Source organism: Notolepis coatsorum (genome assembly GCF_963971535.1).
Source record: "Notolepis coatsorum genome assembly, contig: SCAFFOLD_524, whole genome shotgun sequence".
In the NCBI taxonomy this organism is placed as follows: Eukaryota; Metazoa; Chordata; class Actinopteri; order Aulopiformes; family Paralepididae; genus Notolepis; species Notolepis coatsorum.
The window spans coordinates 83662-148084 of record NW_028173080.1 but is presented as its reverse complement, the minus strand read 5'-3'; the positions used below and the strand labels follow the sequence as shown (position 1 = coordinate 148084).

The following is a 64423-nucleotide window of genomic DNA, read 5'->3' as shown; positions in this document are numbered from 1 at the left end:
AAGAAGTTGTCCTTTAGGTGGTCAGAGACTAAACCATTTAGGCGGGATGACTAACAGCTATAGTCAGAGAACACCCTGGAGTGTGTGTGTGTGTGTGTGTGTGTGTGTGTGTGTCCACCCATGTACATGCAGGTGAGTTAAAGGAGAAATGTAGGTGTCATGGGGGGGGGGGGGGTACAGGTATGGACAGGGTAATAGTAGAAAGACATAAATACAGGCAATAAAATGTCATCTGAATATAAAAAATATGAGAAAAATAAACAGTATTATTCAGGCGAGGGTCTGTACCCTAACTGGCATGATATACATTATAGGTGCTGCAGGTTTTGGTGGTTAAGAGTCAGACACAGTTAGCAGTCAGACATTCCTAATAGTCGTGCAGCCATTAGTTCTCCAGCTGCTGGCAGCAGCATCTTTGAGGGAACAAAGTGACAACTAAACACACATCCTCCAACTGTTGACACACTGACTCTATTATTACATGTCTAGATGTAACATTACTGTCTATGTATAATGTACCTATGTAAACGAGACGAACCCCGCCCCCCCCCCCCCCCCCCCCCCCCCCATTCGCAACTACTTGTCCAGACCACTTATACTTGTCCAGACCACTTATACCCGTCCAGCCTGGCTCTGCGGCTCTGCAGATACCCCCTACTCGCAGGAGGGGCAGTATGGGAGGTGAAGGGGGCCAGGAGATGGCGGTGTTGTGCAGTTGCGATCGTGTCAAACTAAAGGAAGTGGCGGTAATGCACTCTGTAGGTGCCAACTGCCAATAAATCAGACAAAGAAGAAGAAGAAGAAGGAACGTTAGTTGGAATTGTTTGTTGCGGCCGGTGCAGTGAGGTAGGTGCACACCTCACTCCGGAATGCAGGAACAAGCATTACACGCTAAAATCACTTGCCTGGTTCCCAGCGGGATTGAAAGTAGTCGGTAGGATTATAGGACTTGATTGATTGATTGAAAAGTTTATTAACAGATTGCAGAATGGGTACAGTACAGTACAGCTCAATACATACAATTGTTAAGGGGATGCAGACCAGAGAAAGACTTTCGTCTTGTTTACATCAGGGTCCCCCATTTTCAATTCATCATAACATATATGACATACATGACATACAGATAGACAGTACTGCTACATCTATACATTTATATGACTGAACTATCCACACACAAGTACATACACGACACGCACGCTGAGCACGCTCACACACTAGCAGCCACTTTAACACTCATGACGCACACACGCACACTTATGGCCAGAGGAAAGGCCACTTAAAGTAGTATAACATCAGGAACAGTGTATTGCACTACTAAAGCTAACTAGCATGTCCTATATGCTCTGTAAATACTAATGTACAGATACCGAGATGGCACACCATGTACCTGTTTATTGCACTGTTTTATTGGATTCTATTAATATGTTGTACCACTGTATTTTTATTGGATTCTATTATATGTTGTACCACTGTATTGCACATCGTCGCGGGCAAGACCAGCCGCATTTCATTGTATACCTGTATGCCGTGACAATTAAAACTCTTGAATCTTGAATCTTGAATCTTGAATCATATCAGATTTGCAAATACAGTACTGTTTGTGATACAGAAGTGTCCAGAAAAGGAGTGTATATACATTTGGCATAGAAACTGTACATTGGAGGAGGTTGGTTGGGTGGGGTGGGGTTGGGTGGGTTGGGTGAGGGCTGTACATTGGAGGTGGGGGGGGGGGGGGGGGGGGGGGGGGGGTTGGGAAGGGGACACACACATTTTACACTGTACATTGGAATATTGACAAAGCCTTACTTGGTCATTTACTGTACAACTAGGTTAGGACATTTGTAGGGGCCAGTTTCGAATTGCAGTCTCACGTAGGTGTTTTTTGAGAGTGTTTTTGAAGGTGGGTAGTGATTCACATTCCTTTACAGCTTTAGGCAGGGCGTTCCACATTGATGTGGCATAATTGCGAAACGTGTTTAGTCCCTTGTTTGAGCCGAATCTGGGTTTTACATGATTTGTGGAGCTCCCTCTGGTGTTGTGATCGTGGTATTCACTGACCTTTGGGAAGTATTTTGACATGTACATGGGTACCTTGGTCGCGTAGTGTATCTTGTAGACCAGGCCCATTGCAAGTTGCTGTACTCTGTCGTCTACTCTAAGCCATCCTAGGTTGTCAAAGTGGGCAGGGGTGAGGTGGGTTCTAGGAGTCAGGTCAAGTAGTAGTCTGACTAGCTTGTTTTGAGATGTTTGTAATTTGTTTTTTAGTGCCTTTGAGGTGCTTTGGTACCATGAGGTGCAAGCATAGTCGTAGTACCCTTGAATGAGTGCTCCTGCTAGAGTCTTCAGGGTATTCTTGTTTACCAGAGAGGAGATCCGGTACAAGAATCGCGTTCGTTGGTTGACTTTTTTTATTACATTGGATGCCATTTTGTCACAGGAAAGATTAGCCTCTAGGATGGAACCCAGGTAGGTAATTTCATCTTTCCTTGTGATAATATTGTCACCCACTGTAACCGAGAAGCCGTCGGTCTTGCTGAGTTTGTTATTTGAACCGAAGAGAATGGACTCTGTTTTGCCCATGTGTAATGATAGTTTGTTGTCGGCGAGCCATATGCAGATTTTGCCTAGTTCCGAGCTGAGGGCTTTTTCAACCTGTAACTTGTTCTTGTCAGAGACCAGCAGGGCTGAGTCGTCCGCAAACAGGAACAAGTTGCAGTCACAAGCTGACGACATGTCATTTGCATAAATTAGGAATAGTAGCGGTCTTAGTATGCTTCCTTGTGGACCACCGACGAACCAGAGCACCAGTGGTCCAGCTGCTCTTGCCGTGAAACACTTTTAGTATATATTGTTTGGTAGTTTAATATAATGTCTAATCCGCCCGGGCCAATGGGCCGGTAGACGGGCAAAAAGAATTGGGTCTTGCCCTTGGGCCGGATTAGTTTTCTTTACATGTATGTTTGTTTGTTTATTTGTGTGTCCGTTTCCCCCCCACCATAACACCAACCCATGTACAAGGTACCTCTCTCAGACGTGAACACGGGCAGGCTTAGTGTGCCATTATCATATGGATGCCGTGATTATGCACAGTTTGCACAAGTTGAATCACAGAGTGGTAGGATATCTGTTTACTTCATTGTGAGAAGTTTGACATCCCTTTTTATACAGTTCTTGACGTGGTATTTATTGATGTGTGATAAAGTTTCCTTCATTGTGTGAAGTGCTATTTATTAACAATCGATATCGTATGAAGTGCTATTTATTGACAATTGATCGTATGACATGCTATTTATTGACAATTGATATTACTCTCCTTCATTGTGTGAAGTGTCACCAGGTTGCTGTGAATAAAACCCTGCCCGGTCAAGACTGATTGGGGTTCCTGAGCATGAGGTTGAAGTGGGCTTATAATAATGTTGTCCACTCCTTTTTATGTAATAAATATTATGGTTAAATTAACCTACACTCTTGTGTCTTTCTTAAAGCTAGGAACTTAGCAGGTGTAACATTTGGCGTAGTCAGTAGTCCTAGCTAAGTAAGCATTTATCTTTTCATGGGGGAAGCGGATTACATGTTTTTTTCCTTATTTTTGAGCACGTGAAACGGCAAGAGCAGCGGTGGGCCAGGGCCACGCAGCAGAGAGGATCCAGGGCCATTGTGGTCTTCTCATCAGTTCTCATAGGCCATGGAGCCAGACGCGATGGCGCAGCGCATACAGGAGTTGGAGCAGGAGTTGCAGAGACTGCAGCCAGACGTTCAACCAGGAGCTTCGAGCAGCACTGGGGACAATGTGGAGCCAGCTGCAGAGGCTCAAGGGGGAACACGGTTGGTGTACATCCAGCAGAGTGAAAAGGTACCCAAATTCTCGGGCAATCTGGATAACGCAGACTCGCCTACCCTGGAAGAATGGATTGAACTGATTGAGAACCATATCCAGTTAAAATCGTCTGAAAAAGAAAAAGCTAATTGTGTGTATAACCATTTAGAAGGGGCGGCCCGGGTAGAGGTTAAATATCTTCCCAAACAAGAGAGAGAGACTGTTGGTGGAATAATTCAGATATTGAGAGAAGTGTATGGATGTTCACACTCTCTAATCTCTCTTCAGCCCCGGTTTTTTTAACCGCAAACAACGTGAGGGGGAGTCATTGTTGGACTATTCCCATGCCCTTATGTCCCAAATGGATCAGATTGTTCAAACAGACGCACAGGCTAAGCCTAAGTCCCAAAGAGACCTGCGTGACCAATTTTGTGAGGGGGTCAAGGACCATGGTTTGAGTATAAGATTACGAGACAAAATTTGTGTGAACCCTAATTGGAAAATTAGGGATGTACGGAGGGAGGCTGTTGAGTGGACAGCGCAGTGATTTAAAAAGGATAATCACTCCCCTCCATTTTCGAATGAAGTCCAGGCACAAGTGTCCTGCGAGCCAATTGAAAATAAATCAAGTTATTCTGAACTGAAAGCCCTCATTGAGGCTCAACAGAGACAATTGGATGTGCTAATGAAAGCATTGCAGCCCTTCAAACAGGACGGTGGGGCTCAACCTCCATCTAGATTTAGAAGAGCTCCTGCTCCTGATGGAAAGCCTATCTGTTTTCGGTGTGATCAAAGGGGCCATATAGCACGTTACTGCACTGCAGCTCTCCCAAAAACATCCCAGCCCAAAAAGGGACCAGGCCAAGCAGAGGGACGAGAGCCCACTACTACCGAGCAAAGTCATATAAACCCTGAGACTAAGCTTGATTCAGGACGAAATCCATCTGTTATGTCGACACTTGTGAGTGAATGTCCAGTAGTGGAGGTTAAGATGGGGGAAATTGTGGTTCCATCATTATTGGATACTGGGTCCATGGTCACAACGATGACTGAGAGTTTTTTTAAAGAACATTTTGGTCACCTCACCGATGCTCAGTTACGTGAGTGTGCATGGTTAGATCTTCGGGCAGGAAATGGTCTAGAGCTGCCATACCTGGGTTATTTGGAGTTGGACATCACGATTTTGGGAAAATGTATCACGGGCAGGGGTGTCCTGGTAGTCAGAGATGCAGATGACCCTCAAATGCAGCATAAAAAAAGGTTAACCCCGGGAGTACTGGGTATGAATGTAATCAAAGGGTTTTATCAGGAGTTGTTTGTACAGTCTGGCTCTAGTCTTTTTGAGGATCCTAGAGTGACAGAGGCCCCGGAATGGAGACGAGCCCTTAGACACTGCCAAGTGGAGGAGACCATGGCCAATTCCCCTGAGCCCTTCAGAGTCAGAGTGAGAGGTAAGCGGCCATTTTGTGTAGCTGCCGGTACATTAATAATGGTCCCTGTAACATGTCCTAAGGTCCATTCACAGCAGCACATGGAATTATTGGTGGAGCCATTACGGCCAGGTGAGGGGGTACTTCCAGAAGGGCTGTTGGTTTCACCAGCCCTAGTGACAGCTGAAGCAGGGATAACATATGTACCAATCACTAATGTGGGCTACTCTGATGTTTGGCTAACCCCACGCAGGGTCATCGCTACGGTGAGCATGGTAACTATAGTATCAGAACCAGCTCCTCAGGTTGAGTTTCGCAGGGATGTGATTAACAATGAGTGCACAGCATCTGTGTCCCTTCCAGGAACTGAAGCTGGGGGGGGGGGCTGACTGGGTTTTGCCTAATTCTTTTGAGGGATTAGATGCATCTGAGCAACAACAAGCGGCAGCTTTGATTAATAAATATAACAGTCTGTTTGCAAAAAGTGAAGCTGATTTGGGCTGTACCAATCTGATTCAGCATGAGATCCCCCTGCTAGATGATGCTCCTGTACGGCAGCCGTACCGTCGCATCATCCCGTCTCAATATGATATGGTGAGGGCCCACATAAAACAACTGCTGGACAGCCAGATCATCAGAGAGAGTTGTAGCCCTTATGCATCACCCATTGTCATGGTACAGAAGAAAGACGGCGGAAACCGAATGTGTGTAGACTATCGTCGCCTCAATGCTAAGACTAGGAAAGATGCGTTCCCTTTGCCACGGATTGAGGAGTCATTAGATGGACTGGTGGGAGCTAAATGGTTTTCAACTCTGGACTTAGCCAGTGGCTACAACCAAGTGGAGGTTGTGGAAAAGGATAGGGCAAAGACGGCATTCTGTACTCCATTCGGTCTATTCGAATTTAATAGGATGTCATTTGGATTGTGCAATGCTCCTAGCACTTTTCAACGCCTTATGGAGCGCATGTTCGGAGATTGCTGTTATCAGTCTGTTTTACTGTACCTTGATGATGTGATTGTGTTCTCTTCCTCTGTTCAGCAGCACATAGAGAGGCTGGAGGAAGTTTTCTCTCGGCTACAGAAGCAGGGGCTCAAGGTAAAGGGTTCTAAATGCCATTTCTTTCAGAGGCAAGTGAAATATCTGGGCCATGTAGTTTCGGCTGAGGGAGTGGCAACAGACCCGGACAAGGTAGCAATTGTGAAGGAGTGGCGGACCCCCACTAATCTGGCCGAGCTCAAATCTTTCCTGGGGTTTGCTAGTTACTATCGGCGCTTTATAGCTGGGTTTGCAAAGATGGCTGCTCCTTTAAATCATGCAGCAGCACAATTGTCCCCAGGCATAAAAAAGGGTAAGACTCCCAGGAAGCCACTGGCCCCGGTCTGGACACCAGAGTGTGAAGAGAATTTTGGCCAGATAAAGACGGCGCTGATCTCTGCACCAGTGTTGGCCTATGCAGATTTTCATAGGCCATTTGTGTTACAGATTGATGCTAGTCATGCGGGGTTGGGGGCAGTACTTTGCCAGGAACATGGAGGGAAGCTCAGGCCTGTCGCTTATGCTAGTAGGGCACTTAAACCTACAGAAAAGAACATGCAGAACTATAGCTCTATGAAACTAGAGTTTCTTGCTCTTAAGTGGGCAGTGTCGGAGAAATTCAGAGGGTATCTGTTAGGGGGTTCCTGCACTGTATATACAGATAACAACCCACTTACCCACCTAGACACAGCTAAACTTGGTGCAGTAGAGCAACGATGGGCAGGCGAGCTGGCTCCATTTAACCTTACTTTAAAATATCGTCCTGGGACTAGGAATGGTAATGCGGATGCCTTGTCTCGCCGGTACAGGGAGCCCAGTACGACTGAGGCCTCGGAGGAGGAAGATGTCTGGGAGGAAGGGCTCTTTGGCATCCAGTCTGACATTTCTGTGCTTCCAGGTTGTTCCAAGGAGAGCCTAGCCGTGTTGCAAGAACAAGATCCAGTTATTGGACCACTGTTGGCCTGTTGGAGAAAAGCCAGGCCACCCGATGCAAAGGAGAGGGAGAGGTTTGGCCAGGGTACCAAGGAGCTTGCACGCCAATGGGGGCGCCTGAGAGAGGAAGGGACAGTGCTGTATCGACAGTGTAAATCTCCTGATGGTGGTAAGGAGATCTATCAGCTTGTACTACCACAGTGTTTACATAAAGATGTGCTCACTCAGCTGCATGATAATCATGGGCATCAGGGGGTGGAGCGGACGTTGCAGCTTGCGCGTTCGCGGTGTTACTGGCCAAATATGTACAGGGATGTCGAGAAATGGTGTCTGCAGTGTGGGAGATGTGTGTTGGCTAAAGCTGTACAGCCAAAAATTAAACCAGTTATGGGCAGTCTACAGGCCTCTAGGCCAGTGGTTCCCAACCTTTTTTGAGTACTGTACCACCAAAGCATTTCAAGCCAACCAAAAGTACCACCTACTATGCAATCAATCGTGGTGATGCCCAGGATGTATAATTAATAAATTAATAGTCTATATATTGTGGCAGACCGGCTGTGTGTGTGTGTGTGTGTGTGTGTGTGTGTGTGTGTGTGTGTGTGTGTGTGTGTGTGTGTGTGTGTGTGTGTGTGTGTGTGTGTGTGTGTGTGTGTGTGTGTGTGTGTGTGTGTGTGTGTGTGTGTGTGTGTGTGTGTGTGTGTGTGTGTGTGTGTGTGTGTAGCTAAGGTGAAACCTGGGAGTGGAAGAAGGAGAGAAGTGATGAGGAGAGATAGAGAAGAGGAGATTTTTGTCTTTGTGACCCAATGCGACAATTAATGTGACACTTAAATCATATATTCAATCATAACTAATGACTTTGATGCACTTTGTATCAGTCATTAGGATGGTCCTCTCTGTACCAAAGAAGACAATCACACATGTTGATTTTTATCCTTAAGTCATTGCTAGGTAAGCTGCCCTTATATATCTCCAGACTTCTGTCCTTTTATACTTGCTTTTTTAATACCAGACGAGCAGCAAATGGGATGCTGTTAAATGTTCCTTTGATGCAGTCAGAGCTTGGTAAAGCTGCATTCTCCCACTATGCTCCCTTTTTATGGAATACGCTGCAAGTGAAACTTTGTCTACAGGCACTTCCTACTGTGAATGCTTTTAAAGGTATGCTACGATTAGCCCTTTATGAAACATGTAACTGTTTTACCTGATGCTATTGTTGATGTGATTATGCTCCTTGCCACTGCACAAATGACCCTCTGTATTTATATTTGAATTGTATGTTTTTTGTTTAATGCCCTGTTTTATGTTGAAACTTGTTGTGTGCTGTGTTGGTCAGGACTCCCTGGAAGAAGAGATCTTGTATCTCAATGGGACATTCCTGGATAAATAAAGGATAAATAAAATAAAAAACTAATCATATAAATTATAATAGCCATTGTTTAAAGACTAAAAAAAAGTTAGTAACTCACCAATTAATGTGACACTTGAGCCTGTCATACAAGCTAAGAACAGTTGTGTCTTTACCTTGAAGAGAGAGATTCAGCTGGTTGAGTTTGCTGAAAATGTCAGAGAGGTTTCCCAGCCGAGCTACCCAGTCTGTGTCGTCGAACATCGCCACAAGGGGGTGTGTGTGCTCAGACAGAAATGCCCTCACTTCATTCCGCAGCTCGAACAGCTGCTCGCTGTAACGTCTTCCCTCGGGATAACCGTCGGTGTGAAGCAGGAGCTGTTTATGTTCTGAGTCTGACCCACCGTCTTCACAAAGTGACTGAAACAGTCTGATTCAAAGGCCTGGACTGTATGAAGTTGATCACTTTTACGGCATCATTCAAAACATAATTTAACGTCTGTGCACACATGAGCAGTATTTCCAATCCAGCTTGTGTTGAGAGAAAAAATTGTCAATAACGTTAAAAACGTCCAGTCCAGTAGTTCTCCCCGTGAGTTTCTTGCAAAACAGAATGTGCTCGTTCATCTCCAAAGTGTCTTTGTAACGCACAAACGCAATCAGTTGTGCTTCCCCACTGACATCCGTCTATTCATCCAACTGCAAAGCGAACATAATTTATATGCTTTACATTGTTTCTGGATGAACCATCTCGACTCAGCCATTGATCCATAATGATTTTTATCTCAATAAACACCAGCGCTTCAATGAATACCTGACAGCTGACAGACAGTCCGGCGCCGGCGGGCGGGAAGCTGAACTCAGCGCCAATAATAATATAATTATAGCCAGCAAATGATTACTTAATTTGAATGCCCCCAATTTTGGTTACATTATTACAGATTATGCATTATTCATTATGTGGGTACAGTTTTCCTGTACAATTTCTAATAATTTTTTTTTTTTTTTTTTTAACTTTTCAAAATCTTTTCACGTACCACCTGGGGACCACCCACGTACCACTAGTGGTACGCGTACCACCGGTTGGGAAACACTGCTCTAGGCCACATGAAATCCTGGCTATAGATTTCACCATGTTGGAACTAGCTTCAAATGGAAGAGAAAATGTGCTGGTCTTAACAGATGTGTTTTCCAAATACACCCAGGCCATTCCCACTAAAGATCAGCGGGCCAGTACCGTAGCTGATGTTCTGGTTAAACAGTGGTTTAATTTGTTTGGTCCTCCTGAACGTATCCATTCAGATCAAGGAAGAAACTTTGAGAGTGGGTTGGTCAGGCAGTTATGCAAGGTCTACAAGATTCGCAAGTCTCGTACTACCCCTTACCACCCTCAGGGAAATGGTCAGTGTGAAAGATATAATCGCACATTACATGATTTGTTGCGCACACTGCCCCCAGACCAGAAGAGATATTGGCCGCGGCACCTTCCTCAGTTAACCTATGCCTAGAACACCACCGTGCATCAGTCCACTGGCATGACTCCCTACTTTTTAATGTTTGGCCGGGAGCCCCGACTCCCTGTGGATTTTTTGCTAGGGGAGGGGTTAGAGGAGGCAGAGCAGGGTCTAGAGGACTGGGTAAAGGAGCACCAGGAGTCACTGGAGGGAGCGTATAGCCATGTACGACAGCGCCTGGCTACAAGGAGAGAGTACAGAGATAAGAAACAGGAACAGCAAGTGAGAGATCCATTTATAGGGGAGGGAGACCTTGTATATGTCCGTAACCATGGGGTGAAGGGTCGTAACAAGATTCAGGATGTCTGGGAACCGACCCCTTACCGGGTGGTACAGTGCCCCGCAGAACGTGGTGTAGTCTACTCCATCACCCCTGCAGTTCAGGATGGTCCGGTACGGCATGTCCACCGGACTGAGATGAGAGGTATGCCCATAGGTGGGTTGAGGCCTGATACAGGCCATGATTTGGGGGAAGAGCAGGAGGAGCAGGGGGATGGAGGAGACAATGGGGTGGAGGATACAGATGTTACATTGACCGAAGGACGGCCGTTGGAGTCATATAGTGAGGGGTCAATGTCAGAATCCGAGCTTGGTCCAGAGGATGATGTGTTGGAAGGAGGGGATGGTGACTTGGAGACAGATTTCCCAGTGGTGGTGGAAGGCCTCAGGAAGTCTAATAGGAGTACTGCAGGCAAACACGATAATCCGTTTAGACTCCCTAAATCTGCAGTTTAAGGTTTTCCCCAAGTAGTAGATTGTATTGGTATATCGTCGGGACGCCGATACATTTGGAGGGGGTGTATGTGACGGGTGGCATTAATGAGAAAGGAGGAGGGGCCTCAATGAGCCAGGTTCCGTTATAGGGGGCTACCTGCGGGAGGAACGTTAGTTGGAATTGTTTGTTGCGGCCGGTGCAGTGAGGTAGGTGCACACCTCACTCCGGAATGCAGGAACAAGCATTACACGCTAAGATCACTTGCCTGGTTCCCAGCGGGATTGAAAGTAGTCGGTAGGATTATAGGACCACCGACGAACCAGAGCACCAGTGGTCCAGCTGCTCTTGCCGTGAAACACTTTTAGTATATATTGTTTGGTAGTTTAATATAATGTCTAATCCGCCCGGGCCAATGGGCCGGTAGATGGGCAAAAACCTTGGTCGCGTAGTGTATCTTGTAGACCAGGCCCATTGCAAGTTGCTGTACTCTGTCGTCTACTCTAAGCCATCCTAGGTTGTCAAAGTGGGCAGGGGTGAGGTGGGTTCTAGGAGTCAGGTCAAGTAGTAGTCTGACTAGCTTGTTTTGAGATGTTTGTAATTTGTTTTTTAGTGCCTTTGAGGTGCTTTGGTACCATGAGGTGCAAGCATAGTCGTAGTACCCTTGAATGAGTGCTCCTGCTAGAGTCTTCAGGGTATTCTTGTTTACCAGAGAGGAGATCCGGTACAAGAATCGCGTTCGTTGGTTGACTTTTTTTATTACATTGGATGCCATTTTGTCACAGGAAAGATTAGCCTCTAGGATGGAACCCAGGTAGGTAATTTCATCTTTCCTTGTGATAATATTGTCACCCACTGTAACCGAGAAGCCGTCGGTCTTGCTGAGTTTGTTATTTGAACCGAAGAGAATGGACTCTGTTTTGCCCATGTGTAATGATAGTTTGTTGTCGGCGAGCCATATGCAGATTTTGCCTAGTTCCGAGCTGAGGGCTTTTTCAACCTGTAACTTGTTCTTGTCAGAGACCAGCAGGGCTGAGTCGTCCGCAAACAGGAACAAGTTGCAGTCACAAGCTGACGACATGTCATTTGCATAAATTAGGAATAGTAGCGGTCTTAGTATGCTTCCTTGTGGACCACCGACGAACCAGAGCACCAGTGGTCCAGCTGCTCTTGCCGTGAAACACTTTTAGTATATATTGTTTGGTAGTTTAATATAATGTCTAATCCGCCCGGGCCAATGGGCCGGTAGACGGGCAAAAAGAATTGGGTCTTGCCCTTGGGCCGGATTAGTTTTCTTTACATGTATGTTTGTTTGTTTATTTGTGTGTCCGTTTCCCCCCCACCATAACACCAACCCATGTACAAGGTACCTCTCTCAGACGTGAACACGGGCAGGCTTAGTGTGCCATTATCATATGGATGCCGTGATTATGCACAGTTTGCACAAGTTGAATCACAGAGTGGTAGGATATCTGTTTACTTCATTGTGAGAAGTTTGACATCCCTTTTTATACAGTTCTTGACGTGGTATTTATTGATGTGTGATAAAGTTTCCTTCATTTTGTGAAGTGCTATTTATTAACAATCGATATCGTATGAAGTGCTATTTATTGACAATTGATCGTATGACATGCTATTTATTGACAATTGATATTACCCTCCTTCATTGTGTGAAGTGTCACCAGGTTGCTGTGAATAAAACCCTGCCCGGTCAAGACTGATTGGGGTTCCTGAGCATGAGGTTGAAGTGGGCTTATAATAATGTTGTCCACTCCTTTTATGTAATAAATATTATGGTTAAATTAACCTACACTCTTGTGTCTTTCTTAAAGCTAAGAACTTAGCGGGTGTAACATATATATTTAGATTCTAGTGTTTATTGTAACCATATTTATTGTAATGTATAATATAACTGATATTCAGGTCATATTACAGACCCTCATCTGCACCTTTGATCACACTGCCTACTTGCTCATATGCTTATATTCAGAGTTAATTATATTGTTTACACTGCCTATTTTTACCTTTCTACTGTACTATAATATTTATTGCCTGTATTTATGTCTTACTATTACCATGCCGGGCAGCGTGTCTTTTACCAACAAACTTGCAGTTCCGTGTTCGGGTTCTGCGATCTGATTGGCCACTGACGTACGCTCTCTCTACGCCCAAACAGCGCGTTACGCTAGTTCTGCCTCTAACCTCTAACAGCCTGCAGCCTGCTAGCATTATCGATTTTATATCAATCGAAATAACGTATTGTTTTCATCTCTCTATATTAACATGATTCCATCAACACAACATAAATGTTCAAAACACGACAAGACAGTTTGCATCACTTCCCACGGTTCTCTGCACTTATTCTACCGGTAGTGCGGTAGTTGTTGCCACGGTATTGGGTCTTTGGGTGACCAGACCACCGCCCCGTGAGACTTATTTCCTGTGCGCCTAAAATTCTACCTGGTCTCGTCCCATGGGGCTCGCAGGACGGTGGTCTGGGGCTCGCGGGACGTGGTCTGGGGCTCGCGGGGCGGTGGTCTGGGGCTCGCAGGACGGTCCACACACCGCTATCAGTGTTCTTCTTCCCCGCCAATGAAGTATTCACCCAAAGACCCAATACCGTGGCAACAACTACCGCACTACCGGTAGAATAAGTGCAGAGAACCGTGGGAAGTGATGCAAACTGTCTTGTCGTGTTTTGAACATTTATGTTATGAAATCGATAATGCTAGCAGGCTGCAGGCTGTTAGAGGTTAGAGGCAGAACTAGCGTAACGCGCTGTTTGGGCGTAGAGAGAGCGTACGTCAGTGGCCAATCAGATCGCAGAACCCGAGCGCGGAACTGCAAGTTTGTTGCCCATACCTGTACCCCCCCCCCCGCCCCCATACTGCTATAATGCCTAAATTCCCCCAAGGGGATCAGTAAAGGAATATCTGATCTCATCTTATCTCTTTCCAGTGCGTACAACAAGCAATGGGCAGAAGCCCAAGTGGAGCTGAGCAGTCTGCTGACTCAGGAGCTCCCTGTCGAGCCCCCTCGTCCAGAAAAGGACCGGGTGGTGTTCGTCCAGCGCGTGGCCACCCTCTACGTACGTTACATTCAAATCTTCCGGCAGCTGGAGGAGGCCTACGACCAGGTGGTCCACCCCCAGAAGAGACGCGTGATCCGGGGGGTCCTGGAGGGCGTGATGGGGAGAGTGCTGGAGCTCAAGCACGAGATGGTGGAGAAAGGGTTCTCGGAGTACCACTACCTGGATGATGTGGTCCAGGATCTGAAACTCACACCTGTGAGTCTCAGCAGTCAATAATAATAATACACTTTATTTGTATAGCACCTTTCATACAAGAAGTGCTTCACAGCAGTAAAAAAAAGACATAGGCAAAAATGTGCACAAAATTGGCAGATCAAGAGCAATACATGTGTGACCCGTGTGATCTCGCTCTGCATTGTGTTTCGATTCGACCCCTGTTAAGGGATCGCCCTGAGTGGGAGTTGAACCCCGGCCTCGCGCGCCGCGGGCGGCATCACAGACCACCGTACCAAGAGGTGAATTCACTTTTTTTTTTTTTTTTTTTAGTCTTTTCCCCCTCCATTTTCCTCCGATTTTCTCCCATCCCAATGTTAGTCGTATGCCAATTCCCAGTCCCTTCCTGGTCGCTGCGCACTTACCCCCCACAGTCAGATCATCTGGGAGAGTGGAGGCTACCACGTGCTTCCTCCGACACACGTCCAGCCAATCACCGCTTCTTTTCACCTGGCAGCGCGGATTCTCATTGAGAGGGCATAGCGTGTGGGAGGACCACACTATCCCCCTCAAGTCCAATCCGCTCTTAGCAGGCGCCCCGACCGAACTGTAGGAGTCGCTGTTTACAACGACCCGGACCCACCCCGCCAGCTTCTCCCACCCTCTAATACAGCCAATTGTATTAGTGCAGACGGCCAGCCAAGCTGGTGACAACCCCGGAGCTGTGAGCTGGATTCGAACAGGCGAATCCAGCTCACAGCTCCGGGGCTGGTGACGAACGCAATCTCCGCTCGGCCACCTAACCGCCTGAGGTGAATTCACTTCTAAGTACTGGGTCTGGATGCCTCTGGGGAGTGAGTTTACTTGCAGTACCGCTTAACGTCCACAGCCACTTCACTATACAAGTCCCTCGTGACTGTGGATAGACATGCGGTACCTCCGTTACACATGAAGTGCAGACATAAAACAAGTATACAATGAGCATAAAATAGACAGCAGCAAAATAGACAAATTCAAGGTAAGGCATAGAACATTAAATCACATAGTTTTTCACATTAGGATCTAACATCTTAATAGGCCTCTTTGTTTATGGTTTAATTATCACTGATAGGCCTACTCATAATATAGACAATTACATTAAAAAAAAATTTAATTATGTTTTTGGTCGATTTTTATTTGTTTGTACTACCGGGCAGTCCGGTAGAGGGAGAGAGAGAGGAAGAACGGGAGACAGAGCGGGGGGAAGACATTCGGCAAAGGACGCCGGGTCCGGGATTTGAACCCCAGTCAGCCGCTTTGCGATGCAGTGCGTTACATGGGTCGCCACTTGGGTGCACAACAATTAACATTTTTAATAAAAGAGTAAAATATAATAGACAAGAGTAAAATAGTGCAGTGCAATAAAATAGTTAGTAAAATAGAATAGACAGAATAAAATAATGCAATAGTGCAGTGCCCACGCTTTACAGAACAGTTTAAACAATTACAATTACTGTTTAAACAGTTTAAAACCCAGTCTTTCATAGTTTAAAACCTGATCTACTTACAGTATTTCCTCCTGTTTGATACCCACACAGTTTAAAACCTGACAGTCTTTCTTGCTTGATACCCACACAGCCCAAAACCTGACAGTCTTTCCTCCTGTTTGATACCAGATAGTCTCCTGTTTGATACCCACACAGTTTAACAATCAACATAAATATTTAATTTAATTTAAACCTTTATTTAAACTCGAAAGGCAACTGAGGTTTCCCTCATTTACAGTCACGTCGAGTGTACATACAGAAATAAGCAAAGAAAAGGGCATATAAAATCACACAGCACATAAAATCATAACAATAAGACAACACGGCGAGTAAGGATAAAAGTAGTAAGGATAACAAATCTATTAAAACACATACAACTTGATTGACAAAGGTTGGAGATCAAGGTTTTAAACTCTGCACCAGAGGGGAGAATCTCAAGCTTTAAGGACTGTTGGAGTTCATTCCATGAGCTAGGGGCATCATAGCAAAATGCATATTTACCCTGTTTATGAGCAAACTGGACCTTAAGGACCAGCCAGTCACTAGAATGGGATCCATAGGTACCAACATTCCATTCCAATAATGATTTTGTATAAGGAGGTAGCTTACCAAAAATGGCCTTAAAAATGAACAAATACCAGTGTTTTTTTTGCGCCTCTCCATCAGAGAGGACCAACCAACCTTCTTATAAAGGACACAGGGATGAGTGTTGTATCTATCATTATCTGTATGTCATGTATGTCATATATGTTATGATGAATTGAAAATGGGGGACCCTGATGTAAACAAGACGAAAGCCTTTCTCTGGTCTGCATCCCCTTAACAATTGTATTGTACCCATTCTGCAATCTGTTAATACAATTTTAAATCAATCAATCAATTAGTGATGAATCTGAGGGCAGAATAATATACAGAGTCCAGGGATTTAAATATCATAAAGGTGCTGTCTTGGGGGCAGAAGTGACCAGCAGTCCCCGTTCACTTAACATACTTCATAACCAGGCAGGGACTGTAAAGGTTGGCTCATGGTAATGCCCTTCCCCAAAAAAGAAGGAATGCTATATAGATTCTTCAATCGCCACGAAACCATGAGAGCTGTTGTCTTTGATTTCCCCTTATAGGCAGACATAGAGATCCCTATCCCTCGCTATTTCATCAGTGAACGCAGCGAAATGCTACAGGAGCGAAGGGCGATGTTAAAGGACATCCTCAACAGGATGGAAGGTACTCCAGAGAGACCCCAAGTGAGTTCTACACTGGCTACAGTTCAGTCGAGGGAAAAAACAACATACTGTACTTGATCATGTTATTTACTATTTACTTGGTCATTCATTCAAAAATAAGATTACAGTATTTTTACAGTATAATCTACATCAGGGGTTCTCAAATTTCTTTTTATACCACACCCCCATTTTATTTAGGATTCTTTTTGGCGACCCCACACTTAAGGTATCGTGTCATTTCAATGTGGAATTAAGGAATATCAAAATAAAAGCACATGTTTTTGACTTTGATCATGCATATTTATTAGACAATTATATTACAGCACTATGTTATCAATACAAATTTATAAAACGAGGCATATTTAGCCAAAATATGTTGCCAGAACATACAAAAATATATAAAAAAATGTATTTCTTGTATTAAAGAAAATTACTTGCCAATGCGCTGTCACCTACCCACGACCCCACTTTGGGTCGCGACCCGTAGTTTGAGAACCACTGATCTACATATTACTACAGTATCAGTTTACCACTTCTTCTATTGTCCCTGTCAGTCTGTAGCATTAACAATGGACCTGGAGGAGGCGGTTAGGATCATCCAGGTAGCAGAGAGAGCTCGCCAGGGGCGCACCAGGGCCATGTTCATGAAGGAGATCCACAGGGGAAAGGAGAGGCAGAGCTGGGACCGTGACAGGGATCTGGGGGCAGCTGCTATTGACTCGGCTGTGGTCTGCATCCAGAAGGTACTGTGTGCACCGTGCTCATCAGGGGGGGTAGTGTAGCTACATCACTATGTACATTACCCCTCCCTCCCTCCCTCCCTCCCTCCCTCCCTCCCCCCCCCCCCTCCCTCCCTCCCTCCCTCCCCCCCCCCCTCCCTCCCTCCCTCCCTCCCTCCCTCCCCCCCCCCCTCCCTCCCTCCCTCCCTCCCTCCCTCCCTCCCTCCCTCCCTCGCTAGATACAGATAATCACATGGTTTCATAGACATGAGCTCTGAGATGTACAACTTCTCATTGTACGAGATACAAATGATGACAAATGAAGACTTCATTCTCAGGTGTGGAAAGGCTACATACAGAGGAAGAGGACCTTAAAGGAACGTGAGGAAGAGCTGATATTTCTGGGCATGGTGAGTTAAACAGACGTGACGCTGGTTGTCTCTGGTGAGTTAAACAGACGTGACACTGGTTGTCTCTGGTGAGTTAAACAGACGTGACACTGGTTGTGTCTGGTGAGTTAAACAGACGTGACACTGGTTGTCTCTGGTGAGTTAAACAGACGTGACACTGGTTGTCTCTGGTGAGTTAAACAGACGTGACACTGGTTGTCTCTGGTGAGTTAAACAGACGTGACACTGGTTGTGTCTGGTGAGTTAAACAGACGTGACACTGGTTGTCTCTGGTGAGTTAAACAGACGTGACACTGGTTGTCTCTGGTGAGTTAAACAGACGTGACACTGGTTGTCTCTGGTGAGTTAAACAGACGTGACACTGGTTGTGTCTGGTGAGTTAAACAGACGTGACACTGGTTGTGTCTGGTGAGTTAAACAGATGTGACACTGGTTGTGTCTGGTGAGTTAAACAGACGTGACACTGGTTGTCTCTGGTGAGTTAAACAGACGTGACACTGGTTGTGTCTGGTGAGTTAAACAGACATGACACTGGTTGTCTCTGGTGAGTTAAACAGACATGACACTGGTTGTCTCTGGTGAGTTAAACAGACGTGACACTGGTTGTGTCTGGTGAGTTAAACAGACGTGACACTGGTTGTCTCTGGTGAGTTAAACAGACGTGACACTGGTTGTCTCTGGTGAGTTAAACAGACGTGACACTGGTTGTGTCTGGTGAGTTAAACAGACGTGACACTGGTTGTCTCTGGTGAGTTAAACAGACGTGACACTGGTTGTCTCTGGTGAGTTAAACAGACGTGACACTGGTTGTCTCTGGTGAGTTAAACAGACGTGACACTGGTTGTCTCTGGTGAGTTAAACAGACGTGACACTGGTTGTGTCTGGTGAGTTAAACAGACATGACACTGGTTGTGTCTGGTGAGTTAAACAGACGTGACGCTGGTTGTGTCTGGTGAGTTAAACAGACGTGACACTGGTTGTCTCTGGTGAGTTAAACAGACATGACACTGGTTGTGTCTGGTGAGTTAAACAGACGTGACACTGGTTGTCTCTGGTGAGTTAAACAGACGTGACACTGGTTGTCTCTGGTGAGTTAAACAGACGTGACACTGGTTGTCTCTGGTGAGTTAAACAGACGTGACACTGGTTGTCTCTGGTGAGTTAAACAGACGTGACACTGGTTGTGTCTGGTGAGTTAAACAGACGTGACACTGGTTGTGTCTGGTGAGTTAAACAGACGTGACACTGGTTGTGTCTGGTGAGTTAAACAGACGTGACACTGGTTGTGTCTGGTGAGTTAAACAGACACGACACTGGTTGTCTCTGGGCGTGGTCAACGTAGACTCACAAAGTTCTTTAAAAAACATAAATGTATGTTTTTGCATAGTATAGTTAGTATAGTTACATATAGCATAAATGTATATTGTATAGCATATTGTATAGTAGTGTATATAGGACTCATTACCTTTCATTCGTAAGCTTAGCATTGTATAGTATTTTATATTAGTACCTTTTATCATGTCTATTTATTATCTATTTTATTTGTATTTCTTTGCCACCTTCATTTCACTACATGTCTCGTGTATGTATGTGACGAATAAATCTCTTAAATAAATCTCTTGAAGTTCCATCAACACGCAGTCTTGCACTCTCCATCATTTGTATACATTGTTAGACAGACACTGTATCCTAGAGACGCTGTATGAATGTCTTCTCTCAGGCTTTGGACCCAAAGCAGCAGCAGCCCGCCCCTGCCACCACCTCCGCCCAGGCTACCAAAGCTCGCAGACGGAGTAAACAGGGAGAGAACGAGGAGGAATACCAGGAGTCCATGGTGGCCATCACCAGAAACCTGCGAGATGTGGAGGGGCCGGACATGAAGGAGACCATGCAAGAGCAGATCCGGCAGTGGTTCTTTGCATGTCGGTAAGATCGTACAGAGAGGTTAACAGAGGCCGACCAGTGACCGAAAGGTTTCTGGTTTGAATCCCAGGCACTGGCAGAATGATGAGTCAGTGACTGAAGGGTGGCTGGTGACCACAGTCTGCCTACGTGCCCTTGAGCAAAAGGCTCCAGGGGAACTGCAACTGTGGGGCGACCCCCTGTGTGCTCTGACATCTCGTGAAATACACAAGTGTAAGTTACCATGTGTATCTAGGAGGGATATATGCAGAATAAATACACTGCAATTGCCTTATGGACATTGACAATAAAAAAAAAATGTAGTCCAAGTTCAAGTTCAAGTTTCTTTAATAGTTGTCATACAGAATACTTTTATACAAAATGCTTCTTTCTGTTACGCTCCAGAGACTGTGCTAGACAAAAGATAAGTATGAAATAAAATAGTATAGCATGTAAAAAATAGAAGTCACGTACGTAGACACAGTGTTCAGTATATACATGCAGAATAGAAGTAACTGAGTTACCATACAATATACAATATACTATGCAATATACTAATATACAATATACTATATAGTGCAAAGCAGAAATGGGATGAGGTACAATTTAGGTACAATTTACAGTAAGGTGTACTGAGGTATGGGTTGTAGTGCAAAGCCTTTACCAATAAATATAAAGTGTGTTTAGGTGTTCTAAAGTGTGGAGAGTGGGTGCTGCAGTGTGTTGTTTGTTTAAAGTGAGTGTGTGCGTGTGGATGTTGTTATGGTTTGACACCGACCCCAAACGCTAACGACACAAAGAGAGTTGTTTCAGAGTTGCCAAAAACTAGGGCTTGTTTTATTTCACAAAATAGCAGCAAGAACTTGGTTGAAAACAAACAAAGACTGGGATACAAGCATTAGAAGAATGTTGCTGCTCTGCAGCTTCTCCCGGGAAGGTTCGTCTGAGGAATCTGACAGTGACGTCAGAGCCGCTCTGCAGAATCCTCTCTGCAGCTCTCCGAGGTGGTAACGGGACAGAGAGAGAGAGAGAGAGAGAGCGGGTTAGCTCAGAGTACAGTTGGGAACAGAACAGGTGACAGGAGAAGTGACTTGTCCCAAAACAGGTAATCCAAGTGACTGAATCTTCGGTGTAAATACACACTGTGAGCAATGTCCCAACAACAATCCAAGTGATAGAATCTTCGGTGCGAATACACACAGTGAGCGATGTCCCAATAATAATCCAAGTGATAATATCTTCGGTGTGAATACACACAGTGAGCAAAGTTCAAGCAAATATTATCCCAAATGAACAATCCAAAAAGCAGGCACAGGGTGAGTGACAGACCGAACAAAAAGCAGGATCTCTTCAGTGTCTACACACACGAAAAACGATAGGGACAAAAGACTGTCTTGCAAAACTCACCCAGGCGCTGTGCGTAAAGAGAGCAGGATCAAACAGGGCGAGCGCGTCGTTACGGGGAACGGGTTGTCCAAGCGGAATACTTCTTGAGTGTCCTGGGAGGCAAAGCACAGGGAAAACAGCAGGCAAGGAAGGAACGGCAAATGCTGATAATATATCAAAACGATCCAACAACACTTGATGGGGAATCGGGGTATATATAATCAAAAGGAATGCTTAATGACAAGCTGTGACAGCTGCGGGATGAGATTGACAAGCGTGTGGTTGGGGAAGCACCAATCAAACGGCGTCTACAGGAAGAAGCGTGTGAAGAGGAGAATGCAATTAATTAACTGAAAACTTAAAGGAACAGAGCGAGTAGGCTTAAAGGAACAGAGCGAGTAGGTGAGCAGCGGACAAAACCTCACAGTACCCCCCCCTCCACGGGAGCCACCCGGCGACCAGGCCGACCTGGCTCGTCCGGATGGGCACGATGGAAGTCCGTGATCAGGCCGGGATCCACGATGAGCTGTCGGGAGACCCAGCTTCGCTCCTCCGGGCCGTAACCCTCCCAGTCCACCAGGTACTGGAACCCCTGACCCCGCCGTCGAACGCCCATCAACCGGCGGACCTGCCACTGGGGGTGACCATCCACCATCTCGGGAGGCGGAGGATCAGGAGCTGGAGGCATCAGGGGACTGAGGGAGACAGGCTTAACCCGGGAGACATGGAAAACGGGGTGAATGTGCATGGACGCAGGATGTTTCAGACGCAGAGCCGCCGGACTGAGTACCTTCAGAACCTCGAAAGGTCAGACGAAACGGGGGTTAAGCTTCTTGGCCGAGGACCGAAGCGGGAGGTCCTTCGCGGAAAGCCACACCCTCTGCCCAGGGTGGTAAGTCGGCGCAGGAACCCGGCGCCGGTCGGCCCCACGACAGGCGCGCTCAGATGTCCGGAGCAGCGCGGTCCTGGTGATCTCCCAGACCCGTCGGCAGCGGTCGAGGTGGACCTGCACGGAGGGAACTGCCACCTCCGTCTCCTGTGCGGGGAAAAGAGGGGGTTGGTAGCCCAGGGAAACCTCAAATGGTGAGAGGCCGGTGGCGGAACTGACCATGGAGTTGATGGAGTACTCGACCCAGGGAAGGAAACGGCTCCAGGAAGCTGGTCTCTCGGCTGCCACACACACCGAAGAGCAGACTCCACGCTCTGGTTCATCCTCTCCGTTTGTCCGTTAGTCTGGGGATGATAACCAGAGGAAAGACTGACCGTCGCCCCCAATTCCTTGCAAAAAGCCCGCCATACCTGGGAGGTGAACTGGGGCCCCCGGTCAGAGACGATGTCCTGGGGAAAACCATGAAGGCGGAACACGTGGTGAGTCAGGAGGTCCGCCGTCTCGGCCGCCGAAAGAAGCTTGGAAAGGGCCACGAGGTGAACCCCCTTGCTGAATCGATCCACCACGGTCAGAAGGCAAGTGTTCCCCTGGGAGGAGGGAAGACCTGTGACGAAGTCTAGCGCCACATGTGACCAAGGACGGCTCGGAACGGGAAGTGGCTGTAACAGCCCGGAGGGTGCCTGGTGCGAGGCCTTGCTGCGGGCACAGACCGCGCAGGCCAATACGAACTCCTTGACGTCGTTCCGCATGGTGGGCCACCAGAAACGACGAGCCAGGAAGGAGAACGTGCGATGAACGCCCGGGTGGCAGGCGAACCGGCTGGTATGGCCCCACAGCAGCACCCGGGACCGGACAGAGTCGGGGACGAAGAGACGATGAATCGGAACGTTGCTTGGAGCACGCTGGAAGCGTAGGGCACGTCTAACCACCCCCTCGATGCCCAAGGTGATGGCTCCAACCACCCTGGCCTCCGGGAGGATGGGAGTCGGGTCCTCAGAGGGTGGAGCCCCCTTGGAGTGTAACCGGGACAGGGAGTCGGCCTTCGTGTTGCGGGAACCAGGACGAAAAGTCAGCGAGAAGTCGAACCGACTGAGGAAGCTGGCCCATCTCGCCTGCCGACCGTTGAGGCGCTTGGAAGCGCGGATGAACGTCAGGTTCTTGTGGTCCGTCCAGATGGTAAATGGCTCCTCGGCCCCCTCAAGCCAATGACGCCACTCCTCCAAAGCAGCCACGACCGCCAGCAGCTCCCGATTGCCGGTGTCGTAGTTCCTCTCGGCAGGGAGGAACCGACGCGAGTAGAAGGCGCAAGGATGTACCTTCTGGTCCGTTGCCGAACGCTGGGATAAGACAGCCCCCAGTCCAGTATCCGAGGCGTCCACCTCAACGATGAACTGTCTCTTGGGGTCAGGGTGGAGCAAGATCGGGGCGGAAGTGAACCTCTTCTTGAGGGAGCGGAACGCAGCACATGCCGCTGGGGACCAGTCGAACGGCAGGGCGGGAGAGGTCAGTCTGGTAAGTGGCTCCGCCACTTGACTGTAGTTCCGGATGAACCTTCGGTAGAAGTTGGCGAACCCGAGGAAACTCTGTAACTCCTTCCGAGTGGTGGGTTCAGGCCATTCCTCCACAGCTTGGATCTTGCGAGGATCCGCTCGGGTCAAGCCCTTCTCCACGATGAAGCCCAGGTAGTCGACGGAGTCGGAGTGGAAACGGCACTTCTCCGCCTTGACGAAGAGCCGATTGTGGAGGAGGCGCTCCAGCACACGGCGGACATGCTGGATGTGCTCCTCGAGGGTCTTGGAGAAGATGAGGATGTCGTCCAGGTACACCACCACAAACACCTCCAGCATGTCACGAAGGACGTCGTTCATGAGCGCCTGGAATACCGCCGGGGCGTTGGTGAGGCCGAACGGCATCACCAGGTACTCGTAGTGGCCCCTGGGGGTCTTGAAGGCGGTCTTCCATTCATCGCCCTCACGGATACGGACAAGATGGTAGGCACTCCGGAGGTCCAGCTTGGTAAAGACGGTAGCCTGGGTGAGAGGTTCGAAGGTGGAGTTCATGAGAGGAAGAGGGTACTTGTTCTTGATGGTGATCTCGTTGAGCTGGCGATAGTCGATGCAGGGTCGAAGGTCCCCGTCCTTCTTCCCAACAAAGAAGAAACCGGCCGCCACCGGGGAGGAGGAAGGCCGAATGAGTCCTGCTTCCAAGGACTCAGAGATGTACTGATCCATCGCCTTCTTCTCCGGAACGGTCAGACTGTAGAGGCGGCTGCCGGGAAGGGGAGCCCCTTGGCGGAGGTCGATGGCGCAGTCGTAAGGACGGTGGGGTGGAAGGGCCTGAGCCCTGGACTTACTGAAAACCTCCAAGAGGTCGTGGTACTCGGGGGGGTATGGATGAAGAGTCCGGAGGCGACTCACCAGCGGGCCTCCGGGGCGGGGGACAGGACGCCGCCTGTAGACACTGGGCGTGACAGGAGGAGCTCCAGCCCTTGATGGTACCGGAGGACCAGGCGATGTGGGGCTCGTGCAGCGCGAGCCAGGGCCTACCCAGGACCACCGGGACAAGAGGGGATCGGGTGATAAGGAACTGGATTCTCTCAACGTGGTTCCCAGCGATGGTCAGCACGACTGGGCAGGTGCGTTGAGAGATGTCGGCCAGGCGGTGTTGGTCCAATGCGAAGATCTCCAAAGGCCTCACTAGGTCCTCAAGTGGAATGTTGGCCCGGGTAGCAAACTCGAAGTCGAGGAAACTCTCGTCTGCCCCAGAGTCGATGAGTGCCTCCACCGTGGCCCGTTGGTCCGCCCAGGCCAGGGTGACGCTCATCAGATGGCCAGGTGGTGCGCGGCTCTGGGAATGAGAAAAACGGCTCACCAGGATTTCCCGGGGTCTCGGCGAGCCTGGTCTTTTGGCCGGGTGGGGCAGTTGGCGATTCGGTGTCCCTCCCGACCGCAGTAGAGGCAGAGACCGGACCTGTACCTCGCCTCACGTTCAGCCTGGCTCAGATGAGAGCGTCCCAGCTGCATGGGTTCCTCCTCGCGAACCGAACGGGAGGGTAAGCTACCACCAGTCGTGTTGAGGGCAGGGCGACCAGCAGTAACGTCATGAGTACGGGGGATCCGGAGTCCCTCAGGAGGTACCTGTCGGGTCCTCTCACGCCTTCTCTCCTGGAGGCGTCCGTCGATGCGAATGGCGAGGCTGAACAGGTCCTCGAGGGAGTCAGGCTCCTCCCGGGTCGCAAGCTGGTCCCTGACTGCGTCACTGAGCCCCCTCATGAAGGTTAGGCGAAGTGCTGGGTCGTTCCAACCACTCTCCACCGCCGCCAGTCGAAACTCCAGGACGTAGTCTGTTACCCCGCCGCTCCCCTGTCGGAAGGTACCCAACCGGGCTCCAGGGTCCAGACCACGGGCTGGATGGTGGAACACCCTGCGGAGCTCAGCCACGAAGTCTGGATAGGAGAAACAAAAATCTGCATCCATTGCCCAGGAGGAAGTGACCCACTGGGCTGCCCGGCCTGAGAGCAAGTTTGTCATATAGGCCACTCGGGCTCCTTCTGAAGTGAATCGACTGGGTTGATGACGGAAAACCAACTCACATTGCATGATGAATGTGGCACACTCCTCGGGATTGCCGTCGAACAGCCGTGGGACGGAGAGACGGGGTTCCCGAGGTGCGGGATCGGGAAGCGCGGGGCCTGCTGGGGCTGCGGGGGATGCTCCTGCCAATGCTCCTGAAGGAAGTGGGGGTACAAGTAAAGCGTTAACGGTGTCGCTCAGCGTGTGAAGATGAAGGAGTATACTTGACTGTTGTCCTGCCAGAGCGGCCAGGGACCCTTGAATAGGCTGGACCTGTTCCCTGAGTTCATGCACCGCAGCCGCAGCCCTCTCTAGTTGGTGACTGTGATCCTTGGTCAACTCGATCTGACCAGCTAGTGCTGTTCTGACTCTCTCTGTGTCGGCTGGGGTCGTCATATTGGTTGGATCGTAATGTTATGGTTTGACACCGACCCCAAACGCTAACGACACAAAGAGAGTTGTTTCAGAGTTGCCAAAAACTAGGGCTTGTTTTATTTCACAAAATAGCAGCAAGAACTTGGTTGAAAACAAACAAAGACTGGGATACAAGCATTGGAAGAATGTTGCTGCTCTGCAGCTTCTCCCGGGAAGGTTCGTCTGAGAAATCTGACAGTGACGTCAGAGCCGCTCTGCAGAATCCTCTCGGCAGCTCTCCGAGGTGGTAACGGGACAGAGAGAGAGAGAGAGAGAGCGGGTTAGCTCAGAGTACAGTTGGGAACAGAACAGGTGACAGGAGAAGTGACTTGTCCCAAAACAGGTAATCCAAGTGACTGAATCTTCGGTGTAAATACACACTGTGAGCAATGTCCCAACAACAATCCAAGTGATAGAATCTTCGGTGCGAATACACACAGTGAGCGATGTCCCAATAATAATCCAAGTGATAATATCTTCGGTGTGAATACACACAGTGAGCAAAGTTCAAGCAAATATTATCCCAAATGAACAATCCAAAAAGCAGGCACAGGGTGAGTGACAGACCGAACAAAAAGCAGGATCTCTTCAGTGTCTACACACACGAAAAACGATAGGGACAAAAGACTGTCTTGCAAAACTCACCCAGGCGCTGTGCGTAAAGAGAGCAGGATCAAACAGGGCGAGCGCGTCGTTACGGGGAACGGGTTGTCCAAGCGGAATACTTCTTGAGTGTCCTGGGAGGCAAAGCACAGGGAAAACAGCAGGCAAGGAAGGAACGGCAAATGCTGATAATATATCAAAACGATCCAACAACACTTGATGGGGAATCGGGGTATATATAATCAAAAGGAATGCTTAATGACAAGCTGTGACAGCTGCGGGATGAGATTGACAAGCGTGTGGTTGGGGAAGCACCAATCAAACGGCGTCTACAGGAAGAAGCGTGTGAAGAGGAGAATGCAATTAATTAACTGAAAACTTAAAGGAACAGAGCGAGTAGGCTTAAAGGAACAGAGCGAGTAGGTGAGCAGCGGACAAAACCTCACAGATGTGTGTGTTGTGAGTGCATTTGATGGTTGTTGCATAGTGTTATTGTTCGTTGAGCAACCTGATGGCCTGGGGATAGAAGCTTCTTCTGAGTCTTTCTGTGCTTGCCATGAGACTCCGGTATCGCTTGCCTGACCGCAGCAGTTCAAAGAGGCAGTTGTTTGGGTGGCTGGAGTCCTTGATAATTCTCTTAGCCTTACCCCTGCACCGCTTGTTGTAAATGTTCTGGAGAGTGGGGAGCCCCCCTCCAATTGTGCGTTCGGCTGAACGTGCCACTCTCTGTAGTCTGTAGTCTGCTAGTCCTCTTTTTACACAGAGCATTTCCCCAATCAGGGTGATTTTGATTAAAATATGTTGATGGTCCAATCCAATCCATCCAATCCAACTTAATTTATAAAGCGCTTTAACAGCCACAGGGGCACAAAGTGCTGATACGTTGATGGTTATATAATGTATCATTCTTTCCTGCACGTTTGACTTCTAGTGATGCAACAGGATCTTTTCCAGACTACCCAGAGCAAGAGGCCGGAGGCTCCACTCTTCTCTTCGCAGAGAAAACCCCCCAGGAGGTACAGTACAGCATCTATCTCCCATCACACAGTCAAACTATAGTTCACAGCCTGCTTGTACAGTAGTTCAAATCTGTATTACATTATCATCGCAGACATCTTGGTAGGCAAAGATGTATAAAAAATAATCAGTCAATCAAATCGACAGGTGATCATTAAATGACAGTGATGCAACTATGCTTTGTTTCAGTTAATGGAGGAATTAGCTGCAAAGGAGGAGGAGGAGGACGTCAACAACAAACCAAAGGGCAAAGAAGAGAAGAAGGAACAAGGAAAGAAAGGAAAGGACAAAGGGAAGGGAGGAGAAGAGGTGGGTTGTTCTGGAATTGTGTTGTTTTCAATCATGTTTGTATTATGTATTATGTTGTATTATGAATTCTGAACAATATAAAGATCTAAAGCATTTATAAGGCTGATTACTATGACCACACAAATCCACTGTTTATAAAGTTATGAAATGTAATGATTTGGTTTATTATACATTTTATTTTTTTCCCAATACAGGAAAGCAAATATGATTTGAGAGACGTTTGTAAGTTTACTGTTCAAAAAGCTAAGAAAGGGATTACAAGGAGATGTATTTCTATTGTTGAGGTTAACTTGTGGAACAATGCTGATATACATTTAAGAATTAGTCATTTGCTTTTGCTTATCCAAAAAATGGTTTGTATAGATATTATTGAAGGTTACAAATCTGAATAAGTTGTATTTTGTCAATTTTTTGGTTTCTGTTTTGGAGGCTTAAGAATACAGGACAGGCATGTATAAGTGTTATGCTTCAGCCTGTACCTTTTCTGTCACTGCCAAAATCAAAGACTGTTGACAGTCTGCATATTGCATATTGTATTGTGTGTGATGACTGAATACAAAAACGACTAATACTACTATTACTAAATAAGAGGATTTAGCTCAATCGAATCAACCATAATGTGATCAGGTAGAGATTGCAATGCAGTGCATGTTTAGATGGACCGGCGTAACCTTCTACTGAACCACAGGGGGAGGAGGAGGCAGGGTTGAAGATGCTGCCCTCTGCTCTCCTGTCTGATTTGGAAGTGGGACACAAGACCTTTGTGGGTAAGCTCCATAAAAAACCTCATACTATAGCTCTACAAACAAGGTACGCACTCCTATCTTTTAAAGCGTGGCATTGCTACAACGGGACCCGTCTAATGGCTGGCGCCCAATGTGTTAAAGGTTAAGAGTTACAGTAGAATGGTTCCCCCTATCTGACGATGCTTAAAGGTTAGGAGTTAGAATGGTCCCCCCTATCTGACGATGCTTAAAGGTTAGGAGTTACAGTAGAATGGTTCCCCGTATCTCACAATGCTTAAAGGTGTGGTAACATTGACTGTGTATTTCATAATCCATATGTGTGTATAATTAGAAAACCACAATGCAAAAGTCTGGTGTGCCATAAGGAGTGATACTAGCGTGACAGGAAACAGGTAAAACTGTTTGAGCCCCTATGAAACCCCTGCTGTGTTGAACTGTATTCAGGAGACAGTCAACAAACCCCCACACAAACAGATGTACTTAACTACTTAGAACAGAAGGAACAGTCACTCAACCCCCACTCAAGCAATGGCTAATCTATAGAACAAACAACACCTTTCCACAGGAACAGTTGCACCAAAAAGCAGAAGGCTAAATGAAACAATTATAGATTAGAGACAAAACGCACTGTTACATCATCACTGAAAACTGCAAATATCTGTAATAATGGTTAAATACAAATAATGCCTTAAGTACATATGACTAGAATGATTAGATCTTCCCACGCACAGAGTGGGAACCTCAAGTTGACTTTATGTTAATGTACCTCACACCCCCCGTAGGAGTCAAGAGGACAGCTGGTCTGAACGAGGGCAGACCAGCACAAACAAGATTATATTAATTAAACTGACTTATTTGATAAAAGGATTTAAATGTCATTTAGAATGTCACCTGAGTATGCAATTTGGTATCAAAAGGTAAACAAAAGAGTAAAACTGTGATAATACTGGAAGAGTGTAATTCATATACACTGGAAATACTTTGTAAAAGTTTATGGGAATTACCCCTCTGTCCAACTGAGAAGACCACAGCCCAAAGGAGGGGGCGGACGGCCCCCAGAAGACAAACCTGATTGGAACCCAAGAAACAGAAGAAAGCCTGTTTTTAGAATCAAGAACCAATTGGAACAGAACGCCATATATATATATATATATATATATATATATATATATATATATATATAATATAACTGATTGGCTATGAATCAAGTCAACTTGTGACATCATTTTGAGTATAAAAAGGAAAACTCATTGTTAAGCATCCAGAGAATGCTGTTGTCTTGCATGTGAGTAAATCATGGAAAAACCACTGTTGTTTAGTTTAGTGTAACATGTACAGATCCCTATCTGTTGACCAGGTTTACTCATGTGAAATGCTCAGTAGATTCTCTCTTCATTTGATAAACATGACTACTGTTTTATGTACAGACTGGGTTTGATGTGCAAACCTTATCAATAATTTTGTACAACATGTTTTGATGTACTATGAAATGATCCCTGTATGTAAACAACAACATTTAATTTCACTCTGAGCCCAGAGGCAAATAAATCATGAGTTTTAACTATAGCTCTATTGTCTGGCTGCACAGTTTATTTCTCTACTGGCTATATTTGAAGTCAGATGAGAGGAACCATTCTCCTTCTCTCCCTCTAGTTGGCAACCTCAATGCACTGTAAATAACCTTAGAAATGTATAGAATATACGACAAAGGTTAGGATTTACCGTAGAATGGTTCCCCCTATCTGACGGTGCTTAAAGGTTAGGGTTAGGGTTAGAATGGGCATCGGCAGTGAAGAGTTTGTGTCGCTGCCTCCCTGACCTCAACTGAACGTGTCTTTTATCATCAGATGTGTGGCAGAACCGTGAGGAGTCGAGCAACTACAGCCAGAGGCATGAAGCCGAGCTGGTCAAGGAGGAAAAAAGGAAAGAGATTGAGGCAGAGATCCGCGTGCAGGTAATGCTGCCCCTGTGGATACACGGACTACAGGATAACAGCACAGTGGCTCAGGAGGTAGAGCGGTCTAGAGACAGTGGCTCAGGAGGTAGAGCGGTCTAGAGACAGTGGCTCAGGATGTAGAGCGGTCTAGATACAGTGGCTCAGGAGGTAGAGCGGTCTAGAGACAGTGGCTCAGGATGTAGAGCGGTCTAGAGACAGTGGCTCTGGAGGTAGAGCGGTCTAGAGACAGTGGCTCAGGAGGTAGAGCGGTCTAGAGACAGTGGCTCAGGATGTAGAGCGGTCTAGAGACAGTGGCTCAGGAGGTAGAGCGGTCTAGAGACAGTGTCTCAGGAGGTAGAGCTGGTCTAGAGACAGTGGCTCAGGAGGTAGAGCTGGTCTAGAGACAGTGTCTCAGGAGGTAGAGCTGGTCTAGAGACAGTGGCTCAGGAGGTAGAGCGGTCTAGAGACAGTGGCTCAGGAGGTAGAGCGGTCTAGAGACAGTGGCTCAGGAGGTAGAGCTGGTCTAGAGACAGTGGCTCAGGAGGTAGAGCGGTCTAGAGACAGTGGCTCAGGAGGTAGAGCTGGTCTAGAGACAGTGGCTCAGGAGGTAGAGCGGTCTAGAGACAGTGGTTCAGGAGGTAGAGCGGTCTAGAGACAGTGGCTCAGGAGGTAGAGCGGTCTAGAGACAGTGGCTCAGGAGGTAGAGCTGGTCTAGAGACAGTGGCTCAGGAGGTAGAGCGGTCTAGAGACAGTGGCTCAGGAGGTAGAGCGGTCTAGAGACGGTGGCTCATGATGTAGAGCTGGTCTAGAGACAGTGGCTCAGGAGGTAGCGTGGTCTAGAGACAGTGTCTCAGGAGGTAGAGCGGTCTAGAGACAGTGTATCAGGAGGTAGAGCTGGTCTAGATACAGTGGCTCAGGAGGTAGAGCGGTCTAGAGACAGTGGCTCAGGAGGTAGAGCGGTCTAGAGACAGTGGCTCAGGAGGTAGAGCGGTCTAGAGACAGTGGCTCAGGAGGTAGAGCGGTCTAGAGACAGTGGCTCAGGAGGTAGAGCTGGTCTAGAGACAGTGGCTCAGGAGGTAGAGCTGGTCTAGAGACAGTGGCTCAGGAGGTAGAGTGGTCTAGAGACAGTGGCTCAGGAGGTAGAGCTGGTCTAGAGACAGTGGCTCAGGAGGTAGAGCTGGTCTAGAGACAGTGGCTCAGGAGGTAGAGCGGTCTAGAGACAGTGGCTCAGGAGGTAGAGTGGTCTAGAGACAGTGTCTCAGGAGGTAGAGCTGGTCTAGAGACAGTGGCTCAGGAGGTAGAGCGGTCTAGAGACAGTGTCTCAGGAGGTAGAGCTGGTCTAGAGACAGTGTCTCAGGAGGTAGAGCTGGTCTAGAGACAGTGGCTCAGGAGGTAGAGCGGTCTAGAGACAGTGTCTCAGGAGGTAGAGCTGGTCTAGAGACAGCGTCTCAGGAGGTAGAGCTGGTCTAGAGACAGTGGCTCAGGAGGTAGAGCGGTCTAGAGACAGTGGCTCATGATGTAGAGCGGTCTAGAGACAGTGGCTCAGGAGGTAGAGCTGGTCTAGAGACAGTGGCTCAGGAGGTAGAGCTGGTCTAGATACAGTGGCTCAGGAGGTAGAGCGGTCTAGAGACAGTGGCTCAGGAGGTAGAGCTGGTCTAGATACAGTGTCTCAGGAGGTAGAGTGGTCTAGAGACAGTGTCTCAGGAGGTAGAGCTGGTCTAGAGACAGTGTCTCAGGAGGTAGAGCTGGTCTAGAGACAGTGGCTCAGGAGGTAGAGCTGGTCTAGAGACAGTGTCTCAGGAGGTAGAGCTGGTCTAGAGACAGTGGCTCAGGAGGTAGAGCTGGTCTAGAGACAGTGGCTCAGGAGGTAGAGCTGGTCTAGAGACAGTGGCTCAGGAGGTAGAGCTGGTCTAGAGACAGTGTCTCAGGAGGTAGAGCTGGTCTAGAGACAGTGGCTCAGGAGGTAGAGCTGGTCTAGAGACAGTGGCTCAGGAGGTAGAGCTGGTCTAGAGACAGTGGCTCAGGAGGTAGAGCTGGTCTAGAGACAGTGGCTCAGGAGGTAGAGCGGTCTAGAGACAGTGGCTCAGGAGGTAGAGTGGTCTAGAGACAGTGTCTCGGGAGGTAGAGCGGTCGTCTGGTAATCTGAAGGTTCCCGGTTCGATTCCCGCTCCTCCCGGGCAGCGTGTCGAAGTGGCCTTGAGCAAGACCCTTAACCCCTAATTGCTCCCGATGAGCAGGTTGGCACCTTGCATGGTCGCCTCTGCCGTTGGTGTGTGAATGTGTCAGTGAATGGGTGAATGTGAGGAACAAAATTGTAAAGTGCTTTGGAGAAAATAGATATACAGTATAAATGCACTTTACCATTTAATCATAACAAATTCTGGGCTTTATGCATGTAATCACCAACTCCTGTGATTACATTTTGTATTTGTACATTGAAGACTTGGGAATAAGAATTGCTACTGTCAAGTAAAGCGTGATTTACTTCGCTTTATTCTGGTTTAATGAAACAGCGGTTTAAAACCGAGAGAATAAGCAGTTGTTAGAATGATATCAAATAGAGTAATTAGAACATCAGGCAGTGGTGTTCACTGGTTCGCTCTGTTTCCATCAGGTGGATGAGTTGATGAGACAGGAGCTCGCTAACCTGAAGCTAGTTGTGGATAAAGTCACGTCTGGCAAACCCAAAGGAAGCAAGGTATATTATTATGAACACATTAGAGGTTTGACGTCTTATATATATATATATAACGCTCCAGATCTTTATTCCTGTTGGTTTATTTTGTGATGTATAGTAATGATGTATTCCAGACCCAGTACTTAGAAGTGAATTCACCTCTTGGTACAGTGGTCTGTGATGCCGCCCGCGGCGCGCGAGGCCGGGGTTCAACTCCCACTCAGGGCGATCCCTTAACAGGGGTCGAATCGAAACACAATGCAGAGCGAGATCACACGGGTCACACATGCATTGCTCTTGATCTGCCAATTTTGTGCACATTTTTGCCTATGTCTTTGTTTTACTGCTGTGAAGCACTTCTTGTATGAAAGGTGCTATACAAATAAAGTGTATTATTATTATTGACTGCTGAGACTCACAGGTGTGAGTTTCAGATCCTGGACCACATCATCCAGGTAGTGGTACTCCGAGAACTCTTTCTCCACCATCTCGTGTTTGAGCTCCAGCACTCTCCCCATCACGCCCTCCAGGACCCCCCGGATCACGCGTCTCTTCTGGGGGTGGACCACCTGGTCGTAGGCCTCCTCCAGCTGCCGGAAGATTTGAATGTAACGTACGTAGAGGGTGGCCACGCGCTGGACGAACACCACCCGGTCCTTTTCTGGACGAGGGGGCTCGACAGGGAGCTCCTGAGTCAGCAGACTGCTCAGCTCCACTTGGGCTTCTGCCCATTGCTTGTTGTACGCACTGGAAAGAGATAAGATGAGATCAGATATTCCTTTACTGATCCCCTTGGGGGAATTTAGGCATTATAGCAGTATGGGGGCGGGGGGGGGGGTACAGGTATGGGCATGCCCAACAGCGTGTAGTCTTTTACCGCGGGATGGTGGTCTGGGGCTCGCAGGACGGTGGTCTGGGGCTGGCGGGGCGGTGGCCTGGGGCTCGCGGGGCGGTGGCCTGGGGCTCGCGGGACGGTGGTCTGGGGCTCGCGGGACGGTGGTCTGGGGCTCGCAGGACGGTGGTCTGGGGCTCGCAGGACGGTGGTCTGGGGCTCGCAGGACGGTGGTCTGGGGCTCGCGGGGCGGTGGTCTGGGGCTCGCAGGACGGTGGTCTGGGGCTCGCAGGACGGTGGTCTGGGGCTCGCAGGACGGTGGTCTGGGGCTCGCAGGACGGTGGTCTGGGGCTCGCAGGACGGTGGTCTGGGGCTCGCAGGACGGTGGTCTGGGGCTCGCAGGACGGTGGCCTGGGGCTCGCAGGACGGTGGTCTGGGGCTCGCAGGACGGTGGCCTGGGGCTCGCAGGACGGTGGTCTGGGGCTCGCTGGACGGTGGTCTGGGGCTCGCGGGACGGTGGTCTGGGGCTCGCAGGACGGTGGCCTGGGGCTGGCAGGACGGTGGTCTGGGGCTCGCAGGACGGTGGTCTGGGGCTCGCAGGACGGTGGTCTGGGGCTCGCAGGACGGTGGTCTGGGGCTCGCGGGACGGTGGCCTGGGGCTCGCAGGATGGTGGTCTGGGGCTCGTGGGGCGGTGGTCTGGGGCTCGCGGGACGGTGGCCTGGGGCTCGCAGGACGGTGGTCTGGGGCTCGCGGGACGGTGGCCTGGGGCTCGCGGGACGGTGGTCTGGGGCTCGCAGGACGGTGGTCTGGGGCTCGCAGGACGGTGGTCTGGGGCTCGCGGGGCGGTGGTCTGGGGCTCGCAGGGCGGTGGTCTGGGGCTCGCAGGACGGTGGTCTGGGGCTCATGGGGCGGTGGCCTGGGGCTCGCAGGACGGTGGTCTGGGGCTCGCAGGACGTGGCCTGGGGCTCGCAGGACGGTGGTCTGGGGCTCGCAGGACGGGGGTCTGGGGCTCGCAGGACGGTGGTCTGGGGCTCGCAGGACGGTGGCCTGGGGCTCGTGGGACGGTGGTCTGGGGCTCGCAGGACGGTGGTCTGGGGCTCGCAGGACGGTGGTCTGGGGCTCGCAGGACGGTGGTCTGGGGCTCGCAGGACGGTCCACACACCGCTATCAGTGTTCTTCTTCCCCGCCAATGAAGTATTCACCCAAAGACCCAATACCGTGGCAACAACTACCGCACTACCGGTAGAATAAGTGCCGAGAACCGTGGGAAGTGATGCAAACTGTCTTGTCGTGTTTTGAACATTTATGTTGTGTTGATGGAATCATGTTAATATAGAGAGATGAAAACAATACGTTATTTCGATTGATATGAAATCGATAATGCTAGCAGGCTGCAGGCTGTTAGAGGTTAGAGGCAGAACTAGCGTAACGCGCTGTTTGGGCGTAGAGAGAGCATATGTCAGTGGCCAATCAGATCGCAGAACCCGAACACGGAACTGCAAGTTTGTTGGTAAAATACACGCTGCCCGGCATGGTAATAGTAAGACATAAATACAGGCAATAAATATTGTAGTACAGTAGAAAGGTACAAATAGGCAGTGTAAACAATATAATTAACTCTGAATATAAGCATATGAGCAAGTAGGCAGTGTGATCAAAGGTGCAGATGAGGGTCTGTAATATGACCTGAATATCAGTTATATTATACATTACAATAAATATGGTTACAATAAACACTAGAATCTAAATATATACTATGAGTAAGTACAGTATACAGTATACACAGGTGCAGTATACACAAGGTATACCCTAACCAATTATGATGAATTGAAAATGGGGGACCCTGATGGAAACAAGACGAAAGTCTTTCTCTGGTCTGCATCCCCTTAACAATTGTGTGTATCGAGCTGTACTGTACTGTACCCATTCTGCAATCTGTTAATAAACTTTTCAATCAATCAATCAATCAATCAATCAACCAACATGATATACACACTATGTTGACGGTAACGTTACCTGTGCGACATATCCCTGCAACCATAGGAAGCAAATACCGGTCATTTGCTTTCAGAGTTTCATAACTAATGTTAGCTAAACTAACTGACTGGTTTATTAGCGTTGGTTTATTAAATTATGCTCCAACGTCTCTGACGTTACTCATGAGTTTGGTCCGTCTCCATAGTAACAGTGATTAGCGATCAGACCGGTAGTGACTAGATCCCATATTCGGGAAGGACGTTTGTACATGTATTTTTATTTTGTATGTGGTGGGGGCGGTTGTTAGAGTTATGGTAAAGGGTGGGTTTATAACATATGATAAATTACGGCTTTACAGCTTGGTAAAAAAAAATATTCCCATCGAAACGTCCTTCCGGCTATGAGATCTAGATGACTTTGTATGATGCGGTCAAAGAAAAAACAGATTGATTGATTGATTGAATTGATTGATTGATTGATTGATTGATTGATTGATTGATTGAAAACGTTATTAACAGATTGCAGAATGGGTACAATACAGTACAGCTCAATACACACAATTGTTAAGGGGATGCAGACCAGAGAAAGACTTTCGTCTTGTTTACATCAGGGTCCCCCATTTTCAATTCATCTGGACATATATGACATACATGACATACAGATAGTCAGTACTGCTACATCTATACATTTATGACATACCAGATTTGCAAATACAGTACTGTTTGTGATACAGAAGGAGTCAGGAAAAGGGAGCATATACATTTGACGTAGAAACTGTACATTGGAGGAGGTTGGGTGGGGGGGGGGTTGGGTACACGACGTCAAATCCTGGAAACACTGTGCAAAGTAACGATATGAAACTTACTTTATGTTTCTCTTTGTCTGTTTATTTGATTTATGACTAAAGTGAGAAAGAATGAATGAGACGCGGTCATAGAACGAAGACTAAAATATATCCATAGAGTCTACTAATATAGTGACACGCCACTAGGTGGCGTCCTTTCTTTAGAATGATATTGCCGCCTTCATCTTGAATTATGGTCAATCATTTCCAATAATGAGTCCTTGAAATTACTGAGAAATGCATGCAAAGTAGACTATAATTGTTATATATTTCTATTCGGTGAGGGAAAATACAACTAAAGAAAGTTAATTGTACACACTCACCATTATAGGATCCTAGATGATTTTTAAAGGGTAATCACATTGGACTACCATATTCTCCAAGTCCTTTAGAAGTTTAGAATACACTACTTTCTTTCTCTGGTCTGCATCCCCTTAACAATTGTGTGTATATTGAGCTGTACTGTATTGTACCCATTCTGCAATCTGTTAATAACATTTTCAATCAATCAATCAATCAATCCCTACTACAATATGTATTATTCCATTTCAATTCCCCCTGCGGCTGGAGAACAGTCTGATGATGATGATGATGATGATGATGACGGCTGTTCTTGGTGCGCATTCTCTGCAGCGCTCAGACCGCGGTCACAAGACCTGGACACCGACACTGTGGTCAGTGAGCTGATGGTCAACTATAAGACCTGGACACCGACACTGTGGTCAGTGAGCTGATGGTCAACTATAAGACCTGGACACCGACACTGTGGTCAGTGAGCTGACAGGTCAACTATAAGACCTGGACACTGACACTGGTCAGTGAGCTGACAGGTCAACTATAAGACCTGGACACTGACACTGTGGTCAGTGAGCTGACAGGTCAACTATAAGACCTGGACACTGACACTGTGGTCAGTGAGCTGACAGGTCAACTATAAGACCTGGACACTGACACTGTGGTCAGTGAGCTGACAGGTCAACTATAAGACCTGGACATCGACACTGTGGTCAGTGAGCTGACAGGTCAACTATAAGACCTGGACACAGACACTGGTCAGTGAGCTGACAGGTCAACTATAAGACCTGGACACCGACACTGTGGTCAGTGAGCTGACAGGTCAACTATAAGACCTGGACACTGTGGTCAGTGAGCTGACAGGTCAACTATAAGACCTGGACACTGACACTGTGGTCAGTGAGCTGACAGGTCAACTATAAGACCTGGACACTGACACTGTGGTCAATGAGCTGACAGGTCAACTATAAGACCTGGACACTGACACTGTGGTCAGTGAGCTGACAGGTCAACTATAAGACCTGGACACTGACACTGTGGTCAATGAGCTGACAGGTCAACTATAAGACCTGGACACCGACACTGTGGTCAGTGAGCTGACAGGTCAACTATAAGACCTGGACACTGACACTGTGGTCAGTGAGCTGACAGGTCAACTATAAGACCTGGACACTGACACTGTGGTCAGTGAGCTGACAGGTCAACTATAAGACCTGGACACTGACACTGTGGTCAATGAGCTGACAGGTCAACTATAAGACCTGGACACAGACACTGTGGTCAGTGAGCTGACAGGTCAACTATAAGACCTGGACACCGACACTGTGGTCAGTGAGCTGACAGGTCAACTATAAGACCTGGACACCGACACTGTGGTCAATGAGCTGACAGGTCAACTATAAGACCTGGACACCGACACTGTGGTCAGTGAGCTGACAGGTCAACTATAAGACCTGGACACAGACACTGTGGTCAGTGAGCTGACAGGTCAACTATAAGACCTGGACACCGACACTGTGGTCAGTGAGCTGACAGGTCAACTATAAGACCTGGACACCGACACTGTGGTCAGTGAGCTGACAGGTCAACTATAAGACCTGGACACTGACACTGTGGTCAGTGAGCTGACAGGTCAACTATAAGACCTGGACACAGACACTGTGATCAGTGAGCTGACAGGTCAACTATAAGACCTGGACACAGACACTGTGGTCAGTGAGCTGACAGGTCAACTATAAGACCTGGACACTGACACTGTGGTCAGTGATCTGACAGGTCAACTATAAGACCTGGACACCAACACTGTGGTCAGTGAGCTGACAGGTCAACTATAAGACCTGGACACAGACACTGTGGTCAGTGAGCTGACAGGTCAACTATAAGACCTGGACACAGACACTGTGGTCAGTGAGCTGACAGGTCAACTATAAGACCTGGACACCGACACTGTGGTCAGTGAGCTGACAGGTCAACTATAAGACCTGGACACCGACACTGTGGTCAGTGAGCTGACAGGTCAACTATAAGACCTGGACACAGACACTGTGGTCAGTGAGCTGACAGGTCAACTATAAGACCTGGACACCGACACTGTGGTCAGTGAGCTGACAGGTCAACTATAAGACCTGGACACTGACACTGTGGTCAGTGAGCTGACAGGTCAACTATAAGACCTGGACACAGACACTGTGGTCAGTGAGCTGACAGGTCAACTATAAGACCTGGACACTGACACTGTGGTCAGTGAGCTGACAGGTCAACTATAAGACCTGGACACAGACACTGTGGTCAGTGAGCTGACAGGTCAACTATAAGACCTGGACACTGACACTGTGGTCAGTGAGCTGACAGGTCAACTATAAGACCTGGACACAGACACTGTGGTCAATGAGCTGACAGGTCAACTATAAGACCTGGACACTGACACTGTGGTCAGTGAGCTGACAGGTCAACTATAAGACCTGGACACCGACACTGTGGTCAGTGAGCTGACAGGTCAACTATAAGACCTGGACACCGACACTGTGGTCAGTGAGCTGACAGGTCAACTATAAGACCTGGACACAGACACTGTGGTCAGTGAGCTGACAGGTCAACTATAAGACCTGGACACCGACACTGTGGTCAGTGAGCTGACAGGTCAACTATAAGACCTGGACACCGACACTGTGGTCAATGAGCTGACAGGTCAACTATAAGACCTGGACACTGACACTGTGGTCAGTGAGCTGACAGGTCAACTATAAGACCTGGACACAGACACTGTGGTCAGTGAGCTGACAGGTCAACTATAAGACCTGGACACAGACACTGTGGTCAGTGAGCTGACAGGTCAACTATAAGACCTGGACACTGACACTGTGGTCAGTGAGCTGACAGGTCAACTATAAGACCTGGACACAGACACTGTGGTCAGTGAGCTGACAGGTCAACTATAAGACCTGGACACTGACACTGTGGTCAGTGAGCTGACAGGTCAACTATAAGACCTGGACACAGACACTGTGGTCAATGAGCTGACAGGTCAACTATAAGACCTGGACACTGACACTGTGGTCAGTGAGCTGACAGGTCAACTATAAGACCTGGACACCGACACTGTGGTCAGTGAGCTGACAGGTCAACTATAAGACCTGGACACCGACACTGTGGTCAGTGAGCTGACAGGTCAACTATAAGACCTGGACACAGACACTGTGGTCAGTGAGCTGACAGGTCAACTATAAGACCTGGACACCGACACTGTGGTCAGTGAGCTGACAGGTCAACTATAAGACCTGGACACCGACACTGTGGTCAATGAGCTGACAGGTCAACTATAAGACCTGGACACTGACACTGTGGTCAGTGAGCTGACAGGTCAACTATAAGACCTGGACACAGACACTGTGGTCAGTGAGCTGACAGGTCAACTATAAGACCTGGACACAGACACTGTGGTCAGTGAGCTGACAGGTCAACTATAAGACCTGGACACTGACACTGTGGTCAGTGAGCTGACAGGTCAACTATAAGACCTGGACACCAACACTGTGGTCAGTGAGCTGACAGGTCAACTATAAGACCTGGACACAGACACTGTGGTCAGTGAGCTGACAGGTCAACTATAAGACCTGGACACCGACACTGTGGTCAGTGAGCTGACAGGTCAACTATAAGACCTGGACACCGACACTGTGGTCAGTGAGCTGACAGGTCAACTATAAGACCTGGACACAGACACTGTGGTCAGTGAGCTGACAGGTCAACTATAAGACCTGGACACCGACACTGTGGTCAGTGAGCTGACAGGTCAACTATAAGACCTGGACACTGACACTGTGGTCAGTGAGCTGACAGGTCAACTATAAGACCTGGACACTGACACTGTGGTCAATGAGCTGACAGGTCAACTATAAGACCTGGACACTGACACTGTGGTCAGTGAGCTGACAGGTCAACTATAAGACCTGGACACTGACACTGTGGTCAATGAGCTGACAGGTCAACTATAAGACCTGGACACTGACACTGTGGTCAGTGAGCTGACAGGTCAACTATAAGACCTGGACACAGACACTGTGGTCAATGAGCTGACAGGTCAACTATAAGACCTGGACACTGACACTGTGGTCAGTGAGCTGACAGGTCAACTATAAGACCTGGACACTGACACTGTGGTCAGTGAGCTGACAGGTCAACTATAAGACCTGGACACTGACACTGTGGTCAGTGAGCTGACAGGTCAACTATAAGACCTGGACACCGACACTGTGGTCAATGAGCTGACAGGTCAACTATAAGACCTGGACACTGACACTGTGGTCAGTGAGCTGACAGGTCAACTATAAGACCTGGACACCGACACTGTGGTCAATGAGCTGACAGGTCAACTATAAGACCTGGACACTGACACTGTGGTCAGTGAGCTGACAGGTCAACTATAAGACCTGGACACTGACACTGTGGTCAGTGAGCTGACAGGTCAACTATAAGACCTGGACACTGACACTGTGGTCAGTGAGCTGACAGGTCAACTATAAGACCTGGACACTGACACTGTGGTCAATGAGCTGACAGGTCAACTATAAGACCTGGACACTGACACTGTGGTCAATGAGCTGACAGGTCAACTATAAGACCTGGACACCGACACTGTGGTCAGTGAGCTGACAGGTCAACTATAAGACCTGGACACCGACACTGTGGTCAATGAGCTGACAGGTCAACTATAAGACCTGGACACCGACACTGTGGTCAGTGAGCTGACAGGTCAACTATAAGACCTGGACACAGACACTGTGGTCAGTGAGCTGACAGGTCAACTATAAGACCTGGACACCGACACTGTGGTCAGTGAGCTGACAGGTCAACTATAAGACCTGGACACTGACACTGTGGTCAATGAGCTGACAGGTCAACTATAAGACCTGGACACCGACACTGTGGTCAGTGAGCTGACAGGTCAACTATAAGACCTGGACACCGACACTGGTCAGTGAGCTGACAGGTCAACTATAAGACCTGGACACCGACACTGTGGTCAGTGAGCTGACAGGTCAACTATAAGACCTGGACACAGACACTGTGGTCAGTGAGCTGACAGGTCAACTATAAGACCTGGACACTGACACTGTGGTCAGTGAGCTGACAGGTCAACTATAAGACCTGGACACAGACACTGTGGTCAGTGAGCTGACAGGTCAACTATAAGACCTGGACACTGACACTGTGGTCAGTGAGCTGACAGGTCAACTATAAGACCTGGACACAGACACTGTGGTCAATGAGCTGACAGGTCAACTATAAGACCTGGACACTGACACTGTGGTCAGTGAGCTGACAGGTCAACTATAAGACCTGGACACAGACAGTGTGGTCAGTGAGCTGACAGGTCAACTATAAGACCTGGACACCGACACTGTGGTCAGTGAGCTGACAGGTCAACTATAAGACCTGGACACCGACACTGTGGTCAGTGAGCTGACAGGTCAACTATAAGACCTGGACACAGACACTGTGGTCAGTGAGCTGACAGGTCAACTATAAGACCTGGACACTGACACTGTGGTCAGTGAGCTGACAGGTCAACTATAAGACCTGGACACCAACACTGTGGTCAGTGAGCTGACAGGTCAACTATAAGACCTGGACACAGACACTGTGGTCAGTGAGCTGACAGGTCAACTATAAGACCTGGACACAGACACTGTGGTCAGTGAGCTGACAGGTCAACTATAAGACCTGGACACCGACACTGTGGTCAGTGAGCTGACAGGTCAACTATAAGACCTGGACACCGACACTGTGGTCAGTGAGCTGACAGGTCAACTATAAGACCTGGACACAGACACTGTGGTCAGTGAGCTGACAGGTCAACTATAAGACCTGGACACCGACACTGTGGTCAGTGAGCTGACAGGTCAACTATAAGACCTGGACACTGACACTGTGGTCAGTGAGCTGACAGGTCAACTATAAGACCTGGACACTGACACTGTGGTCAATGAGCTGACAGGTCAACTATAAGACCTGGACACTGACACTGTGGTCAATGAGCTGACAGGTCAACTATAAGACCTGGACACTGACACTGTGGTCAGTGAGCTGACAGGTCAACTATAAGACCTGGACACAGACACTGTGGTCAATGAGCTGACAGGTCAACTATAAGACCTGGACACTGACACTGTGGTCAGTGAGCTGACAGGTCAACTATAAGACCTGGACACTGACACTGTGGTCAGTGAGCTGACAGGTCAACTATAAGACCTGGACACCGACACTGTGGTCAGTGAGCTGACAGGTCAACTATAAGACCTGGACACTGACACTGTGGTCAGTGAGCTGACAGGTCAACTATAAGATCTGGACACCGACACTGTGGTCAATGAGCTGACAGGTCAACTATAAGACCTGGACACTGACACTGTGGTCAGTGAGCTGACAGGTCAACTATAAGACCTGGACACTGACACTGTGGTCAGTGAGCTGATAGGTCAACTATAAGACCTGGACACTGACACTGTGGTCAATGAGCTGACAGGTCAACTATAAGACCTGGACACTGACACTGTGGTCAATGAGCTGACAGGTCAACTATAAGACCTGGACACCGACACTGTGGTCAGTGAGCTGACAGGTCAACTATAAGACCTGGACACCGACACTGTGGTCAATGAGCTGACAGGTCAACTATAAGACCTGGACACCGACACTGTGGTCAGTGAGCTGACAGGTCAACTATAAGACCTGGACACAGACACTGTGGTCAGTGAGCTGACAGGTCAACTATAAGACCTGGACACCGACACTGTGGTCAGTGAGCTGACAGGTCAACTATAAGACCTGAACACTGACACTGTGGTCAATGAGCTGACAGGTCAACAATAAGACCTGGACACCGACACTGTGGTCAGTGAGCTGACAGGTCAACTATAAGACCTGGACACCGACACTGTGGTCAGTGAGCTGACAGGTCAACTATAAGACCTGGACACCGACACTGTGGTCAGTGAGCTGACAGGTCAACTATAAGACCTGGACACAGACACTGTGGTCAGTGAGCTGACAGGTCAACTATAAGACCTGGACACTGACACTGTGGTCAGTGAGCTGACAGGTCAACTATAAGACCTGGACACTGACACTGTGGTCAGTGAGCTGACAGGTCAACTATAAGACCTGGACACCGACACTGTGGTCAGTGAGCTGACAGGTCAACTATAAGACCTGGACACCGACACTGTGGTCAGTGAGCTGACAGGTCAACTATAAGACCTGGACACAGACACTGTGGTCAGTGAGCTGACAGGTCAACTATAAGACCTGGACACCGACACTGTGGTCAGTGAGCTGACAGGTCAACTATAAGACCTGGACACCGACACTGTGGTCAGTGAGCTGACAGGTCAACTATAAGACCTGGACACTGACACTGTGGTCAGTGAGCTGACAGGTCAATTATAAGACCTGGACACTGACACTGTGGTCAGTGAGCTGACAGGTCAACTATAAGACCTGGACACAGACACTGTGGTCAGTGAGCTGACAGGTCAACTATAAGACCTGGACACAGACACTGTGGTCAGTGAGCTGACAGGTCAACTATAAGACCTGGACACCGACACTGTGGTCAGTGAGCTGATGGTCAACTATAAGACCTGGACACCGACACTGTGGTCAGTGAGCTGACAGGTCAACTATAAGACCTGGACACCGACACTGTGGTCAGTGAGCTGACAGGTCAACTATAAGACCTGGACACCGACACTGTGGTCAGTGAGCTGACAGGTCAACTATAAGACCTGGACACTGACACTGTGGTCAGTGAGCTGACAGGTCAACTATAAGACCTGGACACTGACACTGTGGTCAGTGAGCTGACAGGTCAACTATAAGACCTGGACACTGACACTGTGGTCAGTGAGCTGACAGGTCAACTATAAGACCTGGACACCGACACTGTGGTCAGTGAGCTGACAGGTCAACTATAAGACCTGGACACTGACACTGTGGTCAGTGAGCTGACAGGTCAACTATAAGACCTGGACACCGACACTGTGGTCAGTGAGCTCACAGGTCAACTATAAGACCTGGACACTGACACTGTGGTCAGTGAGCTGACAGGTCAACTATAAGACCTGGACACTGACACTGTGGTCAGTGAGCTGACAGGTCAACTATAAGACCTGGACACCGACACTGTGGTCAATGAGCTGACAGGTCAACTATAAGACCTGGACACTGACACTGTGGTCAATGAGCTGACAGGTCAACTATAAGACCTGGACACTGACACTGTGGTCAGTGAGCTGACAGGTCAACTATAAGACCTGGACACCGACACTGTGGTCAGTGAGCTGACAGGTCAACTATAAGACCTGGACACCGACACTGTGGTCAGTGAGCTGACAGGTCAACTATAAGACCTGGACACTGACACTGTGGTCAGTGAGCTGACAGGTCAACTATAAGACCTGGACACTGACACTGTGGTCAGTGAGCTGACAGGTCAACTATAAGACCTGGACACTGACACTGTGGTCAGTGAGCTGACAGGTCAACTATAAGACCTGGACACCGACACTGTGGTCAGTGAGCTGACAGGTCAACTATAAGACCTGGACACCGACACTGTGGTCAGTGAGCTGACAGGTCAACTATAAGACCTGGACACAGACACTGTGGTCAGTGAGCTGACAGGTCAACTATAAGACCTGGACACCGACACTGTGGTCAGTGAGCTGATGGTCAACTATAAGACCTGGACACCGACACTGTGGTCAGTGAGCTGACAGGTCAACTATAAGACCTGGACACCGACACTGTGGTCAGTGAGCTGACAGGTCAACTATAAGACCTGGACACCGACACTGTGGTCAGTGAGCTGACAGGTCAACTATAAGACCTGGACACTGACACTGTGGTCAGTGAGCTGACAGGTCAACTATAAGACCTGGACACTGACACTGTGGTCAGTGAGCTGACAGGTCAACTATAAGACCTGGACACTGACACTGTGGTCAGTGAGCTGACAGGTCAACTATAAGACCTGGACACCGACACTGTGGTCAGTGAGCTGACAGGTCAACTATAAGACCTGGACACTGACACTGTGGTCAGTGAGCTGACAGGTCAACTATAAGACCTGGACACCGACACTGTGGTCAGTGAGCTCACAGGTCAACTATAAGACCTGGACACTGACACTGTGGTCAGTGAGCTGACAGGTCAACTATAAGACCTGGACACCGACACTGTGGTCAATGAGCTGACAGGTCAACTATAAGACCTGGACACTGACACTGTGGTCAATGAGCTGACAGGTCAACTATAAGACCTGGACACTGACACTGTGGTCAGTGAGCTGACAGGTCAACTATAAGACCTGGACACCGACACTGTGGTCAGTGAGCTGACAGGTCAACTATAAGACCTGGACACCGACACTGTGGTCAGTGAGCTGACAGGTCAACTATAAGACCTGGACACTGACACTGTGGTCAGTGAGCTGACAGGTCAACTATAAGACCTGGACACTGACACTGTGGTCAGTGAGCTGACAGGTCAACTATAAGACCTGGACACTGACACTGTGGTCAGTGAGCTGACAGGTCAACTATAAGACCTGGACACCGACACTGTGGTCAGTGAGCTGACAGGTCAACTATAAGACCTGGACACCGACACTGTGGTCAGTGAGCTTGACAGGTCAACTATAAGACCTGGACACTGACACTGTGGTCAGTGAGCTGACAGGTCAACTATAAGACCTGGACACTGACACTGTGGTCAGTGAGCTGACAGGTCAACTATTAGACCTGGACACTGACACTGTGGTCAGTGAGCTGACAGGTCAACTATAAGACCTGGACACTGACACTGTGGTCAGTGAGCTGACAGGTCAACTATAAGACCTGGACACAGACACTGTGGTCAGTGAGCTGACAGGTCAACTATAAGACCTGGACACCGACACTGTGGTCAGTGAGCTGACAGGTCAACTATAAGACCTGGACACCGACACTGTGGTCAGTGAGCTGACAGGTCAACTATAAGACCTGGACACTGACACTGTGGTCAGTGAGCTGACAGGTCAACTATAAGACCTGGACACCGACACTGTGGTCAGTGAGCTGACAGGTCAACTATAAGACCTGGACACCGACACTGTGGTCAGTGAGCTGACAGGTCAACTATAAGACCTGGACACTGACACTGTGGTCAGTGAGCTGACAGGTCAACTATAAGACCTGGACACCGACACTGTGGTCAGTGAGCTGACAGGTCAACTATAAGACCTGGACACCGACACTGTGGTCAGTGAGCTGACAGGTCAACTATAAGACCTGGACACCGACACTGTGGTCAGTGAGCTGACAGGTCAACTATAAGACCTGGACACCGACACTGTGGTCAGTGAGCTGACAGGTCAACTATAAGCTTCTGGCCTCCGGGCCGCGAGAAACACCTGTCTGTCTGTCTGTCTGTCTGTCTGTCTGTCTGTCTGCGGCCAACATCCAACGATAAGGCGCTACTTTGGAAAACTATACGTTTGTTTTCTACAACGCCACGCCATTTTCTTTGGCCAATTCCAATAGGATATTTCTTGATTGGTTGATGTGCAAAACTTTTTTTTTCTACAGGGAGCGACCGTCCGCCACTAGAATGAATTGAACTAAAGATGTCAACATTGCTTTATTACCACCCACTCGAAATCGATTGTATTACATTGAAGAAGCTGATCGCTCGTCATATAAAACGGGACGCGGGATTTCGAGACAGTAGTGAATGAACGCAACCTGCTGCCGGCTGTTCTCTTCTTTACCATCGGAACTACAGACAGACAACGAGATATTATTTGTTGAAGACTATTATTGTGTCCCACTCTGCAGGATATACGATATCTTTCACTGAGTCCTGGACCTGTACGTTTTTAAGTTACGTTAACTGATTGATTGATTGATTGATTGAAAACTTTATTAACAGATTGCAGAATGGGTACAGTACACTACAGTACAGTTCAATACACACAATTGTTAAGGGCCAGGCGCTGCAGACCAGAGAAAGACTTTCGTCTTGTTTACATCAGGGTCCCCCATTTTCAATTCATCATAACATATTATGACATACAACACAATATACAGATACAGTACTACATCTATATATTTATGACATACCAGATTTGCAAATACAGTACTGTTTGTGATACAAAAAGAGTTTCAAAAAGAGAGTATATACATTTGACGTAGAAACTGTACATTGGAGGAGGTGTGGGGTGGGGGGGGGGGGGACTGTACATTGGAGGTGGTTAGGTGGGTGGGGGTTGGGGTAGGCGGAGTGGGGGAAACTGTACCACTGTACAAGCAAAACTGTACATTGGTAATTTACTGTACATTAGGGTTGGGTTATGACATTTACAGGGGCCAGTTTTGAATTGCAGTCTCCCGTAGTGACGCAGTCAGGGGTGTAGCTCCAGATTCTGGGCCCCATGAAAGAATGTATTTGTAGGCCCCCAGTGTATGCGATGACTTTGTCAACTCATCTGTACTACTGCACAAAGTAATATTCGCTGATGACACTAATTTGTTTCTGTCACATAAAAATCCACTCGAGCTACAAGATCTACTCAATACAGAACTACAAAAAGTGGACACCTGGTTCAAATGCAACAAATTATCACTAAATCTCAGCAAAACAAATTTCATTGTCTTCCACTCAAATTGGATGCGCACACATCACATGTGCATACAAATAAATGGAAAGGAGCTGTCAAGAGTGGTGTCCACAAAATTCCTGGGGGTCATCATCGATGAGTCACTCAACTTCAAATGCCACATAAAATATCTACAAACAAAACTGTCCAAATATGTTGGCTTATTCTGCAAAATACGTAATTTTCTTCCCTTGCCTGCCCTTCTCACTTTATACAAAACCCTGTTTGAACCCCTCATCAATTACTGTAACGTCATATGGTGCAACACATACCCCAGCCATCTCAAGAAACTAGAAAGCCTACAAAAGAGGGTACTACGAGTGCTGTCATGGTCCGGGTATAGAGCGCCCTCAAAGCCTCTTTTCCATCGCTTTGGTCTCCTGAGGCTCGCTGAATTTAACATTCATCAAAACGCATCAATTATGTATCAAGTTGTCAACAACATGAATCACAGACTGTCTGAGCTTGTCCCAGTCTGCCAACCTCTGCACATCCACAACACAAGAAATAAGCATCTTATATCTGGCAAGAGGAGAAGACTCAATTGTGCTAGCCTAAGCATAGCATGCAGGGGTCCACAGATCTGGAACAAGCTTGACGAAAATCTAAAAATGACTAATACCTTTAAAACCTTTAAAAAATCACTGAAAGAGGAACTGCTAAAATCATATCTCTAATTAAAATTATAACTTAGGAATAAAATTGTCTGTATTATGTATCTCTGTTATATGTCAGTTAGTAGGTAGGTGTGTAAACCTACCCACGTTGTATTGTTTTGTTTTGTTTTTTGTTATTGTTTTGTTGTTTATATTCTGTTTGTATCTGTGTTCAGGCTCCCTCCAAAAGCTTTAAATAGCTTCTTGGGAGACCTGGCACATGCACACAATTTGTGACATTGATATCACATGAGGATACTCGCATGTAAATGTATCGTGTGTGTGTGTGAATAAATTCATTCATTCATTCATTCAACAGCCAATCAAAATAGGCTATTAACTTCATCTAAGCACGGTCTGTGCAGTTAAACTCTTGCCATTGAATGGATAACAAGGCTGTCAATCATTCAATCCACCAATCAGCTTTTGCTGTTCTGTGGCTCTGCAGCTAGCATGATTGACAGCCTTGTGGCCCAATCAGATAATGGTTTCTCTTGGGCTGTACTGTGGCTCTGCAGCGAGCTTGTTTTCAAAATAATTTTTATCTCAGTTTAAGAAGATAACTTGTTGGAGCTAATGTAGCTAAATGGCTACCACCGCAGCTATCAGGCCCAGGGTGGAGTGTTTTGTTATTGTTCATGAACTTATTGTGCATCGTTTGATGATATATATATACACCTGCGATAAAAGCTAAACGTCATAAACGTCACAACAACAACGTCATCGCCTCGCGGGCACTTTGAATTCTCTAGTACTGTAGTGTGTAGATAGCGTTGTCAGTCACAGGTAAAGATGAGGACAGACATACAGTCACAGGTAAAGATGAGGACAGACATACAGTCACAGGTAAAGATGAGGACAGACATACAGTCACAGGTAAAGATGAGGACAGACATACAGTCAGAGGTAAAGATGAGGACAGACATACAGTCACAGGTAAAGATGAGGACAGACATACATGGAGGAACGAGATATTGTCGACTAGCTTGCTTGCTAGCTAACGTTACGCAAGTCTTGTGAATGTCTAAACAGGGCTGATGGCATTGATTGATTGATTGATTGAAAACTTTATTAACAGATTGCAGAATGGGTACAATACAGTACAGCTCAATACACACAATTGTTAAGGGGATGCAGACCAGAGAAAGACTTTCGTCTTGTTTACATCAGGGTCCCCCTTTTTCTTATGAATGAAGATGATATCAATAACAACAATGCCGCCGCCCTATCTGGAATGAATGAATGGAAAAGATGACGTTGTGGGATGTATGCAGCAGGCGCGGCTCATCTAAGGTAAGGGACAATACATAATGTTGTTGAAACTGCCGCCGTGCAGTTGTAACGTTATGCAAGTCTTGTGAATGTCTAAACAAACGGCATTGTTTGATTGATTGATTGAAAACTTTATTAATGACGCAATGAAGCATATAGCACTAGTTAGAGGGGACATTCGGATTCCTCTCGGATTCATTCATTGAGCAGAACTGCAATTCGCTTGATTGAATTGATTGATTGATTGATTGAAAACTTTATTAACAGATTGCAGAATGGGTACAGTACACAGTACAGCTCAATACACACAATTGTTAAGGGGATGCAGACCAGAGAAAGACTTTCGTCTTGTTTACATCAGGGTCCCCCATTTTCAATTCATCATAACATATATGACACACATGACATACAGATAGACAGTACTGCTACATCTATACATTATGACATGTACCAGACTTGCACATACAGACAGTACTGTTTGTGATATAAAAATAGTCCAGAAAAGGGAGTATATACATTTGACGTAGAAACTGTACATTGGAGGAGGTTGGGTAGGGGGGGACGGGACGGGACTGTACATTGGAGGTGGGGGACATACACTGTACAACTGTACAAACAAAACTGTACTGTACATTGGAATATTGACAACCATACTTGGTCATTTACTGTACATTGAGGGGGTTGTGTTAGGACATTTACAGGGGCCAGTCATAGCATACTGTGTTATTTTTTGATGGGCCCGAGCCATACTGTAGGTTTGATCGGGCCGCCGAGCCACTGTATACTGTACATGGTCTGCTTGGTTTGATCAGGGGCCGCCGAGCCACTGTATACTGTACATGGTCTGCTTGGTTTGATCAGGGGCCACCGAGCCACTGTATACTGTACATGGTCTGCTTGGTTTGATCAGGGGCCGCCGAGCCACTGTATACTGTACATGGTCTGCTTGGTTTGATCAGGGGCCGCCGAGCCACTGTATACTGTTCATGGTCTGCTTGGTTTGATCAGGGGCCGCCGAGCCACTGTATACTGTTCATGGTCTGTTGGTTTGATCAGGGGCCGCCGAGCCACTGTATACTGTACATGGTCTGGTTTGATCGGGCCGCCGAGCCACTGTATACTGTACATGGTCTGCTTGGTTTGATCAGGGGCCACCGAGCCACTGTATACTGTACATGGTCTGCTTGGTTTGATCAGGGGCCGCCGAGCCACTGTATACTGTACATGGTCTGTTGGTTTGATCAGGGGCCGCCGAGCCACTGTATACTGTACATGGTCTGCTTGGTTTGATCAGGGGCCGCCGAGCCACTGTATACTGTACATGGTCTGTTGGTTTGATCAGGGGCCGCCGAGCCACTGTATACTGTACATGGTCTGTTGGTTTGATCAGGGGCCGCCGAGCCACTGTATACTGTACATGGTCTGTTGGTTTGATCAGGGGCCGCCGAGCCACTGTATACTGTACATGGTCTGTTGGTTTGATCAGGGGCCGCCGAGCCACTGTATACTGTACATGGTCTGTTGGTTTGATCAGGGGCCGCCGAGCCACTGTATACTGTACATGGTCTGGTTTGATCAGGGGCCGCCGAGCCACTGTATACTGTACATGGTCTGTTGGTTTGATCAGGGGCCGCCGAGCCACTGTATACTGTACATGGTCTGTTGGTTTGATCAGGGGCCGCCGAGCCACTGTATACTGTACATGGTCTGTTGGTTTGATCAGGGGCCGCCGAGCCACTGTATACTGTACATGGTCTGTTGGTTTGATCAGGGGCCGCCGAGCCACTGTATACTGTACATGGTCTGGTTTGATCAGGGGCCGCCGAGCCACTGTATACTGTACATGGTCTGGTTTGATCAGGGGCCGCCGAGCCACTGTATACTGTACATGGTCTGTTGGTTTGATCAGGGGCCGCCGAGCCACTGTATACTGTACATGGTCTGGTTTGATCAGGGGCCGCCGAGCCACTGTATACTGTACATGGTCTGGTTTGATCAGGGGCCGCCGAGCCACTGTATACTGTACATGGTCTGTTGGTTTGATCAGGGGCCGCCGAGCCACTGTATACTGTACATGGTCTGTTGGTTTGATCAGGGGCCGCCGAGCCACTGTATACTGTACATGGTCTGGTTTGATCAGGGGCCGCCGAGCCACTGTATACTGTACATGGTCTGGTTTGATCAGGGGCCGCCGAGCCACTGTATACTGTACATGGTCTGTTGGTTTGATCAGGGGCCACCGAGCCACTGTATACTGTACATGGTCTGGTTTGATCAGGGGCCGCCGAGCCACTGTATACTGTACATGGTCTGGTTTGATCAGGGGCCACCGAGCCACTGTATACTGTACATGGTCTGGTTTGATCAGGGGCCGCCGAGCCACTGTATACTGTACATGGTCTGGTTTGATCAGGGGCCGCCGAGCCACTGTATACTGTACATGGTCTGGTTTGATCAGGGGCCGCCGAGCCACTGTATACTGTACATGGTCTGGTTTGATCAGGGGCCGCCGAGCCACTGTATACTGTACATGGTCTGTTGGTTTGATCAGGGGCCGCCGAGCCACTGTATACTGTACATGGTCTGTTGGTTTGATCAGGGGCCGCCGAGCCACTGTATACTGTACATGGTCTGGTTTGATCGGGCCGCCGAGCCACTGTATACTGTACATGGTCTGTTGGTTTGATCAGGGGCCGCCGAGCCACTGTATACTGTACATGGTCTGGTTTGATCAGGGGCCACCGAGCCACTGTATACTGTACATGGTCTGTTGGTTTGATCAGGGGCCGCCGAGCCACTGTATACTGTACATGGTCTGTTGGTTTGATCAGGGGCCGCCGAGCCACTGTATACTGTACATGGTCTGGTTTGATCAGGGGCCACCGAGCCACTGTATACTGTACATGGTCTGGTTTGATCAGGGGCCGCCGAGCCACTGTATACTGTACATGGTCTGGTTTGATCAGGGGCCACCGAGCCACTGTATACTGTACATGGTCTGGTTTGATCAGGGGCCACCGAGCCACTGTATACTGTACATGGTCTGGTTTGATCAGGGGCCGCCGAGCCACTGTATACTGTACGTCCCCAAAATGAATGGAAGCGAATGAGGAGCCTGACACCTGGGAGGAATGGGGGTGTTGCAGCGTTGGGGATGTTTAAAAAATATAATTTAATATATAATATAATAATTTGTGCTTCACCTAAAAATTTGGTCAGCAGCCTCCACTGGTTTAGAATGTGTCTTATCTTGCATAAAACACCAACACTCCGTGCCAATTTAGTCCTGACATATTTGACTTGAGGTTTCCAGTTGAGTTTGTGGTCTATTATCACACCCAGAAATGTATTCTCAAATACCCTCTCCAGTTTAATACTATCAATCATTAGTTCAACCGGTGTATTTGCTTGTATATCACATTTACCAAATATCATGATTTTTTTTTTTTTTATATTTAATGATAATTTATTTACATCAAACCACACTTTCAGCTTGGATAGCTCAGCTGTGACATTCTTTAAAAGCATTTGGAGGTTCTCTCCCTCACAGAAGACATTTGTATCGTCAGCAAAAATAACATTTTTCAATATTTTAGACGCATTACCTATATCATTTTAGGTAATGCGTCATCACTTTATATACAGTGATATTCTGAATACACAGCTGGCTGGTGTCATGATTGTGTTTACTGGTGGTGGACTATGTCCCCTGCATATTTGATTTGCAGCAGGGTATTTGACATCTTAGTGCTGCTAAGGTCAGGTTGCTGTGTTTTCTAGAAAGTGGTCATAAATAAGCTGAATCACACAGATAACAGGTGGTTTTGACATAAACCAGGACATTGAACATCTCTGTGTGCGTTCTCCTGACAAGCAATCACAATTATGATGAATCACTATACACATAATTATGTCATGAAAGACAAGTGTCATTTGAATATATGCAATACATATCATTTATATTTATGTGAGACAATCATAGATTTTCCACAACAGCCGTTGCAACGCACTCTCATTATCTTTGCTCTAAAAGACGCAAAGGGTGATCAATATCGTCCTAATGACATACCTGTATGTCATGTATGTCCCTATGCCATAAATGTCATGATGTCATGTATGTTGTGTATGTCATAAATGTCACTATGAATTGAAAATGGGGGACCCTGATGTAAACAAGACGAAAGTCTTTCTCTGGTCTGCATCCCCTTAACAAGTGTGTGTATTGAGCTGTACTGTATTGTACCCATTCTGCAATCTGTTAAATAAAGTTTTCATTCAGGTACAGTTTTGATTATGATCATTTGCTGGAGGTTTAAACTGCTGAGGTAAAAATGACCCTGTTATGGACACTGTTCTTTTCCTTTTTGAATATTGATTTGGTGCCACTGTTTGGTGCCTTGTTCTCTGTTGAGTTTTTGTGAAATAAATACTATTTTAAAACTGTTTCACGGTTTTGTGTCACTACACCCTCACCTTCTATGTCTGTGGCCTTGTGTTGTGTCCCCTTACTGCGGGGTGTAACAGACCCCAAGGATAAAGGGAATAAAGTAAATGTGAGGTTAATTAGAACATTTATGAATGAATTAAAACAAACTCAAGTTTACAAGTAAGGTTTCATAATGGAAACCAGGGACGTTTCCACAGAACGGTTCCTGTGAAAATGCTTGTACAGCACCTACCCATAAGATTTCTTAAATTAAAGCAGACAAAATGTCCAAATTGAATTCTCCAATTTAAATGTACAGTATGCACAACCCCCCCCCCCCCCCTCCTAAACATGTGTTTCTGATAGGCAGTCTTTTCTTGTCCATATAGAAACTCCTGAACCTCAAAGCAGTTCATGTCTTCAATTATGCTTGAAAGAATAGACAAAATGTCAAAGAGTAATCCAAAAAATACTTCCATATGGGAAAAGTACACTGTGGGAGCATTATGTTCTTTACTGAGTGAGAAGATGGTTTGAAACCACATAACTTCCCATTCAAATCAACATCTATGAATGGTCAATAGAGGCCTGCACCGAATGTTTATGTAGTTCTCCTTCTTCCAGCATGGCTGCCTGTGATTGATTGATTGATTGATTGATTGATTGATTGATTGATTGAAAAGTTTACTAACACAAGGGCCAACGATCGGCTAACTGTTATCCAGAGTCACCAGAGGGATATGCAAAGGACAGACATACAGTCAGACATACAGTCACAGGTAAAGATGAGGACAGACATACAGTCACAGGTAAAGATGAGGACAGACATACAGTCACAGGTAAAGATGAGGACAGACATACAGTCACAGGTAAAGATGAGGACAGACATACAGTCACAGGTAAAGATGAGGACAGACATACAGTCACAGGTAAAGATGAGGACAGACATACAGTCACAGGTAAAGATGAGGACAGACATACAGTCACAGGTAAAGATGAGGACAGACACAGTCACAGGTAAAGATGAGGACAGACATACAGTCACAGGTAAAGATGAGGACAGACATACAGTCACAGGTAAAGATGAGGACAGACATACAGTCACAGGTAAAGATGAGGACAGACATACAGTCACAGGTAAAGATGAGGACAGACATACAGTCACAGGTAAAGATGAGGACAGACATACAGTCACAGGTAAAGATGAGGACAGACATACAGTCACAGGTAAAGATGAGGACAGACATACAGTCACAGGTAAAGATGAGGACAGACATACAGTCACAGGTAAAGATGAGGACAGACATACAGTCACAGGTAAAGATGAGGACAGACATACAGTCACAGGTAAAGATGAGGACAGACATACAGTCACAGGTAAAGATGAGGACAGACATACAGTCACAGGTAAAGATGAGGACAGACATACAGTCACAGGTAAAGATGAGGACAGACATACAGTCACAGGTAAAGATGAGGACAGACATACAGTCACAGGTAAAGATGAGGACAGACATACAGTCACAGGTAAAGATGAGGACAGACATACAGTCACAGGTAAAGATGAGGACAGACATACAGTCACAGGTAAAGATGAGGACAGACATACAGTCACAGGTAAAGGACAGACATACAGTCACAGGTAAAGATGACTTCCTTTATAGAATTCCCTGATGTTTGTTTAGTTTAGTTTAGTTTAGTTTAGTTTAGTTTAGTTTAGTTTATTTAGGATCCACATTCCACAGTAACAACTACTCTTCCATTCCATGTAATGGATGTAGACCAGAGTTACCTTTCATTGTTCAACCATTCCCCATCATATGAGTCTCTGTTGGAGTCTGTGTAGACGCCATGACCATTGTTGTGAAGGATCAGATTAAACCGAATATATATATTTATTTATGGATATATATTTAATAGTATTTGTATATCGTTCGATATCCCTTGTATATTCTTTGTACATATACACTGAATATCCCTTTAGTCTACTACAGCCCATAATAGTTCATTCTCTCATTGGACAAGGACCTGGCGCCAGCAGACAAGCCCCTTGAGTCAAGTTCAATAGCGCCGACGAACATGTCGTGACAAGCCCCGGTTCCGCGTAGGAATACGGCTACCGAAATACGAATGGTACTATTTGTTCACCGCGCATATAAATATGGCGCAAGTAAATGTAGACGACCCTTAGCCCTTAGTCCTTTACCCTCCAACCTAGTAACAGACGTGAAGCCTCACCCACGACCAGCGTGTGGTGCAGTATGGTCTATTTGGCCCCAGAATAGGCATTGAGACCTCGTGTAAATTAATAGCTGAATTGTCATAGTTTGGCACTGTACCGTCGAGTGGGACGTATTTCTATTAAGTTAATAATAGTCTATTATGTATGGTGCATCGTGCGGTATCGAGTTCTAAAGTGAGTAGCATCCCCATCGCCTCCTCGTGTTATCTAGAAGCTTAACCAGGTTGGGCAGACCACATGTGGTGCTTGCATCCGAGGAGTTCTAGACGAGGACCGAAGGGACCTGCACATTGGATTACCTACCCGGACGACTGCTGAGCCCTATACGGCATGGAATATCTATTTGCTTTGGGTGCTTTGATTTGTGGAGTGGATAACAGCCAACGCCGGTGAGTGTTGGAATTACCCCCGAGAGGAGCCCAGGTGAGACGGCGCTCAACCCAGACCGAGGTTGCCTCGCTTCTCCTTCGTTGTGGACCTACAGCCTACAGCTACCGTCTACAAGAGGGCCCAAGTGTATTCATCTGTGGATCAAGATACTGCGGGCACTGTGTTCTGTACCTGAATTCTCCCCAGAAATCGTTGGCCAGATGGGATACAGCTGACGGCTCTCCTAACCCCCCCCCCCCCTACTGACTTACAACCGGCAGGACCCCTTTAGTATATCCCGCTATAATCATTAAGTACCATCGCTATAATTCCCTAAGAACCAGGTTGTATACTTGCTTCCTGCGTAACCAGAGATTGGACATTCAGTGTTGATTTGCCTACGAATACTCATTTGCCTTACAAGTGCATTCAAATCATAAATGTAATAAGTAACTATTGTATATACCCTTTGCTATATTAAATATTCGACTGTTACATTTGTGTGGACCTGATTTCATATGTGGGAAAGTGTTCATCATATTTAGATATTGTGTACTGTATGGCCAGTAGTTAAAGTACATAAAGCGATAGTGGTTTAATGATACCATACTTATCAATACAGTCAGGGAATTGTACCCCTCAGTTACAACCATGACGCAGGTCTTCATATGAGTCTCTGTTGGAGTATGTGTAGACGCCATGACCATGACGCAGGTCTTCATATGAGTCTCTGTTGGAGTATGTGTAGACGCCATGACCATGACGCAGGTCTTCATATGAGTCTCTGTTGGAGTATGTGTAGACGCCATGACCATGACGCAGGTCTTCATATGAGTCTCTGTTGGAGTATGTGTAGACGCCATGACCATGACGCAGGTCTTCATATGAGTCTCTGTTGGAGTATGTGTAGACGCCATGACCATGACGCAGGTCTTCATATGAGTCTCTGTTGGAGTATGTGTAGACGCCATGACCATGACGCAGGTCTTCATATGAGTCTCTGTTGGAGTCTGTGTAGACGCCATGACCATGACGCAGGTCTTCATATGAGTCTCTGTTGGAGTATGTGTAGACGCCATGACCATGACGCAGGTCTTCAGCCCAGGATCCTAAAGGATGAAGAGAAGGAGAACCTCAAACTGAGTTCAATCAAGACCCACAATGGGGGTTTGGTCTTTTCCTGATGGGGAGTCAAACAACGAGAGTAGCAAGATACCTTTTAATGAACTGGGGTCCAAGGGTGAGAAACTACATTTCCCATTTAGGTCCACAGCTGATTTAAGTTTTAATATGAAACTGTATGATTTGGGTGTGTCTCTTCTCAGTTTCTAGGGGGGGGGGGGGGGGGGGGGGGGGAAGTAACAACAGGGTTGTCAGGCCTCTGGTTTATTCAACCTCTATATCCTTCTCTCTACAGTACCTTGACTCTTATCTCTGGGCAGGTGTCTGGTTTGATTGATTGATTGAAAATTGTATTAGCAGATTGCAGAATGGCTCAATACACACAATTGTTAAGTGGATGCAGACCAGAGAAAGACTTTCGTCTTGTTTACATCAGGGTCCCCCATTTTTTATTAATAACAACTTATTATGATGTTTCTTCTTGACTTGTTTAAAGTTTAAAGTTTAAAGTTTCTTTATTAGTTGTCATACAAAAATACAGAATACTTTTATATGAAATGCTTTTTTAGTGGTGGCCACCCAGTACAAGATATAAGTATGATGAACACTTTCCCACCTGATGAAACGAACCAACACAAATGTACCAAATCGAAAGTTTAATACAGCAAAGGGTGTATACAACGATCACTTAATTACATTTATGATTTGAAATATGGAATATGCACTTTTATGGCAAATGAGTATTCGTAGGTAAATCAACATTGAATGTCCAATCTCTGGTTGCGCAGGGAGTAAGTATACAACCTGGAATATTTAGGAAACGATAGCGATGGTACTTAAATGATTATAGCTGGATACACTAAGGGGGGGGGGGGGTTCCCGCTGGTTGTAAGACAGTAGGAGGGGGGGGGTTAGAGAAGCCGCTGGCGGTATCCCATCTGGCCGACGGTGTCTTGGGAGAATCCAAAGTCTTGGACACGGTGCCCACAGAACCTCGGGCCGCAGACGAATACAGCTGGACCCTCTGTGGAACGGTATCTGCCGGTCCACAACGGAGAGACGTGGTGCGACCTCACGTGTAGAGCGCCGCCTCACCTGGAGTCCTCTCCGGGGGGTAATTCCAACACTCGGCAGTGTTGGCCTTTATCCATGGAATAATCAAAGCACACAAAGCATAATCCAAGAGCCGGGGAAGGCTCGCCGTCGTCTGGGTAGAGTAATCCAATATACAGGTCCAGTCGCTCTTGGCCCGGAGCTCCTCGGATGCAATCACCACTAGGGGTCTGACCAGCCTGGATAAGCGTCCAGATAACGTCAGGAACGATGGGGGTACTGATAACTGTAGAACTCTAACCGAACGATGCACCATACATAAATAGACTATTATTAGCTTAATAGAATACGTCCAACTCGACGGTATGGTGCCAAACTATGACCATTCAACTATTAATCTACACGATATCTCAATGCCTATTCTGGGCCAAGTAGGCCTTACTACACCGCACGTGCGTCGTGGGGAGGCTTTTGCGTCTGTCACTCTGTTGGAGGGTAAAGAACTGGACTAAAAGAAAGTTCTACTTTACGAGCGCCATATATATATGCGCTATGAACAAATAGTACCATTCGTATTTCGCCCGGCATATTACTGCGCGGAACCGGGGGTTGCCTCGACATGTTAGGCGGCACGATTGAACTTGGACCTAGGGGTATGGCAACCTGGCGCCAGGTTCTCGTCCAATGGTAGAATGAAACTATTATGGGCTGTTTAGTAGAAACGGGGATATTCAATGCATATTGTACAAGGAATATACAGGGGATATCAAACGATATACAAATACAATTAAATATATATATATAAATAAATATACATATTCGGTTTAATCTGATCCTTCACAACAGTATCCAACTGGTATATTCCAATTCCTAATCACCATTCGAAAAAATCGATAAGTGTATAGATCTAACGTGTATACAGTAGAACTCATGATCCGCGGGGCTCAGAGCCCCCTGAATGAACTCTGGTACTCCGGCTGCATGGGTGAGAAGTGAAATGTGGACTGGAATATTTTTTTTTCCCATTTTCATTGAGTCCATTCCAAAAGGGTGATTTACCATCTGGGAGACGATAGGGGGTGCTTTTTTCACATCTGATCGCCGGCGGCCCTTGGGTAGGCTAGGGTAGGCTCGCGTGATGCAATATGATTTCAGATCGCTAAAAAAAAAAAAAAAAAATCAGAGAAATCTTGTGAGTAGCTTTCAAAGTAACTATCGTAAACACGAGTTTAGCCGTGAGTGGCTCTCAAAGTGTTAACAATTGTGTGTATTGAGCCGTACTGTATTATTTGTACCCATTCTGCAATCTGTTAAATACAATTTTCATTAATTCATTCATTCACAGACAGTAACACAGGACAAAAACACATTTCAACCCCCTCCCTTCCCTAATTATAATTTAAATTGACATTCACGTAAAAGTAAGCTTACTATTATAATATTATATTCTTGTCTCCAAAGTGTGTGCATGTTTTTTTTCTTCCTGAGGATGGCGCCATCCCCCCATCTAAACATGATGTGTTTCTTTTCGCTTCTTGATTGATTGATTGAAAACTTTATTAACAGATTGTAGAATTGGTACAGTACAGTACAGTACAGCTCAATAATTGTTAAGGGGATGCAGACCAGAGAAAGACTTTCGTCTTGTTTACATCAGGGTCCCCCATTTTCAATTCATCATAACAACATATATGACATACATGACATACAGATAGACAGTAGTGCTACATCTATACATTTATGACATACCAGATTTGCAAATACAGTACTGTTTGTGATACGAAAAGAGTCCAGAAAAGAGAGTATATACATTTGATGTAGAAACTGTACATTGGAGGAGGTTGGGTAGGTGGGGTGGGGTTGGGGGGGTGGGGGGGACTGTACATTGGAGGTGGTTCGGTGGGTGGGAGGGGTGGGTTGGTGGGGGACACTGTACAACTGTACAAGCAAAACTGTACATTGGAATATTGACAACCATACTTGGTAATTTACTGTACATTGGAGGGGATTGGGTTAGGACATTTACAGGGGCCAGTTTCGAATTGCAGTCTCCCGTAGGTGTTCTTTGAGAGTGGTTTTGAAAGTGGGTATTGATTCACATTCCTTTACAGCTTTGGGTAGGGCGTTCCACATTGATGTGGCATAATTGCGAAACGTGTTTAGTCCCTTGTTTGAGCCGAATCTGGGTTTAACATGATTTGTGGAGCTCCCTCTGGTGTTGTGATCGTGGTATTCACTGACCTTTGGGAAGTATTTTGACATGTACATGGGTACCTTGGTCGTGTAGTGTATCTTGTAGACCAGGCCCATTGCAAGTACCTGTACTCTGTCGTCTACTCTAAGCCATCCTAGGTTGTCAAAGTGGGCAGGGGTGATCAACGTCCTTTTAGCTTGGCCCTCAGAGCCCACCACTTCTAAATATTCTATATATTTTTTAAAGTGACAAAAAAAAAAACGCCACTGTGCGTGCGTGCACGTGTATGTGTGTTTGGGGGGGCCTCCACAAGAATCTGGCCCAGGGGCCTCTGAAGTCTTAATCTGGCCTTGGAGAGGAGTATGTATATTTTAGATTAGATTAGATTGAAATATATTGTCATTATACAGCACAAGTACAGTACGACGAAAAGACGTTTGGAATCCAACCAGAGTGCAAATGTAACAGTAAAGTGCAACAGCAATATACAATGTACAGGTGATTAAACTGGGTACAAAATATATAAATGAGTACTACTGAGTGTAGTGCTAATCAGATGTATGTGCAGAGTTGTAATACCAATATGTACATATTGCCTTCATGTATGTATTATTTATGAATAATAATGTGTTTTTATCCATGTTCTGTCATTCATCATTAGGGTGAACCAGAAGTGGTGGATCCTACCAACCTATTTGCCAGTTTACCACAATCAACACCCAAGAAAATTCGTCCAGAAAACCCTGCAGAGTTCAAACTCCCACAGCTGACTAGTCCTCAGCAAACAGTAACCCGCAGAAAACCATGTATTTCCCTGGCACCCAGCTGGACACAACAATCGGTAGGCTAATTAATCATATCTCATGCTATGAATTTTCTATTACTTTTCAATGTAATCAATGTAATGAAAGTTATTTAATTTGTAGGACATGGCATCTTCTTCCACAATGACTACGTGCAGGACAAAAACAAGGCTAACCTTCCATGTGACTGAGTATATGTTATCTATCTAGGATCCCTAATAATTAAGCATTACATCACGCGCAGGAGTGGTTTGTGACCAATAAACCATGCCTAGGGGTGGTCGTTAGACCCCCCTAGGCATGGTTTATTGGTCACAAATCACGACTGCACGTGGTGTAAAGCTTTTATACAACTGCCAGATTCATCCAACCTTATTTCTATACAATAAACACACATTAATCGAAGATTTATTGAAAAAACCATCCGCCAGAAAAAGTAGTTCCCACAACTACAAAAAAGACAAGTTGCCTCCATGTGGAAGCAGCTTGAAGTGCATCCAACCAAACTAACACATCCAACTGTGTATTATTGGAATGATTGAGAGAAGTTGCCTCATGTGGAAGCAGCTTGAAGTGCATCCAACCAACTAACACATCCAACTGTGTATTATTGGAATGATTGATTGAAAATTGTATTACCAGATGCAGAATGGGTACAATACAGTACGGCTCAATACACACAATTGTTAAGGGAATGCAGACCTACTTTCCATAGAACTTCATTCTTAGATGCTTCTATATAAAGTAGGTAAAACAAATTAAAAGGTTTTCTTTGCCCTATAGGAAAAAAAACGTTTTCTTCGCCCTATTTTTTTATTTATTTCTTTTAGCCTAAACTTAACCAGTTGGAAACCAGGGGTACAGTAATAAAATTAGCAATCAACCAATCAATCAATTCAATAGACCATGCTCACTTAAAACAGCGCTGCTTCTCTCTCTGACTCCCCCGCTGTTGCAGACAGGAGTGTGTGTGTGTGTGTGTGTGTGTGTGTGTGTGTGTGTGTGTGTGTGTGTGTGTTTGTGGGTACGCCAGCGTCGGACAGTGTGAGAGTGAACGCTGCAGTCAGTGGGAAGGAAGTAGAAATTTAAATCAATCAATTAATCTATCAATCAATCCGCGATTTTTCTTTTGTTCTAGATTGACTCAAGACCCATCAATTACATCATCCAACATTGTTTAAGGGACTAACACATTCCCCTTGACAGAATCGCTTCATATTTAGTCGTTATGGGCTTATGGCGCTATCAACATTCTGGCGCTATCAACATTCTCCCGGA

At 47.1% G+C, this 64423-nt stretch overlaps 1 protein-coding gene across 1 annotated transcript; it reads left to right on the top strand.

Moving 5' to 3' along the window:
- Positions 1 to 3700: 3700 nt before the first annotated feature.
- Positions 3701 to 33473, top strand: LOC311247905 (dynein regulatory complex protein 11-like; the record flags this gene model as incomplete). The annotated part of the gene is made up of 14 exons (XM_084338889.1): positions 3701 to 3853; positions 6289 to 6500; positions 7095 to 7292; positions 13748 to 14075; positions 16681 to 16803; positions 17337 to 17525; positions 17840 to 17911; positions 19632 to 19837; positions 27609 to 27693; positions 27884 to 28003; positions 28695 to 28770; positions 30597 to 30703; positions 33300 to 33363; positions 33445 to 33473. The coding sequence occupies 14 exons, from the start codon at positions 3701 to 3703 to the stop codon at positions 33471 to 33473; spliced, it is 1962 nt and encodes a 653-aa protein (XP_084195015.1).
- Between the last annotated feature and the right edge of the window lie 30950 nt (positions 33474 to 64423).